We start from the raw sequence: 56,059 nt of genomic DNA on the forward strand, positions 1-56,059 counted from the left end.
AAACTTTTGAATACAATATTTTTCACTATTCTCATTATTCTCTGAAAGTATCCTTTTTTTTGCCCCCAGCTGGACTGGGACTTGAATTGGGTCCGTCAGTCTGTCCTTTGGTTCGTTGCATTATCTCAGAAGTTCATTTTCCTTAAATTTGGTACATGATGGTATGTATAAGTCCAATAATTTTTCCTTTCTGTTCAGATAAAAAATGGTTGACTGGTGGCCATGTTTAACCTTCGCCTTAAACAAATTTTTTTTGACTAGATTTTGCATGCCAATCCTGCATTTTTTTGTGGCTAAAATGACAAAAGTTATACCTACCTACCTGTTTTCCAATGTATACTAAAATAACACGATTTTATTTGGCTTAACTATATCGCAATTTCAAATCATAGTGTATTGTGGGATAGTTATGACCAAATCATATACAACTCTGCCAAACATAAAGCGTTGATATGCATAGATGCTTATGAATTAAATTTTCAAAAACTTTCATAATTACTTGCAATAATCTGGAGGGCTGGTAGAAACAGCGGTGACAAGAGCAGCCATTCGACAGAGCCTGCTTGAGATTCTAATTCCACTGGCTTTTCTTAGTAACGTTTTGCTTAGTTCATCCTTAAAATCAGGTGATCAAATATAAAATGATTATCAGTTGTAACATGACCGTATAATTTTTTCATTTGTATGGATTGGTAAATAACAATGTTACCATGGAAACTGGATTGTCAAAGTGATAAGAATGGTCTGTTATGTTTGTTGAAGTTCATCATAAACTTAACGTTTTTCACTCTAATAGTAAAAATAAAATGCCTTATTTGCCTTATTAGTAGCCTGCACACTTACATGTGAATTCAATTTGCAAATATGCAGTGAATGTTTACTAAACATTGCAATGTATTTCCAGTGATTGCTTCGAGAATGATTTGCTGATGGACAGTAAATAAAAAAAGTTTGTTTGTTTTTAATAACTCAAACGACCTTGTAAAACCCATGAAAACTGTGCCTTCATCAATGACGTTGTTAAAATAATCAACCCTTATCTTATTAAAGTCTGTAATTCGTTGTAACCATTGCACAAAGTGAATATAATTTACATCATCTGTTCATATTTGTTTAGAATATAAAATTACAGTCACTGAAATAAACTACAACAATAACTGATAAGCTTTTGTTTTATCAGTAAATTTAGAGACTTTTTTTTTTTATTTTTTTCAGATGAGTTTTCAATTTATTTCGCAGTTGTATTTATTAGGTCTTCCTAGTGGAATATTACGTATTGCTATACCAATGCATACTAAGACAGCTCAGTTCATCCGCATTTTGACAAAACGTGTCATGTTAGACTTTTTGACGCCTCGAGAAGAGCTTAAAAGATGTGGTTTTTATTGGTTTCCACACTGTCGCTCTATTTTGTCGTACAATAGAAAACTATTAACCTATCAAGACTCTGAAGTTGTATAGCGCCATCAACGGTGGCTATCCTGGACACTGCGCTTCCTGCAGCATGTGTTTTCATGCGGTTCATTGAGTTTAGAGATGTGTCCCATGCATCACGTTTTTTTATTATCTTGTGTGTTAATACAATGTACATTTCTGGAATTAATACAGTATATAGAAATATCGTATATTCCTCTACTTTCAACCATGTATGTAAGTTCTGTCTTGTAGTGGTATGGGGTTCTGTGCTGGTCTTAATTTCCTGACTCCAAATATCACATCTGGTTACAAGATTTTTTGTCAGTAATTTGGAAGTTCTGCTCGTACTCTCAATTCGTTATATGTATTGAATGCTGGGATATTTCCATTATAGGACCACGTGTACAATTCATAATTGGAACTGAAAACCGTGTGGTGCCTGATAACGGATGTTTTTCGTACACAATGACAATGCTACAAGGAGAGTGATGGGTTGTAGCTTCGTATTGTGTTCATTTTCCCAAACAATACTGTTTTGTCTCGACATTTTAGCACATAGGTAGAACATTCTATTCTTCCTATAAGTGTGTCAGCTTGTATATTCAAATACACAAAACGCAATGTTTGCAAGGCCAGTGCAAGGTATATGTTGAACATGATTTGCTTATCGATTCACTCCACTTTTCTATTAACAGTGCATATTGATGCTAACACGTTTTGCATTTATTTATCCATATTCTTATTTTCAACAGCATTTTTCTTTTTCAATTCTGTACAAGTTCCACTACATAAATCGTAATTTTCTTTGGTATTGTCTAGTGAACAAAGCTAATATATATTTTTGTCGTGTAAAATATACAAATTGTCTGAATCGTCTTACTTTTGTTATTATAATTATATAGTTATAAGAATTTATGACGTCCAAGCCCAAGTATAACATGTATCTTTCACGTACGCCGGTCCCAGGGGTACTTGAATTGCCTTGGTTCCAATGTTAATTGGGTACCTGTGCAATGTTGTTTTTTTTTCTTTATTTAATTACATCAAAATTTCAACTGTCGTTTAGTGTTTGTATATGTATCCATCCCAGGTCACCCAATACTGAAAAAAGCATGTTCAATGATAGTCTGATCTCATCAGTGTTAACAATACTCCCCCCATATAACTCAATTCCATGACAGGCCATATACCACTCGGTTAATTAATCGTATTTACCGGCCACATTTACGAGGAACATGGGGGCTAATTGTTCCGGAGTGTGAACAATATGGTTTGCTGAGACATAGATAATATAACCGCTGCTCTATAAAGTGGATCTGGCGTCATTGTTCTGTCGTTTAATTGATGTACTCCATGCATGACAGGATGGTACGCAGGGAGCAGCTCTTTGTATTAAAATAGCCTTGCACTCCATGGAATGCCTATCACCGTACCGTACTTTTGTCTTCGAATTGAGAGGATATCTCCCTCAACGATGATTATTGTCTAACTGCATGTATACAAATTTGGCTGACGAAAATGACTTAGTATTAAGCGAGTTATTTGCATGATTGTGGTCACCACATGCAATTATCTATGGCGTCGCATTCGTCGTCAGATTCTGTGGAAGTTTGAATAAGGTACACTTGGCAAAAGAAGCAAAGCTAACACTCCACATTGTTTTATTTTCTCGTGTAATATATTGCTGCATTAGAAGCATGGGCAAAGCGAACATTGTATTTAAAATTATAGATGACATCGACAACAAACACCATTCCGAAAGTACAGATTTCAGTTCTGTTAGTTTCGGAAAAAATCCTCAAAAAAATTACGTATTATGCCAACTCTAAATTTTACAACTTACAATGGGTCACCAGTTTTAAAGAATATTTTGCAAGGTTTGCCATATATTTCGTATGTTCCTCTCTGAGTATCTTTATATCAATTACAATAAATATTTTTATGGCACTTCCTTCTGACAACATGGTGCAACTCAACGTTAAAGTGGGCATATCATACAACAAACCTGAAGATGGGGCTAATATAAGAAAACTGTTATTTTATTATTTCAATCAGAGAAGAATAACGTGATGTAAAATATTGACCCTCTAATTACAAGTCTGCCTAAACTGAGGTTTTTTAAACGAGTTTGGAGATTGCGTATTGGTCCACGGAGCTTTATCGTCATGACTTTCCGTTTTCGCCACTGACAAATCTTTTTGTTTTAATTACAGTATATACTTAGTGTTTACCAAGTAAAATCTCATTTATTAAAGTTGAGCTATGAAATATATTTTAATATATTTCTCAATTCACTGTTCAAAAGAAGTTGTTTTCAGCTTTTTGGTTTTTATTTCAAAGAAAGAATTTCACAGTGTCGAAAATCTTCTTCATCATTTCATGCTCTTTAGAATATATTCAACATACCAATGGTATTTATTCAAACGTGTGAATCCGAGTTACAAATTCCACAAATACACATGTTTTTATTAGCGCGCAGCAAACAGGCACGTGTTGTTGGTCGCATACTACAATCGCCAAGTACACAATGTGAAATTCAGATCCATTACAAAATGATAATAGAAGGCATGATTGTGATATCACGCATACGTAGACACCAAGTAAAAGCCTAGCCGAAAACGAATAATAAGATGATCGGCTGTCATGGCGACGAAAATTGATTTCATTTGATATTTAATAACTATGACAACCATTCTACCATTATATTATGATATATTTATTATTCTGCCAAAAGTTAGTGGAGAAGTAATGTTATTTTGCAATTTTCTTTTTTTATAGAAATCGTCATGACTCACATTTAAAGGTGAGCATAGCCTAACCTACAACACGTTTTATTTGTAAAAAAGACGATAAAAAATCATTGTGAAATATATTACATAGGTTCAACAGTTTTTAAGTGTCTGGTGACCCCAATTTGTGTTATAATCATAATTGTATTAGACATCGACATCCTTAAAAATATATTATGCAAATTTATGTACGTGTCATTAACTAGTAGGGGATATAATATGTTATTTAAAAGTTCTTCTTCAAGGGTAGACGCCACTGACACATTTTCACACCTAACTATTCCTATATTTTTAGTAACTAGCTTGCGGCTATTTGAAAGTCAAAACTGCGATATGTATACATGTTTCTCAAAATTGTGTCATAGTACATGCTATGATTGACACAATAGTAAACACATAGCAGTAATAATATAGCTAATTTTGGGAACATAATTTCATTATCAGACAACTTGTTTGTAGATTCACTGCGTGAATAATAATTAACTCCTGCCGGTCGGCGAGGGCGTTGTTCACTTCTCGAGTACAACCAAGATACTAAATCTCGGGCCACTTCAAAATCAGAACAACATCAATTAAGATAATGAGGCACCGTAATAAAATAACATTTGCAGGTCTCATCGTTTGTAAATAATCTATAAATTAAAAACGCTAGATATTCTGAAATTTGAATTTGTTGACCAGGCTTATCAATGGGACACGTGCTTTGATATAAATGCACATGAACTGTTGCCATGGCAGAGAGCATATTAGCACTAATTCAACAGTCAAGGGATGGTCTAGAACATACTGTTGCAGCAAGTAACTCAATTATTAAATATTTACTAGTTTGTAAACATATTTATGGAATGGAATACTAATCTATAGTTGTATATTAGCCACGGAACACTCATTTGTGATAGAGGAACTATGGCACAGTATATTATTCCTGGCCAAAAACATACTATATTATTATACACATTTACATGGAAATGGCGGTCTGAATTGTTTGCGTTTGTCAAAGAATAAAATGCCTAATAGTCGGCCCCATTAATTATATATATGTATAATATTACACATATAATTACCAGTACATATTTGTATTCAAATTGTAGTGTGTGGTCATTATCGCCCTGCTCCGGGTGTAAGTGTGTAACCGCTTGCTTTGTGTGAATATGCAAATTCAGATTGAAACGTCACCCATCTTTCAACAGCGCAGTGTACCAATGGAAGTGAAGCATTTCTTCCATTGTAAAACTATGTCGTGGTCATCGACCAGAACGGCGAGTGGCATGTTTGTCGGGCTGTTATTGACTTAATAAGAAAAACAATCGAAAAATGGGGACACGAAAACAGTTCTCGAAGTAATTTTTATCTCGGATGTGAGTAATACCCCCAAAACTGTTCAGTTCGTTAAGTTAATTTGTGATAAATCCAAAGTAATTACAGGTAACGGCTATGTTGATGAATAACGTGCTTTATCCTTGTCACATCTTTCCGTTCTTGGCAAAACGTCATCATGGTGCAACTTACGATGATTCACGCACGATTCCGGAAGTATATTTTCTATGATTATAGGGATATTAATATTTCATATTATGCAACATGCTATTAGTCATTACATCTGGTTGTGGAGGTCCCACTTGGATGTGATTATCGATCTTCAAGTTCAATAAGATCCCGAGATTAACGTTGGGTACCCCCCCCCCCATGTGAATTCTCATTACCGCGGTAGTTTTGCATGTAGATAACTTAGTTACAAAAACATCTCCATCTCCAGTGATGGGATTTCCGGGGAATAGAACGTTACGCTATATTAGGGGGTTTACTAACCAACTAAAAATAATAATAACGACACTGTAAGGGACAGGTGAAAATGTACAGTAGTGTCGAATTTCCATAGCACTAGACAATGGGTCTTGGGAATAGCATCCGTGTTGCTATAGCAACAGCTCGTACCTATGCCCATTATCACTTGTTTTTCTTATCTCAGATGAATGGAGGTGGTTACTGGTAAGTCAGTTGGTGACCCCAATGACCTACTAGAGACGATTTAATCTTCAAAAGTGATTAATCGTTTCCGGACACACTAAAGGGTGTTGACGTACCCATAAAAGTGTATTTTACCGTCGCTGCCAGGTAAACTTTAAACCGTATGAATACAGCATGCCGTGTGATCACTGGGGTGAAAACGTGTACACAAGGTGGTAGACAAAGAAGAAAATTATCGTTTCACGTATTTTGTACCATGAGATATAAGGGTCGACCATTTGAATCATGGGGCGCGGCTAGAAAAGTGTGACCAGGGCATTTTTATTTTCGTAGTGTCTTGTCTGTACTTTTCCTATTTCCATTTTACCTAAATATGCCAATATTTTGTCCCTGCAGCACCCTTCATGCATTTTTGTTCTCTTGGTGTCTAGTTTGTATTTTTTTTTTCAACAAATCTTTCAGCCACCCCCATAATTTCAAATGGTCGATCCCTAATATGCCAATGGTTGTATTGACGCACGCTGTCACTCTATCTTTGGTGGGTTAGCGAAATATGTCACCATGTACCAACTCATACACGTCAAATTTACGTAAAAGCTATTTACGCAATGATGAGAATGCATAGAATGGGCGTTGTGAGGGGTAAGACAAATACAAATAGACCACTATACGAGCAACATCAACTTTGTATGCAATAGTACAAGCGATATCGGAGCATGGCAAGAATGAGTTGGTTGTTGTGCCCCAAAAAACAACAACCACATTTCAATACGTACTTGAAGGATATACTAGTATTTACTATGTAATGAATGGGTGGAATTTCATTTCCGATTACAAACAATGGCCCATTTATACGAAGTTCTACTTGGTGTACGCTTTTACATAGAGATAATGTGCCATCCCAAGAAAACAACTCGATGTTTATTTCTTATCACTCGCTGCAGAATACACCCTCAACAACTAGTATACCAACTATGGACTCCATACGATCGACGTAGAAACGTGTGTGCAGCTGAAATCAATGTTGTTGTAAGATGTTGCTTGTAATTTGTTTTCAGGAATTCGTGGCGAGTTAAAAGCTAAACATTGAATATATGTTACCAACGTTTTAATTGTTGACGAGTTTACCACTCAAGCGAAAAGAGTAAAAAATTATTGCAAGTGAAAATGCAGTGATTATGTAATCGACGTTGAAATACGGTCAATGAAATCGAAAACAAGACGTCTTGTTTGGTCCACGGCGAAATTTGTTATCGATACGAATTCAATGCTTCATCTGTGGCTCTCGTTGCTAGGAAACTGGAGGTTGATTATTTACAGAGACGCAGTAAGCCTGTGGCAGTTCCCATAGCAACAAACAAGATTGAAGTATGGCTGTCCGCAGCTTTCGTCATCTGCTGCACATACTTTGTGTATATTAATGTGATTCTGTTGTCACGGAGAACATAGCATGATCTACTGACATTAATAATTCATGCTCCTAAAATTAACTTTCTTTGTTTCTGTGCCAAATGATTGGATATTATTTCCGAGAGAAAGAGAACCGCGGAATCATAGCGGGATCGCGTCACAAAGCCTGGCAGGGAGTGATTTTATTGATTACAACAGCCCCGAAGAGAACCAATAAGTGTGTTTGTTTTGAAGAAAGTCGGTTTTGGCGCCAAAATTGGGGTACCTTATTTACATAACGGTAAAATGTAACGACAAATGTGATTGGTTGCTAGTACGCTATCATCGGCCGTTACATGAATAGTCAACCTCCCTAAGGATTTCCAGTAAAACATCAATTTTATTTTGTATTTCTGTATTTAATTTAATTCCTGCATTTACTATAGTGTCATTGAAGAATGTTTTCATTTTATTCCGGATATATAATATATATTTTCTGTCTCAAATATCCAAATTAGTTTGCAAGTTGCGCGTTGTAAGGGAGTAGGACAGTAACCGGATGTATAATGGCGATTCAGATGGCGTAGTTCATGTGGTTCAGGATGGGCCACCATTGTTTCCAAATTAGATAAGCGTAGGACTTTATAGCTGTGGATATCTGTGCTGTATTTGTCGGGAATAACGAAAGGTTAGTTAAAATACTGTCATTTAAATAAATGTGATAGGTTATCCTATGTGTGGCTACAATGAACGCCGAGTAACTCACTGCTTCGAAGCAGTGTCGTATTGTTTATGTTGGATTACACTAGATTGGCAGGCCATGCTTGCCACATGTCGCAATTTTAGAAGTGGGTTCCCCTATCGGGCCATACTCAGCTGTGAGTCAGATTCAAAATATGTGTTGTTGATATAAATAGCCAGGTACGACTTGAAGTCCTTTGCAAACAATTGCACTTGTCCGTCGCTCCTCGCTTTTGCGGAACTGGTACTGCTAAATTTTAAGTGAATCGAAACGCAGCGTGTATGTATTACTAATACCAGCATACGCAGATATGACGTGATGGTGGGCCTCTCTATTTCCTGTTTGCACAAATGTACACGTTTTTAAAGCTGGTACTAGTTGAGGTGGCCAACTGGACTGTCACGACACAATAGTGTTGGTAAACAAGTGTTTACTAGTTGCGCAGCAAAACGTTTGTCGTTCTCAGGATTTTGTCTGCCATTTTGAGCTTAGTTCCGTTTGTCATGAACCCGTGATCGACCGTTCCGTTTTTCGTACTGGTGCAGGCCCTTTCATCTGAATGTATTATTGTCGTATCGTTATGCTTTAACGAAAATCAAAAATGATCTATCGAGAGTAACATTGAGCTGCTTGTTTGAAACTCTGTGTCTAAACCTCGAAAGCAATTGCTCACTGATTCTTGTATGTTCATTGACTCCAGTTGCACGTGTTTTATTCAGAATTTGTGGACTGTGTGACGCTAATAACTTGTGACCAGAGCGAACAATCGTATATACGTTTGCCAGACGAGCCGACTGCCACATTTATTCCAAGTACGGGAGTACGAAGAACCGAACTTTTATAGAACTACCGACTTCACTTCCAGTTTGTTGCATTCGGTGAGTATCGTGTGTGAAATCTGGGGACAGTGTTAATAACACTTGCCTAAACTTCGCGTACTTTTTTTTTATTGTTCTCTTATTCTTCCATTTATCATGGCTCCCGTGTTTTCTGTTACATCTGCATGCCCAAATTTGGTCATTATCACTCTGTGGAAGTCTGTTAGCCTGTACAACTACAAGTAATTTTAAAGAAGGTTATCTTTGAGAGTGTTTCAGTGGTGGACTTTTACTTGCTGTGGTAAACTTCAAAGTGTACCATAGACCATGGAGCTAAAAAAAAAAGCTCCATGCATAGACCTAAAGTTGATTCTTTGTTTTTCTGGACAGAATATGTCCTTCATTTGAATCTCTATCTGTGAATAATTTTAGTAAATATAACGTGCATTTCAACATCAAGAGTGTATGAGAGTCTATTTAGTGTTCTTGGAAATAGACAAATGTTAACTTTGCAAAGTGGAACCATATTATTATAACATGTATGTAGTCTAGGAAGTTGGTGTATTTTTAGCAAGCACCAAGGGTCATTGGCCGGATGGGAGGTGTGTTTGTCATATATTACTTGGTAATATAACCTGGTTTGTCGTGTTACATGGTAATAAAGACCATATACTGGTGAATTATTTTTGTTTCTCAATCATTACCGTTAATGGTAGTACAGTTAATATTTAGTGTCGGTACAGTGACTTTTTCTTTACTGCACCTGCTTTATAATCAGTATATTTTATTGTGCGTATTTGGCCTTCTGATAAATTGGTTTATAAATGATTTGTTCATTTCTGTTTCCCCTCTTTCTACGAAACTGAAAGCAATGCAGGATGGCAAGCATCCACAGCTTGGTTCGGACCAAGTGGTGTTTAAGTTTTCTGGGTCAAACTATTCTCAAAAATTGTTTTCAATAAACTAGTTTCCATGGCAACATGTATTGTACATTATCACTAACACACTTGTTTCCTCAGTGCCACATGGCACTCTAGTGTAAATACTGTTGAACAAATTTCACCACAAAACAGTCAAAGCTAAATTTTAACTTGATTGCAGTTGAGGTACACACCATTGTCAAGGTCAAGGCTTGATGCAAATCACTATTTTCCACAAAAGACTGATAATCCTCTATCATGGTGTGCATGTGTGTGTGTGTGTATATCAGTTGGATTGTAGAACATTTATCTTCAAGTTCTATATCAAACCCCTTTCTGTAATGATCATTATCACCAAGTGTTGCCAAGATGCATGGTGAGGTGTACAAACATTTAATGGAACTTCAACAAGATAATATGGTACATTGTCGTGTATGATCAACTACACTGGAGTTTATTTTGTTAAACCTTGATTGTGTGTAGAAGTAATCACTGTTCAGAGGCGTATTAATGACTCATTTTAATTTTTTTGGAAAGTACATTTCTTTCCATTGCCCTCATCAGGGTAGGTGTAATTTTAAGTTTTTTGGGAGGTGTTAACACTGTTTTAAGGCAGATGGCAAACTTTCTGTTAGTGACCGACGATTGATGGTTAATCCTTAAAAAAAACTTCTTTCTTGTAGTGTGGTAAACTAAACTGTTAAATTTCTTTTTTGCTGGAATCTATCTGTGTGAAAAAGCCCCCCAGTCCATATAAAGACACACAAAGTCCGAATGCAACCCTCTCTTCCTATTTACCCAGCCTTTCTTTTGAGTGAATGAACATCAATGGGCTATTCTCTGCAACGGAAGTGAGCCAGGAGATTCAATGACTGTACTGTAGTAGATTGTTCAGTAAAGCTACTTTTCAATGCCCACTATAAATACCGGGTAAGCTTGGTCAAGACTGATTTTCTAGGTGCTGCGAGTGCATCGATTGACCCGTAGTAAGATAAAAACCTGTTTTTTTATCTTCAGGAACACATGTGTGTATTTAAATGTAGACAAGTAATAGGACGTAAAACGATAACATAAAAATACCTGCTCACAGACTAGTTTCTTTTATGAGTGCATCGATCTTGGTAAAGGTTCTCTTTTTTATTGTTCAGAATGGATTGCATCAGATGGTTGTTTCTTATAAATCAGTTATTCTTCTGTACTTACTAGTTATAATTATAAAAAAAAGAAAGTTTTGTGCAATACTGTGCTAAAAACCGCCAAAAATACCCATGTTTTCAAAGCTTGGTCAGGTCGTTAAGCTGTATGCCTTCTGTCTTGCCTGTGTCTGTTGTCATGACAACTGTAATCAGTGAATTGTAAGAGCCAATCATTAGCCAGAAAGGGGGTGGAGTATGCTAGCATGACTCTTGTATGGCGACTCATTGCTAGTCAAAGGATGTTTCACATTTTTTTGGTGCATTGAATGCGAGAAAGACATGTTCTCATTGTTGATTTTTTTTTTATGAATCTTCTTATTGCCAGTAGTATGATATTAGTAAAATATTTTGAAAACATTTCAACAATCGACAATTCTATTCTCTTTACAAAAGACATGCAGAAATAAAACTATTTGAGATAATTAAACTGTCACTGTGACACAAAGCTAGTCTACTGCATGATGGGAACTGGTCCCCTTTCCAGTAGTCATTGTATCATATTCAGCTCACCTGTAAATAAATTACAGTTCTTGCACCTAGACCTAAAAACTTAATTAACTGAAACTAGGTCAGGTGTGTTGCTTGCAATAAAAAAATCAAACATCTAATTTACAGTATTAGGAGTGATTAGTAACTTTCAACTTGTGATAATTTTTGCCTTTATTTGATTATCATTCAAAAAAAAAATAGCTTGCAAAGTGATTGAAATGTGTGCCTGAAAAAAAAAGCTGGCCTATTTGTTTAGGACATGCAAAATGAGAAAAAAAAATGGCCATCAATCAGCCGTCTTTCAGACTGCTGTCTATAATTTTTATCTTTTCACCTTTTAAGATGATGATTGTTGATTCATTATAACCTTATGTTTCATATGGATGCCTTTTTAAAAAAAAATCAAACTTGAATTTGTTTTGTGTTTGTGCAAGAAATATTATTTTTGCAGTTACTGATAAATATTGGCACATTTTCATAGTACATCATTATTTGCATACCTGTATAATGATCTACATATGAAGAGAAATCTTGTGGTGATAGCGAGGTGGAGAGGCACTCGAGGCCCTCCTTGCCGTTCTCCAGAAATACTCTAAACCTGCCAAACTATTTTCAATAGCTTTGAATAGTTGTATGGATTATTTATCAATACAAATTTCATGGTGTTTTATAGCGTGGATATCCCATTTGGTTTTTTTTTTTTTTAGTACATATATGTATATGAATAATTTATTTGTGTCATAGTTTTGAATAAAAAATCTAAACATCAGAGCATGGTTTAACATTTTGTATTCGTTCTCTCAGCGATGCATATCGACCGAGATATAAACCGGGATGATCGTGTCTTTTTCTTATTAGACCAGTCATGTGTAAATGTATACTGAAAATTGCTCTTTTGATTTTGTCAATAAGCCACTAGTGACTGCTGCCACACTGCTCAGCACTCCAACTTGGATATTACTTTCATTAAAATCAATAAACAGGGTAATTGTGGTATTACAGTATTACACGGCAACTCTTGACAATTACATATCCATTGGAGAAAAAAAAAGTATCCCCAGGAAATAAGTGATTCTCATTTGTTCTGCTCAGAGGAGTATGTTTGTTGGTTGTGTGTGTACGTATGTGCTCTGAGACAAACAAGGTTATAGTGGTTTTTTGTCACAGCTGCGTCAGGCTGCATCAGTGGCTATTGAAATGTTTGGTTGTCATGGGAATGGATACACAAAAGTGTCAGCTTGTTGAGTCGACTTTGTATTGACTGACAGTTGAATGGGATCCATTAAAAATATTACAGAGATCAGAACAAGAGTCAATGTAATCGCTATTGTCTTACTGAAGAGACTGATTGTTTATCTTGTTAATTTTGTTTCAGCTGTGAAACTATAGTTAGACTGAAGGTAAATAAGCCTTGGGGAGGAGGAGATGGTATATTTGATGTAAATTAATAAAAGCATGACAGTATGTTTATATTTAGTAAAATGCAAACACTGGTGAAAAATGTTTCACATATTTCTAAATATCACATTCCATATCTTGTACTTGAAGCTTATTTTCATGGCTAAACAGAAACCTATACATCAGTAATTAAATATTGTAATAGTGTTAGTTATGGAACTGATATGGCACGGCCAACACATTCCCTGATAGTGTATCATATTTTTTGTTTGCAGACATTCGTACAAAACATCTTTCCAACTGATCTCTCTTTTATGCAATAAAGTCAACTTTACATTGGAACACAAAGGGTTAAAAAAAATGTTCAATGAATTAAAAATTAATAGCTTTCTTTAATAACATAGTGGACTGAAAAAGATTGATATTTTCGTTAACTCCTCAAACTAAGCATGTTTTTTTTTTACTATTACCGGTATATCCGTTTGCTATTTGTTGTAATCCTTATTTTTTTACTTTGTTTCAACACATTGTTCCGCAAAAAAAGAGAAAGTGATATCAGAACAGTAAAAATTTTTTACTAGTTAAAATAGTACTTTGGAAGTATCTTTTGCTTGGTGACAAATTTTAGTAAATTGTTGTTATTGTGAGTCACTTATGATCAGCTGAAAATTGGTAAATTTTCACATTTTCAGTGATGGTTGTGTGCAAGTATTCTTTTTGAATTTTGTAGGTTTACCATAATATTCCAGTTTGTTACTTTTGTTTGTAATTTGCATGTCTTCTTTTATTAGGTGTACAGGTTGCTGGTAGTTGTTGAAAGAGGGGGATATTTGAGGGGGGGGGGGTTTCAATGGATCTCTAAAAATATACCAAGCTATTGACAAGTTGTTAGTATTGCTGGTCCGTACGTAACCTTGGCATGTCAGTCATTCGTACTCGCGGTAGGGTCAGCCTTAAATTATACATTGAATGAATTAACGTGATGTGCACGATGCGTAAGAGGATGATAAATTCTTGACTGTTTGATGGAATATGTAGCTTGTGTGTGTGTACTGTGTGTGTGTGTGTACTGTGTCTCAATTTTTACACAGCGTTGGTGATATTTTCAAATCAGTCTATTACACATTTATGAATGTCCTTGTAAACGTTAAATCAAGCATTCAAAGCCAACTTTTGATGAGTGAACAGTAGGAACAACTTAAATGCATTTTATGTTGTCAGTGCACACAGCTGTTGTATAGAGTAGGCAGTACATCTGCTGGAGTCTTCTTTTGTATCGACAGTATTCACTGGTCTTCTCAATGGACTAGTAGGGGCTATTATTTGAAAGATCTGAACCAGTGATGAGTAAAAAAAAAATCCACTGAAAGTGTATTTACTTTTCACGGAAACAAAAACGGATGGTTTCTCAATTCGTGTAAGAAAATGGCTGAGCAACCAGGTAAAATGGGAGCCAGATATTGTTTATGTTTGTGATGATAGCTATGAAATGGATATAGATCGCCCTAGTATGCAAGTGTACTGAGTGAAGAGAATGAAAGTTGATTGGCTAGAGTTTCCCACTGAATGTGTGTTCATTTTAGACGTAGATGAATCTGTCAAGTGAAATTTACTACTGATTGATTCTAATGAAAGTGATAAATTTATTATTTCTCTTGGGATTACGAGTGAATTGATGCTTATTTTATGTCAAGGGACTGTGTGTGGAGGCATAAAAGTCTGTAGCGTTAACACACACAAAAAAAGAAGAAAAATGATGGTTCACTGCTCTGTGAGAATGTTGTACATAGCAGTGGTGTCTGTCTGCGTTTTGGAAGCACACTACTGATAGCTGATTAGAATTCAATCACACCGAGAGAGAGGCTTACTATTAGAGGTGAAAAAATAACGATTGTCTCATCATCCCGATAATGCGTCATTCCAACTTATTGTGAATTCACGTTGTGATTCGACGGCTAAGACTGATCAATAAACTCCTCGTCTATTTACTCCTTCTTTGCTGTTTCTTAGTAGACTAATTTTGACGAGATTATTTCTGCCGGGAAGGTATGGAATTGTGGGCTGATAATAATGATATTAATAGAATACAGGACAAAGAGTGTCAGGGCGGATCATGCACAGCACAGTGGGAGCATGTGTGTTTGGCAGTTGCTATGCGTAACCAAGCCCAACACCCAATTAGAAAGCTGCATGCTGGTAATTTGTGTACATATGTGTCCCTGGGCAATTAAGCGTATGGTAATAGCATTTGGTGTCAGTTTGATGTTTATTTGTTCACTGACTGTGGATAAAAAAGGTTGTTTTCTCCAGTCAAGGAGTAGTCAGATACACATTCAGGTGATACTGATCCACCAGTGATGTTTATGTACATTTCCCGCCATTCTGAATTCAAACGTATTTCACTTTAAATGATGACACAATTTTTGAGAAAAGTAAATCAGGTATGTAATGTAATTACAAGTTTGTCGTATTTTTCAATTGTAATGGATTGATAGTGCCTTTTGTAGTTATGTTATTGAGTTATTTTAGAGGATTTTCAGGTACTTTGTTTGGCAGGAAGTAACGCATTCTACTGTAATTTGTATCTGGCATGAAATTACTTCTTATCTTGCCATCTATCAATGCTTTTAGTAGCGAACTTTAAAACTATCATGTTTTTTTTTTTTTTTTTCTTTCTCTTCTGATCACTGTCAGGCACCTAGATATTTTGTGAGTCTGTGTTGGGATACGCAATCAGCAAAACAACCTTTCTTATTGCAATCTAAAAAAGTGAATTTAATTTTTAAATTTCAAGTGACATTCAATTAAATTTGGTCAAACCCATGGGGAAATTTTCATGTTTTCTTGATTGCTCGCAGAGCAGTGTGACGAAGTATTCTCACTGTCATATGTCACTATTTTTATCATCTCAACATTTACTGATCGTTTCATACATTTTGCTTATAAATTATTCACTTGAGTGAGAAATTAAAAATGCAGCATTGCCATCAGCTCGAAAAAAAAAAATTTTTTTAAAAAACAAAAACAGACAATTGCAGAATATATAGAGATATGTGAAGTGTTCTTTTGTGGAGCTTGTCTTAGCTACGGAACTAAAAATCTGATGGTCAAAGTCCAAGGGCCGTGCGTTATTTTCTACACAATGTTAATTTTGAGTTTCTCCATAACTTAATCGGCACACTGTATCCGTGCTCCTGGCAGGGCCTCCTTATTTGTCACATAAGCTTATCTCTCCGATTGGTAGGCATTCCTAATACTAGTTAAGAAGTTAAAGTAGGTAGTCAATGTCATTAATTGTAATTACAATTTTATCATTGGGGAATCGCCCTGACGGTTTTTGCAATAGTAATTCAACATGATTTATAGCAAAAAAATAAAGTTTTTCCACTTTTCTTCAGCATGTAATTAATTTCAATTTTTTTCTACCAATCATGATTACAAAAATTCAAAATGTGCTTGTTGTCGTAACTTGCAACGCCTAACTAGCAAACAGTAAAACCTGGTTTCTCCGAAAAATAAAAACTGATGTTTTCCGTTGCCATGGTGACCGTCTGCTAGCATTCTTCTGTTGCAGAGTTTAAAACAGTTTGTGTAATTATGTAAAAAAGTTGAACATTGGTCTGTATGGTCAACATTAGCTGGGAGTTGCACAGCTGCTCTGTCACACAGACCATTGGAAGTGTGACACCCCCCCCTATTTTTTTATGTTTAATATTTAACCTTCAGTGAAGCTAAAGCTATTTGCATAGTTATAGGTTAGTTGGTTCAGTTGTTGTTTTATATTTGCCAACATGTACCATTACATCCACTTTTAAATATCAATCTTGTAAGTATTAATTTGATTGTTCCCATTGTTCTATATTAGGGCTGCCTGTATGCATAACACTGTAGAAAACTAGTTGGAGTAGTTACCTTGAAAACAGGTCTTCAGGATGAAAATATTTCGGGATACAAATGCCACGTGCCAAGAGTCAATATGGCAGGGGGCGTTGTGTATGTTGATGACGCTGGCCTCTGAACGTATCAAGTTAGATACTAAAGCGGTGAATATCAACTCACCTGAACTTAATAACAATAGTCAATATACAGACTGTTTGTTCCTTTGTGTAGTGGAATCATTTAAAAAAGATGTCTTTGTTGTAGTTCTGGTTATCAGTTCAGATCACAACTGTGGATTTGAATCTATTGTGTACAAAAAGGGATATTAACGTTTTTTGAAGAATGATTATTTCTGAATTCTAATAAAGTGTTGTAATAAAGGTTAATTAAATTTCTGATAACTGTGTTTAGTTGGAGGAGAATGTGTTTGTCAAGTCAATGATAGTTTCATTGAGAATTACATTTCCTCAGCTTCCTGTTTGCAATTGGAATCATAATAATAACTACAGAGCTTAATGGCCCTGTAATTACCTAGTAAAAAAAATATGTCAGGAGCCACATGCATGTCAACAAATTTGACATAAATTTTCTACTTTCTAAAATATTTAATGAATTTTCCCATTTATTTTGACGCATTCTTTTAACCCTTGTGTAAATTTCATTATTTGTGATTAGAAATGGGTAGCAGAGCACTCTGGCAATGTATCGTGGGGGAAAAGAAAACTGTTTAACATGTAAAATGGCTGCCTGGTTTTTAAAAAACTGAGTGGAATCTAAAAATGTTTAGAATTTGTCGAAGTAGAAAGAAATGAGTGAAAAAATAATGTATGGATTTACCGACACACTTTGGATCCAAATGGTAATATAATAATGTTAGTTTGGATAATGTAATGAGCTGAAATAATCCAACACGGTGAATCGCAATCTTCAGTCACTATGGAGATCCTCAGACACAAGAAAAGGTTTAACAAATTCAATAATTGACATGATTCTAATGAAAAAAAAATTAGGTAGATGATTTTATTTTTTGCTTAAAAGGTTTTTTATGTTAGAATTAAATAAAAACAATCATCTCGGATGTGGTTGTAGATGTCAACGCAAAATGTCAGTCTGTCCCCCAAATGTGACACATTTTACGTGAAATGACTCTCCCATGATAACTTATTTTAAATAATTTTAGGTAGGATTTTTTTTCGAAATTCTGCAAATCTGTTCTTAAAAGATAGTGTGTAGTTTATGTTAAATTGTAGATCCATCATTAGACAACTTTTTCTTTGTTCTTTGGATCATAGAAGCCTGCCTAATACATTGTCCAGCTTGGTGCTTTCAGTTTGTTCACTCTAGCAGACTTAGTGACCTTGTGGTCATAGCATTGAAATGGTGCTGATTTTAGGCTGGTCCTTTGTTCTAGTATGTGCAACCAGAAACCAAAGTACGCATGTTTGTTTGATTTGTATACTTGCAAGTATGCGTGACTGCACTTAAGTCGGTCTTCCCCATCCAATTGTGGCTACCTGGATTGAGTTCCAAATGTCTAGAAATACAATCGTTTGTTGAGAGCTTTTTCTTCTTCATTTTCTTGTCACGCCACAATCTCGTCTGTTAAAAAAAAAAAAAAAAACCTCCATTTTCTCTTCTTTTTTGTCTACTGGTCGGTAGCCATTTTGGCTGGCTTTGTAGTCTGTGCTTTATCTTTTGTTATCATGATCCACCATTGCTGTGACATGAGCAGGGCAATATGGTGATTTGTAGCTATGGTAACAGCTTCAACCATTGATGCTACATCACTTGATGCCATGGCAACCAGAAGCTGTTGGCCAGTAGGCTTGTGAGTAGGCTGGCATCTGCGGTTTGATGCAGTTGGAAACATTAGTATAATGAGACGACTTGTTCAACACTCGCAATCTTGTTACGAAAGTCCAATTGGTTTTCAAAGGAAAAAAGACATTGTCAAGCCTGTTTCAGTTGAAAGTCTGGAGCTAAATTTTTCTTAGAGTCTTGGTTGTCATAGAGACACACACTTATGTATGTGGAAACTCAGTATGGTACGTATCGATTGATGTTATTGAATTTGTGTTTTCCTTATAAAGAACATGTATCATGCTACAATTGCAGATAATCAGGCTCTCTCAGTCGTTGATATTTTGCACGCTCGTAACATTTTGAAAGTTGTTTTGTCTGAAAGCAGATTCGACAGTCTGCGACATTTACAGTATATTTTTTTTGAACATGGCAAGTTGGCCACAGTATTTCCTTCATTCCTAGTTGCTTGGTCGTGACGTGATATCTTTTTACTGTCTCTGACTTTTGCCCTGTTATTTATGGTACTGCACTTCTCTAAATTATAGGGGTTGCATGTAATTTGCATTTCACTGTATTTACCCCGTAGACATTCATTCTGACATGTGTACTTTTAAGGCTTTACATTTTTTACTTGTCAGTCCACATTCTGTCAGTATTTTTTGTGAGTATTTTTGTAAAAATAAAATTCACTGGTCTTTAATTTTTTAACCGCAGTAAAATTCTCCATCATAGTAGTTTGGCATGTTTGAACATGCCATTCTTTTTGTTCACACAAAATAAAAGGAAAATATTCACAGATGTTTACATTCAAAAAATTGCTCTCTTATCTATTTTTAATATAATTTCAAACATTTGCCCTGGGTACTGTTTTTACCTTTGTTCTCATTTGGATTTTGGATGCATGCCAACCAATAGAATTTGAGTACAAGGTAGGATAGATTTCAAAATAGCTCTTATCCATCACTATCGCATCTCTTTTGTTTAAGATACAGTATGTTGCTCGACCATGGTGTGGATTTATTTGTATTACATGGTTAGGCAATTGTATTTTGCTGTCTGCTATTTAGTTGTTTGTCCAATTTGAATTTTTATTTACACATTTTTTGAAAGATGACCCTTGTGTAAAAAAATATAAAATACTTGTTTATGTTGCTTATGTACAGCTTATGTGGTGGGTGGTTCCATTCATTGTTTTTTTTTACTGGTACCAGTGTTACACCAATGTGGCACAGAATGAATTTTCTCACTTGTTTAATTTCATATTCTATCATAGGTGGTGAGAGGTAACCATGCCTCCGAATCGAAAACCTGGAAGCGTGTCTGCGTTACGTCGAGTTAGTCAAGGATTGAGTCACAGCTTCCCGAGTGCTACGTTGTCGCGTGCATTAGGACAAGTGGATAGGAAAATGGATTTGAGCAGTAGTTGCTTTGCTGCCATCAGGATGGAAAAGGGTGCAATTGACGATGAGGAACTGACGAGTTTGAGTTGGTTACACAGTTCAGACCTGTTAAAAAATATGAATGGAACTGATTTGGAAAACGATCCACTCTCAAAGGAGAATGATGTGAACGGTCTCTCAGACAGGTCAGGGAATTTAAACTTGGCACACCCACCAAACGCACCATACGATGCCAAGCAACAGCTCAACAGCAAACCACCATTCTCTTTTAGTTGCCTTATTTTCATGGCGGTTGAGGACTCTCCCAATAAACGTCTTCCAGTCAAGGACATTTACCAGTGGATTTTAGATCATTTCCCGTACTTCCAGAACGCCCCGACAGGGTGGAAAAACTCAGTACGACACAACTTATCTCTCAATAAATGCTTCAAGAAAGTGGAAAAAGAAAAAGGCCAGGTAAGGTCATAAAGTGATTGCCCCTCAGTGTATTGTGTGTGGCACTCAATAGCTTTGGCTTCTCTTTTATGTTGTCCGAACATTACTGAAAACAGTTATAACAATAGCCATGCCTGTGTAGAATGGGCGGAAGGTGTGTTTTACCTGAAGCTCTCACACAATGGAAAAGGTACAGTAACATCTTGTGAAGTTGTTGTTATGACCATGTACATTGTATGGAGTGATTTTGTCTGTACATTTGCTATCATTGAGTATGTTTAGTATGTTTAGGAGGTTGACAATGGCCCCTAAATATGCCGATTGATGACAAGAGATTATAACTTGATTATAGTGCTCGTTTCTGTATAAGCCTTGCCCCATGAATTGCAATAATAGCCCATCAGAGGTGTAAATGAACCCTGTTACTACCAAAGCGCTACTTGAATCAACAATTTAAAACTCTCAAGAATTTAACAACCATAAAAACCATGACGGAAAATCTCTGGAAATATACAAGCTACACTTTATAAAGAGCCTTCTTTCATGCTTCATTTTTCTGTCCGATATATCATCATTGTTACGAGGAAAGGCTTATCTTGGGATTTAAAAAAAAATGTTGTCAGCGGGGCAACAATGACTTGTCAACTTGAGGACTGTAGTGGAGAAGTCACATGCTACACATCATACGGATTTATCTTTTTTTAATGGGGTTTTGGCCACATAAATTATTTGCCAACCACAAAAGGGTGACTACACGTCAGCCGACCCTTGATATGTACGGCTGGAATACAATGGATTATTGGCTCCACTTGTATGATTGATGCGTGTTAACATGCTGTAATGGTAGAATTTAATGTACCGCCATCTTCCTACCACCAACCACAGCATGGTTTGTGTTAGGTTTCTCCATAAACAGATTGTATGAAATGTGAATATAATTTTTGTATGCATTAACGCAGTTTGCCACCTTTTATTTTTTTTAGCCATGCGATTTTATGTCGCCTCATTCAGTGTACCCCATGAATAGATGACACGCATCATTTCATTTTGGCAATTGTTGGTTTGGCTTTTACCACCAGACAAAAGAAGACTTGAAAGTTTTAATTTTATCGATGTGTGCATTAAAGATTGTATACAATTGGATGAGTTTGGCTCGCTATTTTTTGACAATAATTTGATATAAGCATTCATTGTAGTGGAAGGATTACACGATGTACGAGTTATTATAGTAGCGTGAAGCCAAACAATGTTGTTGTTAAAGAAAGTATAGATTACTTGCAAATCACCTTCTGCTTGTTCCTCTTTCTTCATTTGATTTTGATCCTGTCAAATTGCTTGTCTGTTTCCTGATCACATCGTGTACATAAACTATGCAGGTGTTACTTGGAGTAGACGTTTTTTCTCTTTCTTCTATAAATGCTACTCAAGGAAGTAACAGAATACAATTGATCGCAATGTTTAATTGCTACATTCAAGCGAGCGTCATTACAAGTAATGTGTATTGATTTTTTTTTCTATTCGTATTTAAAAAAAAAAAAAAATAAATGCCAGAAATGGTGTTTCCTTCCAGGCCAATCAAAAAGAGTAAAGTGTAGAAGTTTTACAGAAAATTAAATTTCCTGTTGGGCAGGATGAATTAGTTAGTGACTCTGTTTGTTACTTTGACTCATTGAATATGTGCCACCAATATACCTGTTCAGCTGTGCCGTGGTGGCTATTTCACTCTATTCCCCTAAATCAATTGCCTACACTAGTCAGTTTTCTACAGCGTCACTAAGGTGCATTGAATGTTAATTTTCCGTAGTGTCATTAACACTGTTCACGACATGCATGAGGAAGAGAGAAAAATCTGTTTCCATTTCCATCTATGTGATTGCTTCAGCTGAATTGGTCTGCGAATGTTCTTGGCGTTACACGGTTATTTAAATGTAAAGGAAGTCCAGAATGTTACAGTATTCACAAATATACAGGGTGGACCCCAGGGCCATTTTTTTCAGTCAACCGATAAGACAGCACACTCAATCTAAATTTACAATTCCACTGGCTATCGTTCTTTACATGTTGACATGTATGGTGGGGTCTATCCCTAAATTCCATCACATTTATTTTCATCCATCTTGGTTATAAGTTGTACATTAATTTTCTCCCTCTATTTGCTACTGAATTTATGCCGTGTTTTCATTCCCTATCCCTTGAATAGGAACTATTCAACTAGAAAATAATCTCCTTAACAAATCTGAGAAATTATTCCAACAATCAGCAAGGTCTTTTTTCTCTATTGCTTACTTATTTTTATTTATTTTTCACAATTTCAATTTTATTTCTCCCATGGTAAATAAGCGGTTTGTTGAAAAATTTAAAGTTTTTCCTGTTTATTAATGGCAGTTGGAGGTTGCCATGGCAACATGGCTCTGAGATATACCATTTAAACTTAAATAAAGTGTTAACAGTGATACTTCATATTTTTTTTTATTGCTTCCAGGTGTTAACTACATCACGCTTCATAGGCTTGCGTCATTTGCATAATTTTAATATGAATAACTGCGCCTGTCACTCTTCATTTTAAATATCACTTGTCTACCTTTCCAGAGTAATACATCTTTCTGGCCCATCATGGTCGCATGTGCAATAGTTGCAGGTCCATGTTTTATCCTTCATCCGAGGCCATCCCTACAATTATTTCTTGATAAAGCTGATTTGTTGCTAATGTTTCTAATAACAGATGTATCCATTAAACAAACTCATTTACGTGCAATTTGCTGAAGGATGCGTCTTTCACATCTCTGTGCTCCATCCAGTGCCCGGCACCTAAACATCAATGAAATCAATAGGCATGTCTCTCTCGGTCTCTTTATTGCTCGCTCTCTATCTCTGCATCATATTTGCCATACACAGTTTGATGGATTTATTTGCCCACTGTCGCTACTACATTTTGTATTAACTCTGTTGTGCACAGATGTAACTTTTGCTGTTGAAAATAAAATATTGAATACAGTGAGAAGAAAATAAAGCCTTCTGTCAAACAATCTTTTGTGAATTGAAAAGCAATATGTGCGTACTAAAATGATGTATATATATATACTTATTTACTAGACTGTACTAAGAGCCATATTGTGCGAATTTCTCTCCTAAAACATGGGGGGGGGACTTCAAAGCACCCATCAATAGGGTTGTATTTCCTTATCTATTTATTAAAGGGAATTGTGGCTACCAGTAGGAGTTACCAGCAGACAGAATTAGCCTTGTAAAGCACAGTTGCCTAGCAACAGTGATGCTGTGAAGACCCCCATCGGTGGTACATTGTGTGGTTAGATGACAAAGTGCATGAAATGCAGCTAAAGAGAGATGATAGAAATTGAAAGTGAACCACCGTTCACTGAAAAGTAATTCCAGTTCTCTCCTGATTGATAGCTTAACGGTATTAAAAAAAATAAATAAAAGTACATGAAATTAATGTTGCGACCAGGCAATAAAAACCTAAAGCGTGTCAATAAAAATTATACAAGGGATCTGTTGTCCCTTGTGTGTTTAACCACAGGAAATGTTAATATGTTTTGCGTCTGTAACAACTGAGCCATACAGAAAAGTAACTAGATTGTTTTTTGTATTTAATCACTAGATGCGCTGGCGTTTATTGTCATGAATCCCTCATTCTGCTGTGTAGAGATCACATCAAATAGTGTTTGGAGATTTGGATAGCTTTCATGAAATTGCTTTTGAATGTCAACTGGAAGGCAGTTTGCTCATCATGGATCGAGTTCAAAAACAAGAAGAAAATACCAATGCTAATCATTCGATTCTTTTCGCAATTTATCAGACTCATTTTGTGTGTTTTCCCCCCATCTAGCTCAAAGCGAGAGTTTCTCCAATCTTATTTATTTCTGTCCCTGTGAATAACCCAGCTTTTATTATTCCTCAGAGTATAGATCCATAGAGTTTGCAGCTTAGAGCGTAGCGCCTGTGAGCAAGCAACGGTTGTTTGGTTTTGGGCTCCTCCATCATTGGTCGAGGTACTCTAAAATTTATTGTTCAGTTATGGGAATGTGATTTTCAATAGAGGCCCATACCACGGGTATCTACCATCACTGCAGACTACATTCATGCATTTCTGGCATTCCTGTACTCTCTGCACTTCATAGTACATGGCTAAAGACAAAGCATCAACCTTTCAACAATATACTGGTGACAAAATAAATGCTTATAATTCCTATTAGGTGTTCCCAGCAGTCTCTTGTGTATGTTGTGCCCCACATACACTCCTCTATGCTGTGTAAATTATTGGGAACTAGTGTCTTAGTATTTTACAATTATTTCTCCTATTGTTTGTTTCTGCTAGAGCGCGGTAGAGTAGTCAGTTACAAACCAACAAGCTATAAATGGAGGGTAACTCTGTGGTGGTGGTGGTGGTGGTGGTGGTGGTGGTGGTGGTGGTGGTGGTGGTGGGCTATTTTTTACAATGTAGAACACAACTCTAAATAGCACCATTTTAACTTGAAATGAAGTTTGAAACATTTTTTGGAGATGCTTTTTGGAAATGTTGTCAAAATGGATTGTTTACATTAGCACACAATAATGTTTGAAAATTTCAGTTGGGATATTATTCGTCCACGCTGAAGAATAAAGCCCCCAAATGGATCTGTACACTTCAGAATAGAATGTTTAGTATTATTGGGGAGGATTTTTATTTTTGTGAGGTACCTCTGCCATAATTGCTGCATTTAGTATTCATAGTAATTTGTCATACTCTCCCCAGCAATCTCCCTTTCCCCAAACAATTTCTTCTTCTTCTTTTTTTTGAAAAGAGCTAATATTACTTTAGTCAGTGAATGAGTTCCCAATTTTTGCACTCTGCCATCTGCCACATTCGTGTTTATATCCCAGGGTTACTAGTTGCCATAGCAACCAGTAAACTGATAAGCTGGCTCACTATTTACTGATAAGTCCCAGATGCTTCTGATTTTCAAAGAAAAGAGGAAATAATATTATTTATTTTATGCATAGCACACTTGATGTTTTAAGTTGAATATTTATTAATAAAACTGAGGGGAAAAGAAAGAAAGGAAAAATTAACTTGTTGTCTATTGTTTCACCCCATTACCAGCTGTGGCATGTGTAACGTGACTATACATGGTTGGTTGAATAAAAGAATTGTCTTTTTATATAAATAATAGCATAATTTTTCATGAAGCTTTTGATGGATGGGAAATTCAATAATTTGTTATTTCTGTTGGCCATGATTATTACTTTTTGTACAATTATTAAATAAAAAAAAATAATCCTATCTGTCCTGCAATTTATCGTTTCAATGAGACGCGAGTGAAACTGAATTTGTTATCCAGGAAGTGTATGTTATAAAAACTACAGTTAATTTTTTGCGCTTAAATTTTCAGGTTAAAATTTCAGAATTCTCTCTATTCACTGCTATGAGCTTGTAGCGCCAATCATCACATCTTGAAAGGCTGAAGAGATCATTAGTAATTTTATTCCCAAAAGCCACATTTGGGTCACATCCTATGAATTCAACCTTCAAGTATGAAATGAAATAAAATTAAATGATTTTGCTTAATTAAGCATACTTCAATCTGATTAGAGATACCAAGGATATGTTTATTATTCGTATATTTATAAGTGACATCTGCCTAAACACAATGCCACTAGGGGCAACAACTTCATCTAATTATTTTAAGGAATATTAATTAAGGTTCTAATTATTTATCTTTAAATTTATCTTTTTCCTGCCTTGGGGACCACGTTGAAAAACTATCTGATTTGGATCTGTCAGATATGCAAAATAAAACTGGCATTGTCTAATTAATTTTTGTTTTCATGATAGGTTTAGTAGTGGGGATGGCTTGTTGTAATTAATTCGGCTGTCCTTATTTGAGGTGACAACACGCTTGCCTGGTTTCATTAATAACTACTGGTATAGGTGATCATTGCAGTTGCATTGGAGAATGCTTGTAGCTGATCAATGGAAAGAAAAAATAAAATTACTAAACATAATTAGAAAACGTGACTTATTTGTTGAAATGAATGCTTCCTCGGAGTGTTCATTAACTATATTTGGCAAATTGAGTTTTCAAGTCCTAACAGAACTTACTATAGTCTAAAAAAACTTTATAATGATTGTGTTTTGTAGACTTGGGAATCTGGCAAAATTGTGTATGTGAAAGAGTTCTCTCCAATCCAGCTGCCTCTGTGGGCGTATTGTTGATTAGCTCGGAGCATGTTAAAAAAAAAGAGGGGGGATTTATGCAAACATTGCAGTCACGTTTTTGTAATAGTTCCACCACAAGTACAGTTTAGGCAATATACCAACAGGCAAACCTGATGATATTAAACTGAAGTTGTGTACATTTGTGTTCCGAATCACAGTATTTGGTTCAAAAACACACAGGCTATGCAGATGAATAGGACTGAACTGAACATATTGTAAAAAGTGTAGCATGTCTGAATATTGCTGATTAGTGACGAATATTTAGAGTGACAGCTGTTTTTTTGTGTTATTTTTGAGAATAAACATTGCCTGCGGGGATCATTATTGGGGAAGAAAGATGATTTGCACACATATTTCCTCCTGTGCCTGTCTGAGGCAAGAGAGCAGTGTAATAGATTTGTAGTGAGTGAATATTCACTCGCATGGCTATGGATTACCAATGTATTGCTTTGAGTAACGTTGTGTATGTTACCGGTAGGCTGATGATTAGAATATATTAATAACTAAAATATAAAAAAAAAAAAAAATTATTTTAGTAATTTACCTAAGCTTGGTGCTCCTCTCTGCTGTGATGAAAGGTTGATGTGGTAAAAAAAGCCGGAAGAGAATGTTTTGGAATGTTGAGAATAATTGCAAGAACATGTAGTACCCGTACTGGTTGCTAGACAACCAGGAAGATATTGTAGTTTTTTTTTTTCTTCAAAAAAAAAAGCTTGCAGAAAATGATAATTGTCGTCCTTGAATCTAGTCAACTTTGCAAAACTATAGGGGTGCTTTTCTTGGTAACATTTTTACATTATTATTTTTCGTAAACTTGCTTCTACAACTGAATCATCCTCGTCTCCATTACTGTATTAACTCTGTTTACAACCAATGTGGCCATCCATTGAGCTTGCCTGTTTTCTCACTACACATGCCCATATATGGTGACTCTGTTGATGCAAATGTGTTACCATGGTAACTGCATGTGATGGGGAGCGAGTGGTGTGATACTAGTCGGCCATTTACAAACACACTCAGCAAGCTTGTGTAATTCCCAGTCACTTGGCTGTGATGGGCCAGGCTGTGCAGTGACATAGGTGCTGCTATGGCAACCGGATGCCTGTACATTCCAGGTTGGCATAAATTGTTCCCCTGGGACTTCTAGAAGAAAGATTAGATTAGTGGCCAAGAAAATTCATCCAATGCAATTCACGGTGACTGCCTGCATCTGCATATTTGTCTTTTGCTGAATAATTCATTGTTTTAATCGTAACAATCTGAAACTGAAATTTTGACGCTGAACCATCACTGAAGGCCATTCGCACTGTGAAATGGAACAAGCAGAGGAGTTTGAAATTTGGTTTCCATGGTAACAGATAAACTGCCTGAGAGCAGGGAATAGTTTGTCATAATAATAATAAAAAAAGAGCAGGTGTGTTTTATAGCAACGAAGGTCCCATCTTATTGATGAGCCTCCCAATACTCATTGTGTGTTTAAATTAAAGATTCAAATGTAGCAGTCCCATGGTAAAACTTTGTCATATAGCGTGTTCTGTACATGTACATGCATGATAATGATTGATGTAATGTCCAGCCCTAATATTAGATGAGTACAAATTCTGGCTTATCATTTTCTATAATAATGTTGGTAAAGACAAAATTCAGTATTTCATTCTATTATTGTCTTTTATTCCTTGACGAATACTGTCGAAATACACGGCCATATGGCAGTGACAGAGTAGTAGTGCTTTCTAATACATTGCCCACCTCTCATTTCCATTGGTGCTTTTAACTTGTGATGATGACTGCATGCAAATCTGGTCTTGGCAATAAAACTGAAAGTGGCTTTGAAAAATGTCTGAATGAAAATGTTTTTAATTCTCTTTTTGTAGAAATAAATCTGTCCTCTGTGGTAAGGCATTAAATTCTTTATTATATATAGTCTTTTACTTTGAGATTATTTTCCCGTGTAATTTAGCATGAGTTTACAAAAAATTCTCTATCCTAAAGGAAAAGCGCTTCGTAATATTGATGTCAGCAATTCGATCAAATAGATTTGTTTACTCATGGAGTATGGAAATAGACACAATCATGGCGTCTGCGTACCGGTATGTCTGCAAATTTCTGTCTGAAAGAATCCTACTCAATTTGCAGCAGAAGTCTTGTAGGGGAGGAAAGAAGACAATTTTACAAGAGACTGATGAGAGTTAAAAGTATTTAATGAAAATGAAACCAATAGGCAGTTATGAAGTTTAATTTCAGTGTCTTTGAAGTTAGACAGCTTGTATATATGTGATATAATCATATATTTATAATACTAATATACTTGTAATCAGTATTTTGCTGTCGCTCACATCTGTCTTGAGCTTCATATGTCATCCTGGATGCAATGCCACATGGATATCTTAATATGTCTCTATCACAGATATCTGGACATGGTAACGCTGCTATGCCTGTAATATACAGATATCTGGATATGGTAACGCTGCTATGCCTGTAACACAGATATCTGGATATGGTAATGCTGCTATGCCTGTAATATACAGATATCTGGATATGGTAACGCTGCTATGCCTGTAATACAGATATCTGGATATGGTAACGCTGCTATGCCTGTAACACAGATATCTGGATATGGTAATGCTGCTATGCCTGTAACACAGATATCTGGCTATGGTAACGCTGCTATGCCTGTAATATACAGATATCTGGATATGGTAACGCTGCTATGCCTGTAACACAGATATCTGGACATGGTAACGCTTCTATGCCTGTAATATACAGATATCTGGATATGGTAAAGCTGCTATGCCTGTAACACAGATATCTGGATATGGTAATGCTGCTATGCCTGTAACACAGATATCTGGATATGGTAACGCTGCTATGTCTGTAACACAGATATCTGGCTATGGTAACGCTGCTATGCCTGTAACACAGATATCTGGACATGGTAACGCTGCTATGCCTGTAATATACAGATATCTGGATATGGTAATGCTGCTATGCCTGTAACACAGATATCTGGATATGGTAACGCTGCTATGCCTGTAACACAGATATCTGGATATGGTAATGCTGCTATGCCTGTAACACTGATATCTGGCTATGGTAACGCTGCTATGCCTGTAACACAGATATCTGGATATGGTAACGCTGCTATGCCTGTAATATACAGATATCTGGATATGGTAACGCTGCTATGCCTGTAACACTGATATCTGGATATGGTAACGCTGCTATGCCTGTAATATACAGATATCTGGATATGGTAATGCTGCTATGCCTGTAACACAGATATCTGGACATGGTAACGCTGCTATGCCTGTAATATACAGATATCTGGATATGGTAAAGCTGCTATGCCTGTAACACAGATATCTGGATATGGTAACGCTGCTATGCCTGTAACACAGATATCTGGATATGGTAACGCTGCTATGCCTGTAATATACAGATATCTGGATATGGTAACGCTGCTATGCCTGTAACACAGATATCTGGACATGGTAACGCTGCTATGCCTGTAATATACAGATATCTGGATATGGTAAAGCTGCTATGCCTGTAACACAGATATCTGGACATGGTAACGCTGCTATGCCTGTAACACAGATATCTGGATATGGTAACGCTGCTATGCCTGTAACACAGATATCTGGATATGGTAACGCTGCTATGCCTGTAACACAGATATCTGGATATGGTAATGCTGCTATGCCTGTAACACAGATATCGGGATATGGTAACGCTGCTATGCCTGTAACACAGATATCTGGATATGGTAACGCTGCTATGCCTGTAATACAGATATCTGGATATGGTAACGCTGCTATGCCTGTAACACAGATATCTGGATATGGTAACGCTGCTATGCCTGTAACACAGATATCTGGATATGGTAACGCTGCTATGCCTGTAATACAGATATCTGGATATGGTAATGCTGCTATGCCTGTAACATAGATATCTGGATATGGTAATGCTGCTATGCCTGTAACACAGATATCTGGATATGGTAAAGCTGCTATGCCTGTAACACAGATATCTGGATATGGTAACGCTGCTATGCCTGTAACACAGATATCTGGATATGGTAATGCTGCTATGCCTGTAACACAGATATCTGGATATGGTAACGCTGCTATGCCTGTAACACAGATATCTGGATATGGTAACGCTGCTATGCCTGTAACACAGATATCTGGATATGGTAACGCTGCTATGCCTGTAACACTGCTGTTTTAAATTATTGTAGCTATAAAGCTTTTTTTGTCATGTCCAAAATTCACATCAGCCTCACCAGGTGTGTAAAGTATTTCACCTATGAAAAAAAAAAAAAAGTAATTTATATAAGGCTCCAATGCAGACGATTTTTTATTCACGATTTTTAAATATGATTTAATTATCAGCTCAGGTCAGTGGGTATGATTGATATATAAAGAAAGTAAACCAGACATTATGTCAAGATAACAAAAAATGCAATTAGCAATCAGACATAATTAGCTTGTAGATTGGCACAAAAGGGGTTTAGTCGTAAAGAATGGATCATTATACAGGTAGAGCCCCACAACTACAGCTGAGCATTGCATTTAGCAATTGATTTCATTTTCCAACTGTCTATTAACCGAATAAACCTTAGCTTTGCTTACTTACTGAGAACAGTGATGCATTAACGTAACACCGTTAGCCATTTCCTGCGGGCTTTCGTTACCCGGTAATTACTGTCATATTTTTTATCAGCGATAAGCTCAATTGTTTTTTGTTTTTTTCCGTTTTTTAGTTTTTCATGGCAACTGTAATTGTACTTGATGTGTGAGCACATTTGCCTGAGTTATTACCCAGTCACAATTTGTTCCTTTTTACACAGATTCTGCTTTGTTTTATTTGCCTTGAGCAATAAACTCGATTCTGTAAATCACCAAATTCCTTATTGCTGATGTTCCAAAATCTCATCAACACTTTAAAAAGCGAGGGAAAAAAATCCTTGAGACTAAGTGTTCTATTTTTTATTTTTCCCAACTGGTTTCTCCATCATTATGTTTTGATATTTGCATTACAGTTTAAAGACTAGAGGGGGTGTTTATGATTCCTGTGTCATCATCTGCGCTGAAAACTGTTTCTTTCCCTAAACGCCTTCATCTAACCATTACCCGCGGCCGGCACGTTTCTATGTAATGAAGTTCTGTTCTATGCAACACAAGTAGCAGCCATTATTGAAACAAAAGCATGTATTTTTATATATGTATATATATAAGTTTACAGTTCCAGTGATGACTGGATCAACTGTTTTTGGAAAGTTCTCTTTTTAAAAATCCATTTTATAGAGATTTAATGAATAAATGAAGTTTGCACTACATACCCAAGAGCTAACACTTGAAATGCATCCATATCAACTACTGTATGTAGTCCAACAAATTACCTGCCCACTCACCTACTGTGAGTATATGTATCTTTAAGCCCCAGCGGTAATTTGACGACAACGACAAATATAAGGGATTGCTGTTATGTGGCGCCATTTTTGCCATGTAGCAGAGTCGTTACTGCATGCATACAAAATTGTCTACCTGGCGGGAAGGAGCTGTATAGATGATCTCGTAATGGAGACATCACCAACTGACTATGTATTAGAAGTCATTGCATATCTTTAGGGTATAGATATGCCATCATTTGAAGAAGCTGTTATCAATGTGTTAATATTTTGAAAGTCTGGGTTCTTATTGGAATATGCACCTAATTAATAAAGGTATCTGTAATCATCTCATCTTGCATTTTATGATACATTTGAACCACTTGAAAATAATTTAATATCCAACCGTTAAATTCGGACCCCTCATTCCTCAGGGATTGAACTGACTTTGTGCTGAAAACAGTGCTATTTTTTACTGGTCAAGATCTGTGTCTTGTCGATTGTCCTGCAGTAGTTTAGGGCTATTCGAGGTGGTTTTCTCTTGTTGTTTTACTAAGTCGCTTCATGTGGGCAGCAAAGCAGGCTTGATGATATCTAGCCTAATCTACTTAGGTGAGCAATGCTGAATAATGTCAATGAATGATGAGTGGCAAAATTGACATAGAGTCATTCAGATTATAGCGATACATTTGGGTTAATTACACTCCTCAGATACATGCAAGTTTTTTTTTTTTTTGTTTTTTTTTATAAATGGTAGTGGGGTTACAGTCATGAATCTCTCATTTTATCAGATTAAAGGAATTAAAACTTACAGCTGTGATAAAAAAAATCAATGCTGGTGTTCACTTATAAGTGTTTTTTGATTACTATTTAAAAGATTTTGGCAGTCCAGAGTGGCCAAGGACTGCCTGCCAGTAAGTCTGCCAGCTTAGATGATGTTCAGAGTTCAGATGAGGTCACTTGATTCCAGTACAGCTATACTTAAAATTGCACAATAGGGCTATTGTTACTAAGTTAATGAAAAAACAACAAAAACTGGCACTACGATGTTGAGTATTGCCGAATCCTAATTTTTTACTTGATTTGACTTTTATTCTCTGCATTTAAATTTCAAATTTATATTATCCTGTGTATGGAATGAGAAAGTGAAATGATTCACTATTTAAAGAAAAAATTATAATTTTGGTATGTTTCATCTGTTTGAATAGTAACCAGGAATGACCCGGTGTTTCACCTTTTTCTAATGAATACCAATATCAGACTATCCTACATGATTTATTGCTTTTTAAAAATAAATTACTAAGTCGTTATTTAATACACGAATTCCTGGAAAAACATTGCTTTATCATTATTGTGCAAAGTTGAGTCTAACAACTGTCAACTTTATACAACATTGATAACTTGTTTAATTGAGAGGTAAAATAAACTCAAAATGAACTGCTGGATGTGTTCGTTCTTGTTTGGAATGATTTATATTTATGTGGTCGCCAAAGTCCGGACTGCTACAAGTACCTCTTATCACAGCTGTTTGAACACGCAGTGTCTGATATCACATGATTTGCAAAGTGAAAAACAAAGATACAACAATTGTGATCATGTAATTAACTTGCATATTTATTCGTTGTTCTTTCACAGACAATTGGTAAAGGGTCCCTGTGGTGTATTGATCCAGAGTATCGGCCGAATCTCCTACAAGCGTTAAAGAAGACCCCCTATCATCCATACCACCACATTTTTACAACTCCACCCCAGTCTCCGCATAGCACACCACTTTCAACCATATCAAGGTAAGCCGCTTTATCTCACAAATTTATCACTCAGATAACAGGCAGCCAATGAGAGGCATGTTAGTAACCATGGAAATTGAAGCAGCCATATTGAAAAAATTTATTCATTGACCTCTGTGAACACAAGTATTCCTGACCTGGTATTTTTTTGTTTTTAAAAAATGTAACATTAACATACTATACAGTTGCATTGCTGTCTGTTATTACAATATATCAATTGTTATTCACAAATTCACATGAATTTCCTCTTAAAAAATGTTTTTGTGTATGATGTCTGTAGTTATTTTCAGGGGACACAGAAATTAAAACTGTTATGGCTAGTAAAACAAAAAATAAATTCTTCTGCACAAATCTAACAAAACTAAAATTGAATATGACTATGTATGACTATAATGGTGTTGAAGTATCATTTTCTTCAGTAATATGTGAAAGATTAATTTCTTTGAACGTGGTGATTTCCGTTTGAGTAAATACGATAACGCTGTTCTTACCGTATTTCAAAGACTCTGGGGATGTAACTTTAGGTCTTTTATATCGCATTCCCTAATGAGTGAATCGCATCGCATCGCCTCCATTCATTGGTACCTACCCAAAACATACATTGAGTTTGCGTCATTCACGTTTCCACAAGAGTCGCACATCAATCAAACCGATTCTGATCAGCAATACTGGCAATGTTAACTAAGCGAGGAAATGTTGAATCATGAAGCACTGTTATTTTAGTCTTTCAATACACACCTGTGTTGATCAAATAAACTTGTGGACCAAACTCTTTTATTTTTGTTCATTATTAACGTTTTATGCAGTAATTTATGATTGATTAAACTGGTGTTTCACTGCTAATTTGCGATAAAAGCAATATACATGTATTTTGTTGTTTGATGTATACTCTGAACAGAAATTACGTAGTTTCACTTGATGTGTGCGTACTCGTCTTCTTCATTTCCTTATTTCCTTGTAATTGACTTTCAGATAATCATTATATGTGCCAAGGTAACAACTTGCGCTCTACCCCGAAATAAGCCGCTATTAGCTTCATAGCTTGGCTTCATTCTGGTGTTTTTGCAAGTTCAGTTAGTCTTTCACCGTAAAATAGTGAGGGCAGTTGAGTTCAATTCAACAGTCCATTATAGTAACGTTTGAGTATTGTTTGTCTGATGAATTTTAATTTTTTGGCTTTTTTAAGTTTTCTCTTCATCCCTTTTATCTGGATTGAAATTAATATTGCACTTGGGGAGTTTCTTGTTTTCAGACTGTATATTGTGACATTGATAAAGGCCTAAATTGCGCATCATACAGGAGTAAAAGTCAATTTGGAGCAGTTGAGCATGAATGCTACTGATTAAGCAGTCAGCTTGGTAATAAGTGAATTCTTTGCCATTCATTACCCAAGAGTTTTACACAAAAAGATGAGTTCATCTCAGAGGACTTTTAGACTGATAGACTTACTGACTAGGAGTAAATCATTAGTATTCAATGCCATCGTAGTAGTAAAAACTGTAGCTAAATTCAAACTTGTATAAGCAGCTTTTACACCGACCACTGCTGTGTTTAAACGCATGCAATCATACACTATACCGGTTTGACAGGTCAGCCTATACTGGGACTTGTTCACATTATAAAGTATTTATTAATTCAACTACTAAAATAGATTTTTAACGCTGCTTTTGTCAGTCGGTTTTGGAGAGCATAATATGAACGTTTCAACTAATTATCCAGTCTGATTGGTGCATGAGAAATTATTTTATTGTAATCGCGAGGAGGCATGAAATATGACAGGATGATTGGAGGAAATTACTCCATGAACAGAATAGACATAACTACTTGTCTATTAATCACTCGTTCCTTTCCTAGTGTGTCACTTTATTGTGCAGGGCTGATACTCCCAGCGGCGGCATGGCTGGGTCTTTTAACAGCTGCAGGGAGAAACAAGCGGGAAGGGAAACAAATGCCAACGTAAGGCCATGTTCGGGGTTTATACAGCCGCACTTCCCGCTTGTAAAAATTGATTAGCCGTGTCTGTTTGATTGAAAACTTGAATTGACATCGCTTTGCTTTGTTCAATTTAAAGATGCCAGTCCATGCATACTGAATAATGCTAGTCAGGTACGGTATATTGACTGGATTTGACAGCCAAAGATCAAACTGAGAACAACCAAAAAAAAAAAAAAATTGATAGAAAAAAAAATGCATCTTTGTGCTTTTTGTTAAATGAAAAACAAATTCAACGCCTCGTTAAAATTTTTTATGTGTTTTGGAAGGAAGGTGGTGCAATCATTGCCAAGAATGTTAAATGCATCTTAAAAGGTAAATAAATAATGTTTTGCAGGTAGTAGACATAATGACATACGATAATTACTGACTAGGCTAGATAGCTTTACACAGACTGTCATCATGATCATTAATTTATGAATTCTTTATCCGCTTATTTTTATCTCCTTCTAGTCCATCCTGTCTCCTGTGTGTAAACAATAATTTTCCTCATTGACCCCACCCAATCATGAATGGTGTTATTGTAGAATGCTATTATTATAAATTATCATGACATAAAAAATAATAATAATAATAAAATTAATGATATTTTTTGTTTTTGAAAGCTGGTTAAAAATTGCCACTAAAAAGAAAAATTTGCAAGTATAATGTGTTGTAAGAAGGCATCGGCATTTGCACTTCAGAATGCAAATGAAGTGAAATTTGAATTAAAAAGCGAAAAGCCAAAACACATACACAGGTAAAATCCATTACACTTTGGTAATTTGAGACGTTATTAGGATGACTGATGCCCGGAATGTGTACAGAGAGACTGGGATTATATGTATATCTGTGTCTACTTCTCTATGACTACAGCTAAGGTACTTAGTTTACTTATTAAATTTGACTTCAAAATGAAAGGCAGATGAAAGTCTCGGCGCTATAGCTTTGTGTTTGAACTGAGATCAGGTTACAGCTGTAGGAGTATTTGGTGGTGGGGGGGGGGGACTGCCCACCTTGTTAAATCCTGTTTTGGTATGATCATAGAGAAACGGGGGACTAGTTTTCCTGTTTACCTGTTTACAATTACTTTGGACATTCCTCAAATGTATTAACATTCCATGTAGTATATGAATATCTCATTAAATAAAATATCAGATTTTGTTGTTGAGTGACTACAAGCCATCATTCATCTCAAACACACCCCAGTGTAGATCTGTGTAAACAGGGATAGAATTCAGCGTGAACTTTTGATGGACAAACTTGTTCATAACAAAGTCAATTTGTCCGGCTGGTGAAGTTACGAACAGGTGCAACAGCAAATCCCTTGTTAGGACTGTGTAAAATTATATCATGCATCAAGAGGCTGAGTGTTCGTAGTTATGACAGTTGGCATTAGGAACTGAAACGGGCAAACGGAATGCTAGATCGCTAATGAAATGATCCGGAATCGCATGTTCTTAACACCTGTCAGTGACATTTAGGGTTAACATATTCAATTTCCCCCTCCCTTTACTAATTGATTTTCCCCTGGATGGCTTAACTCTTTTTGTCCTTGTCTTTAAAGTGAAACGATCAACATGCGTAACATGCATTGTGCAACTATATAAACCACAGGATATTTTTTGAGTATTGTTTTGAATTTAATTTTTTTTTCTAAATTAGAGTGCACAATTTTATGACAATTGTAATAGTTAAAAACTAACCTATAAAACTAAAATGGCGATAGTGAGGAGGACTAGACAATACTCGTGTCGCGTAATTTGAATATTATATTGTTACTATGGTGCTGTGATGCTGAACCAATTTTCTCCTTCTGGAACTGTAATTTTAATTATTAATCTCTTTTATGTCTAAAAATGACTAAAACATGTATTTATTATAAGCAAGTTAAATGGACAATGATAATCTAAAGAAGTGGCAATTAGATAGAGATGGGATCGATACCCTGGATCATTGTGTTTTTTTTGACTCGCAATGATTAAATTCAAATCAAAATTATAAAAGCTGACTGTATATTTTGACAATCCAACGATCAATGTTCTACCTGGTACCATCTGTCAGGGATTTGTTTACTTTAGGTTGCCATAGTGATGATGATGATTGACGTGTCAGTTTGAAAACCATTATGGAATGTCCCCAGATGCCTCCATAATTATGATGGTCATCGTTGTTGTCAAGGATGTTATCAGTTTTTATATTGACCATTTAAATTTGAGTGGGAGCGGAAACGTTTCTGGAAATTGCGTTGGAATTTCTCGCATTCATTGTTGTAGCCTTTGAAGCTTTAAAGACTTGAAAAACCAGTGCATACAAGTGTTGTTAATTCAGTCGATCATTACACTACACTTGATTGGTAAACAAACTCAGCACCCCCTCCCCCACTTCTTCAGTTTCTTTTGAAAAATACTTGTCTATGAAGTATGCACATATAGAATAAAGAGTATTAGTATCTCCGGAAATAGTCCTTGGCCATTGTGTATTCATCATAGATGCGGCAAATCGTGATGTTTTCACCTTTTATTATTTATGCATTATGCAGGCCATCAAAATGTGAGTACATGATATTGAATCGTTTTAAAGGACCTCAAAAGCAGGATAAAATGAATATAAACAGATTTCTACAACATTGGCTGCTTTAGAAATTCAGGAGTTTTAGAAAAAAACAAATAGCTGCGATCACCATAACCTTGCACTTGGATGAAATGTATAACCTTGTTTTTTGAATTATACTAATGTTGTTGACAAACACCACAGTTTGTTTTTAATTTGACTGTATTTCTTCTTGGATATCTACACTTTCCATGGTATCAATTTCTCGCCCTGCTTACAAAAAAAAATCATTGGTTTTCATTTCAAGTTCATTGAGCATATTGAGAAGTGGTTAACCACTTGTTTACTCAGAATACTGTTCCACTTCTTAAACATGGACAATAGCAACTACTTTCCTTGCTGTTATTACCCTTTATAGTGGCATATCCGCTTGTCCTTGCCATCGGCCTGAACTTTTTCCACACAATGGTGTTTGCTAGTTGTACATCTAATGCCTTGTCGATTTCTATTACCCGGTGTTCTCCCCAGAATACAGACAGCATGGTGGTACCGCCACTGTGCTTTGTTTTACCGCCACACTGGTCTACCACAGTTATATCCTGACTGCAACAGCGACATTTCCACTGTACCATTGCTGTCTTTTTAAAAACAAATAGATAAGTTGCCGAAACTTGTGTGTATTGAGACAATAACAGTTTTGATTTTGTTCATTGTAGAATTGAATGAGAACAATTTCTGTTGGGAATAATTATGCAAAATTTTTTTTACTGCCACAGTGGTTTTAAATATTTCTGGAGAGAACATATGTGTGTTATTTATTTATATTTATTTATATATATATATATAAAATTAATGCATCACTTTTATTTTATTTTCAGTATTTCAAATACTCAAGGCTTGTTTTCATCGTCTGCAGGTAAGTTTGAACCTTCCTGAAAAACTCTCTTGAATTCAAAATCTATTGTTTTAATTTTGTGAGACACGTGAATATTAGCATGAGGTAGGGAGGAGGGATTTGGCAGGAACAGCATGTTTAATAACAGACACATTTTAAAAAAAAAAAGTGCTTTGGAGACAAAATGACAAATTGTTTTTCTTTCCTGCCTTTGAATCGTTAGTAAATACTGACTGTCACAGCTGGTGGTGACACTTTTGCTCCGAATGACAAATACCTTTTTTTCAATATTTTGGGGTTTAGTCTTTATTCCAGGTTTATTATTGCTTAGAAATATGCAGATGGGAGAGATCTTTATCTCACATTGTTCAGGGTGTGGCATGCCTTCTTTTTTTCTTTTTTTGCCAGGAGAGCACTTGTGAGTGAGAGTGGTTGCCATGACAACTAATCACACTGAGCACATCCATCTTGGTGGATTTCTCCCACAGGAGCTGCTAGAGCAGAATAGGTTTATTTTGAGTAGTTGGAAATGTTAAAGATCCCCTAAACCACGTCTGTGTCAACCTATTGCCTCCACTAGATCGTTTATATTCATGCTTTTTGGTGTGAGGTCGTGTGGAGAATGCAAATTCGGTTAGAAAGCTCTGAGCCGAGATAGATTCGTGAAGCAGGCCTGTGTGCTCGACTGACACTGAATTTCTTCAAGGACAAGAGAATGGTTGTAAAACAAACACCAAGTTTGATACTAACAACTACTACTGGTAGTAATTCAGCCATTAAATTTGTTATTACTTCCAATGTCTGTGTCGGCATACCACATGTAGTGATTTGGAAAACAATCTGAGTAGGTTTCCCACTTCATACTGTCTTTTGTCATTGCTGCAGCCATCCATTCATGGATACAGTAGTCTGTAGTCACCAATGTTGTACTTATTCCAATTTTTATCATAAATAATAATAAAGCAAAACGTGTGTGTCTGCAACTAAATCAAAATTTAAATGTAAACACTGTACCTGCCAAGTTTAAGATACCCACCTAAAGAAAGATCAACATTTGATAATACTTTTGTGTTGTACAATTATATTGCATGATAAATTGTCTAGGGTGATCCTGAAAATGTATAGATTAGATGATTTGTTGTTGTAAGTTTCTTCAGTGCTGCAGAAAACACAATCAGGTAGAGTGTCTGGGCACTGATATCTGTCTTTAACTCAAGGACACCAGTGCAGGGATAATCAATTGACCTAAATCAGTGAACCATTGTAAGATGATTTTAAATAATGCGTACCTTTATCAATTCGTGTTGTACAGACCGCTTAATACAGCTCCCGGGCATCGTTCATGTTCTGTAATAAACCTAGTAAACAACATGGAAATTTATTGATCGTATCGAGTTGAGCGGTAATTTTAGTTGTATATGCAATACCTAGTGAGTGAACTTATTTTAAACACTGCACCCGTGTTTGTTTCTTTTCTTGTTTGCACGTTCCGTTCAAATTAATAGATTTCATCTTTATTGAAACGAGGCCTCTCTCTCATCTCAGGCCAAAGATCGGATGTTGAGATCTTGCGGCAGCCTCACTGATAAAATTGAATCTGCAGCAATTAGTGGAATTAGACCGGTCTCATTTCCAACTGAGTGTCTGTATCTATGTAATGGAAGAATGCAAGGTCCACGCTCACAATAAGTTTGAGTATGTAGGCAAATTGTAGACATGCTGAATGAAGGATATATAGTACTAAATCACTTCCTGCGATTCAAAATCCCTCAACTAAAGGTTTGATTGACTATTTGACACAAAAGGTGATAACATACCGTATCAGCACTTAGCACAGACAGAGCAGTGTTAACGCTACAGCCTGAATTTGTCTGTACCATATTTGTTCTATTAGTAGTGTACTTTTACATAGAAGTGTGTATATGAACAAAATACATCATATTTTAATAATTCAGTATATAGTAAATTCAATTTTAGTTTTAAGTGCACTTCTCAGTGTTAGTTTATTGTAAAATTGCGGGGTAAATTGAGGTTTTTTTTGTAAATCATTTATTGCGTTCATGTATATGCCACATTGTGGGGTATAACATTTTGTGATATCCCCGAAAGGGTGTATATCACCTTGTGCTTGGTACAATCACCCATATTCAAGCATGTATTAGACAGTTGTATATTTTGCAAGTTTTTAGTGTAGTGGGGCAGAGTAGTATTTACATGTCCCTTGCAGGGTGTGGCATACAGATTTCATTGATTTCCCATAACAGCGTGAGTGGAAAGCCTGTATTTGATAAATTAATCATAAAAACCAACACCGTTATTGGAAGCAGTTATTGCTATTATCGAACACTTTGTCATTGTGCTTTAATTCCGCCAATACACACGAATAGCAATTGCACTACGAGCTCTTCTATGGATGGTTGCCATGGCGATAGCCACAAATAATCTGCGCGGCCATCTTTTCAATTGTACACGTAGTGGGCCTCTGGTTTAGATGATGAACCAAACAATGATGTGTAAATCTGCAGAGACTTCTATAGCTTGGTTAATTTCACCTTCAAAACTTTCACTCTCAAAATTTTTAAATGGTGGTGACATAAGAGGAAAATGGTGATTGCTTTTACTTTCATTCCTAGACTGTTATATGGAGACTCTTACATGTGACCACAAATACAATGATGTATTAGAAATATTACAAAACATTCATATTACTGTTACTGTACAGACTAATTTTTCATGTTACTTTCAGCAAAAATTATTGGTCAATCAGAATCTAATGTTGGGTGGGGTGGCGTTTAGCTAACTCATTTTGATGCTGTCTCCCCATCTACCAGTGAGCTACCCTGAACAGAATACCAGTAGAAATTATGATTCTCCACTTTGTCTAATTATATTGAACAGTTATTTTTAGGCATTTAAGCTGTGGAGAGTTGAATGAATGAATTGTTTGCATTTTTGGCTGGCTTTTACAATTACTAGCACACCCCCCTATCTTTTCTCAAACTTCTGATGATTTGTAAGCTTGAAGATGAATCATACCTCAAATTTATTAAACACTGCCACATGTACTGAACATATTTATCATAGAAATAAAAAAAAAATTAATTGAAAATGAACAATTAAATATTACATAAACTGTAAAAAAAGAAATGTCTGCTGATTTTTGGCAAATGCGTAGTCGGATAAAACAGAACTGGTGATGCAGTTGAAATGCACAGTTGGATGAATGCTAACGTAGAAAACCGATCTGGTGATGCAGATGACCTCAATAAGATGATAGCGTCATGTTGCCATGCCAACATGTACGTATACTGTTACATGATCAATGCAGTCAATTAAATGAAGACTGTAGCCGACTGGGCATCTGTTGTATTCGGCCACCGATCCTTCTATCAGGCTGTCAAGCTGTCACTGTTTTACACACGTCAAATGTCCAAATTTGACATTTTTATTTTTTTCAAAATGAAATGCTGCTGCTTGCAGTACGGATTGTTGTAGATTGCAGTATTGGCAGATTGCCATGTTTTTTGTTGGGTCAGTTCACAAGCTTTTCTCCGCCACTAAATATTTCATATTATGTGACAATTTTTTTTCTGAAATCAATTTTGTGATTGCTGAATTGGTTCTGTTCACGGCAATCTTAGCTGGTTCAGTTGTACGATTGTCAATGCATGGTATTAATCATTCGATGTTAATAAAATTAAAGTGTCTGATTAGTATACACTCATGCTGGGATTTATTAAAGGTTTGAAAACAACTTGGCAGGAACAGGACTCTTCTAAACCGATTTTTCCAAACCATGAAACAATAATGAATTATTAATATAATAAAGAAAATGATTTTTGGACTGCCTATATCATGTCATACTAGATAGAAGTAATGTAATTTCTATGTTCATGGGCTTATGTGTATGACAAGCCGAAGTGATCTGTGTGCCCTGTGGTATTAAATATTGGTTTCAATAGGATGGTTGAAAGTCTATCTTCTGACAGAAATGTATCTGATGTGTATGGTATCTTGTAGCAATATTTTGTTGTTGTTGTTGTTGTTGTTGCTGCTGTCACTGCAAAGTGAATAGACCTTTACTACGGTTGACACTTTACTTTCTTAGTTGATCGTGAATCGCCTTCTAAATATTGCATTTGTGTCAAATTCTGCAATTTATTTCAAAATTTTTATCATATAAATGTGTGTAAATCTTTTGTGGTGTACGGTTTCATACAATATTTGATTTGTGAAATAATAGACTTTTTCTCTTTAGACAAGGAAAATAACAGATTCAATTGAGATTACATGTTTGTTGAGATCACTCGGGCAACACTATGCATCTTGACTCTCGTTTTATTTTGCTACCTTGTTTAAATATTGTGTTTGTCTCCTTTTAGCTGCTCACACACTGAACTTGAAAGCGAGCAAACTTTATGCTCCTTCAGTTGTGCTCTAATAATGTTTTAGTGAAGAGAGCAGTATTAGTCAGTTTGAAGTTCCTTTGTACGCTCTAATCCCCTATAATAGACAAAGCTTCAGCGGATAATGATTTCTGCATTCTAATACTTAGAATTGACCTGTCAAAACCAGCGGATTTTCTTTCAGCCTTGATGGAAGATCATATGTTTATTAGACTTAATTTACTGTAATGATCTCATTTGGTCGATATCCAGTATTGCAATGTACATCTCGCCCCCTCCACAAACTGCCACCCCCCATTCACTTGTACAGCTTCATAACAATCACGCAAGAACATAGTTCATGGCAAATTATTGTAGGAATACACGATTCATCTTCATTTGATTTGACTGATTTTAATGATTTTTTCTTCTTCTCTTTTTCTTTTCCTGATGATGTAGCTCATTTGCCAATATTTCAACATATTCTACAACAGAACAACCAGAGATTGCACCAGGGGAACCATCGATCAATAGATGGTATGTATTAAATTCTACACTCACAATGCTTTAAACTGCCAATTTGTGCATTTTCATATCTGCCAATCAATTTCCTTTTAATTGACCTGTAAACCTGCGACATTCAGTTTATTCTCTTTTTTGCACAGCTGGCAAATTGCGTGATGTAATGTATATATATTTATCTATAAGTCCCCCTGCCTCCCAAAGTGAGTTCATCTTGTCGTGTCACTTGTGAAGATGCTTCCTTCGCTCTCTGAAAGGGGTCTGCAGTGCACACGACCACGATATAAATACACTGTATTGACATGTGTATTAACTCCTTTTGACATTCATTCTTTTTTCTTTAACCTTATTGAATGTGGTACTACCCATTTTCCCAGTAATAGTCGCAAATTAGAGATTTATATGACTAAATGTCGGAAATCGCAGACGACTAATAGACATCAAATAAGTTTCTTTATGTGTTCTGTGTAAGTATTGTCTGACTTATAGGCGGATCGTTAAGTGACTATGCTACCGTCAACATAAGTTTGGATGTTGTCCTGTTACACAGCTATAGGAAATCAATCCAGTTCAACACATTAACAGTTGTATACATGTACACTCTGCTCTAATGTGTTTGCCCCTTCCATCTCATTTACCTAGGTTTTATGACATCAGCCTTGCATGTATGCATTTTGTAATATCAGTAGTTGGTCATATGTACAGTGTTTTATGAGGCACTAATCCTTATAGAGACCAAGACTGCTGTATTGTGTTCACTGATCCAATGCTTTGATTACATTTGTGCCAGAGTACAATACTATCTGATCTAGCAGAGGTTTTGTGTCCCAGTTTAAGGTCGTCTGATGACAACTCTGTTGGTTTCAGTTGGTACAAGTACTGTTTTGAGATTTTGGCCCATACATAGCACACACATAAGATACAGATGTATGTTCAGTGTTAGAAACAGAGTTGCTTGTGATTTAAACTGCTCTTCAGTCAAGGTGATTTGAGTGCATTTTGAGGGTTTTACACCTTAAAACTTCAGCCTTGCAAGCTACCACCTGTGATCAAAAAATGCCATTCTAACATAAGCTGGAAATAAAACATGCATAATTTCTGAATTTTTTCTGAAAAACAAATTCATCAAAATCTCTAGAATATGGAGTAAATTATGTTCATTTGTTCTAAAAATTGACATAAATCGTAGAAAAATACACAAAAAATGTTTAGTATGTTGATCAGCATGTGATGGAATAATTCCACTGTGTTTATGCATCTCTGGTGTAAAAATAACACATTTGCATTAGGTCCATAGTATGAAGGAGAAGTAGGAGGAGGTCCTTGGCACATCTGTGCTAATGTGTTGTTTTTTTATGACAGGAATTAACAGTGTAGTATAAATAGATTGTTATAATCCATCATAGATGATAACCAGTGACCAGTTCTCAGGGATGAGTGTATCGTGTTGTTACTCTAATTATAAAGACGGTTTGAACTCTGGATTCTGTCATTAAATCCACAATAGAGGGGTATCATTTGAATACTGCCCTCTGCCCCCTCCCCTACACGTAGATAATGTCAGGCTCCATGTCATTCTAGAAAATGCACTTCCCTGCTTTATCAACTAGATCAATCATAGTTGACGACATATTTCACCAAGTGGGGTTGGTGGCGATATACTGTAAATTTTTTAAAATCGGTCAAAATTTTCGGAATTTGGTAAATTGGGATACAAGTACAAAATGATGTGAAAGTTACTGTGACTTGCTGTCTGCATGTTCTCAATTAACCATATAAAGCTATATAACTTTGCAGTATTTCCCAGAAATTATTTGTAGTATTTCCCGGAAAATATTGTACAAAATTGAAGCAGTTTATTATTGATTATCATTATATTACAAGAGCAAAGGACAAACAAACTGATTTTCTATCTGGAACACACGATAGTTAACGCAGGGTCCGGGGCTCATAATAGTTTACACAGGTTCTGGGGCACACTATAGTTTACACAGGTTCTGGGGCACACTATAGTTTACACAGGGTCACTCAATTGTCACCTTCTTCAAAACCTGAAACCTGATAATGATTATGAAATGTATAATAATCACGATGTAACTGTCCTTGATGGATATTGCATATTGTTTTTTAAAGTAAAACGAAAACAGATTTAAAACGCTGCATTATCGCGGTGTAGGGAAGTTTCTTCTTACTCGGATTACCTATTATAGTTAGTGTTTTTAGCCTCAGGCCCGATATTACTCTGTTTTGCAATTATCGATAAATGCTCCAGTCAAGCAGCGTATCCAATCAGATATAATTAATTACTAAAACTGTGCTGCTTATTTCTCATCAGTATGAATAATTTCTTGCCTGTAAATAGTTTTCTGTTTGGATTTCAGAACGTTTAGTTGAGTGTTGTCACTCTATTCCTAAACAAATTTGCTTTAAAACACTTATGCCCACACTCCATACTCTGAAATATTTATAACTATCGCTGTAAACTGAAAAAGAATTATGGTGAAATCCGAAATGAATTTCAGCTGTAAAAATTTCTCCCCCCCCCTCCCATTACCTCCATCTTAGTGGCAATGCAATAGTCATAAATCACTTGGTACTGTGTGATTACTTATACTATCCAAACACACAGAGGAGGTCAGGTATAGAGAGGGAATTAAAAAATATTTTTTTAAAGCTCCTTTGAAAGGTTCAGCAATTTGGGGGAAAGCGACCAGAGGAACACATGGTGGGTCCAAGTTAGTTGTTCTATTTGCACTTTTGTTTGCTTTGTTTTTGACAAACAAAAAAATCTGAATTTTATGGTGAATTTACCTGCTTTATAATTTGCTCAATTGAGTAAATACCTTAACCAAGGGTTTTACCTTTTGTTAATTTACAAACAAGCAGGTCTGCTCCATAGAAAGCCATTACCTAAAAATTCTAGTCTGAATATCATTGAAATAAATTGCGTATAATTACCATTCTCAGCAGTTTACCCCAGCTGAGTTCATACCCAATTCCTATCGTAATTGAAATTTCAAATGCCTCATAAAGTCTTGATGTTCACAAAAAATTGGGCTTTTTCATTAGAGATGGCTTTTCCTGATCGTCTTCCGACTTGAATGAGATGCACGCTTGAAGATTACCATATTAGTTTACTTACTTAAGCAAGAATTAAATTTCTGTACAAGAAGAGATGCATCATTATTGCATGGACATCTGAATCTAAAATCTTTGGCTTACCCATTAGTCTGGTTGTCATGGTAACTAATGTAAATCGCTGTTCCCAGAAGTCCATCCTTCAGCTCGCTGGAAATTGCATTTAGCCATTCGAACGATGCACAACAAACAACGCATGCATACAGAATTAGGTTTTGTTGAAAAAAAAAATGGAGAAATTTGTTTTTCATTTGTCGCACATTTTGGACAAAGTTTAACAGGGTTCTGCTTTAGCCTGTGGACTTGGTCTATTTTGTCACAATTCGTTTCTCCCTATTTCCGGTGCAATTTTATGTTCCATTCTTGTGTGAAATAACAAATTTTGGTTTTGAACTGAGTAGTCTGCTTTTTACCCTTAATGTTAATGATATAAGAATGAATAAGTAAACAGAACCAGAAGAGAAAGCAATTATTTTGACTGGCTTCTATTTATTACAAAATATTTAAAAAAGAAAGAAAAATATTGATTAGTCTGGGTGACATGAATCAAAAAAAGCATTGATTCCTTACAAAGATGAGATAATTACTCACCCCACAATTTGTTGTTAGGGTTGTGAAGCCGTAATGCGGCTAGTTTGATTAAATAAATGCACAAATGATGAGGGGAATAATATTGCTCATTTCATGACCATTTTACTTGTTCGCTAATTAAAAATTGAAATCCCAAGTGATACGGTTGCTAAGAGTAACGTGTTACATGCTACTCTGTTACCTGCCTTGAATCCTTCTCAACACCTTTCTAAAATATCCACATCAAATTATAGCCCCCTACCCCCAAATGTATCTAAGATTTTCTATGGATTTTCACTAGTAAATTCTTGCGCAGCCTTCCCTCCCCCAGAACAAAGTATAATAGTCCCCCTCCAAACTTCATACACTCAATTTCCTGTAATTAATTGCAAATTATCAATCAATTGCACGATCATCACGAAAATAATTTTAAATTAAAACAAACCGACTGTGCCCTCTCCCTCTCTAGAAATATACGTTTACATTGTATATTTATTGAAGACTAGTGGTGGTGGGATTGGTTGGGTGCCATGGTTGTTGTGTGTTTGCTGCACCGTCATCTGTTCTTCCACTCATTGTGTAGTGGCAAAACTGCCGCCCTCGGCATTTATAAAGAACCAAATTGCAAATGCTTATTAGAAATTTGAGCTGGGTTGATACTGGTGACAAAATTGCCTGAAGCTGTCAACATTTTATATATCCCAGTTACATTATTAATAATGCAGATTAAAGAGATATGAAATTAGATTTGATTTATTCAGTTGTCAATTTGCGAGATATAATGATTTTTTCTTTGTTCCTCGCTAGTCACCCACGGCATGGGGTCTGCTTCATGTTATCCTCTTGACTAATGAATCAATCAAGATGATGTAATTTTTTTTAGCAAAAAAAAGAATGTCATGAATTTGTAATCATTATTTAGAAATAACTGTTTTAGAGAAAACCTGTATCATTAATTTAATATTTTAATTGTCTTGAAAATGATAGTCATCATATCACAAATTTCATTTTTATTCCCATTTTAAAATGAGACGCACGGAGATGTAATTGGAAATTGATGTCATTTTTGTTCCAATCAACGAGCTTGTTTTTGTAAAGATGAAACCAATTAAGTTACTATTATGCAGCTTTTAAGTAGTCCTTATTTTCGTCCTTGTTACATAGATACAGAAGCTGACGCAGCAGCAACCATGATGACCCTGACGACTCCCCCTGATCAACGTGCGGCTGAACGTAAGTAGCAAAATCAGTATATATTGTCAGAAAATCAAAAATTAAAAAGGAAAGACTAAATTGCTTATGCCAGAAATTCTGTGTATTAGGAAATCACGAAAGAATAAATGTAGAAGAAAGTGTCTCTTTAAGAAATGTGATTACTCTTGAATTGCTTCTGTGATCACCCACAAATGTTGCACTCTCATTATGGTTACATACATAATGTCCATTGCGCGACAGGGGAGAGGGGGAGTGATTATCGCTATATGGTGTATAATTTTAAAGAACTTTTTATTTTAAAAATCTAAAATAACTTATTTTTTCTCTCCTTAAAGATGCACGCTTGAAGCAAGAAACAACGAGTTTGTCATCTGCTTCCCAGCTATCCAAGGACTTCCAAAAATGGACAATGACGACTACTAATAATACATCAGTATTCAGACAACAACTCAGGCCGTGGTCTATTAACAATAATGTACAAGACAAAAGAAAACCAAGGTGAGAAAAACTGATGTTATTCTGTCAAACATCTTATTTTATTTGAAATTTTCTTTGAAGAGTGACAATTTATTATATACATGAATTGTTTAACCAAAACATATGTTAAAATGCCTCAGGATGACGCACGCGCAAGTAGTGCAACTTGTCGTCGGCGTGGCTATGCTAGGCTGCCCTCTATAGATCAAAAAGGGAATAATGCCACACCCGTGAAGAGACCTACTATTTGAAATAGTGCTGAGCGTCAGTTGACGACCAATTTATGACTACCGGTAACTTACAACTGTGGCAAAATCATGTGCTTAAAGAAATAATACAAAATAGAGTTGAACGGAAAAGTTAAATTGTGAATTACGGGACACATTGATAAAGTTACGTTTAATACAAATTTGAATCTTATTTCTTCTTTAACCGAATTGTTAACGACATTCTCTAAGCATGTATTATGAAAGAGTCTGGTAATGATACATACATCTAATATGAACATAATAGACTACGAAGTTTCACGAAGGAAGTAACAAAAAAAAAGTCTCTTGTATTTAATGCCAGGAAGATAATGTGTGTATTATCTACACTATTGTGGGCTCTTGGTGATCAATGACAGATGTGAAATTAACTTTACTACGACATATTGTGTGCCAACAAAGGCAGGGTACATAAAGAAAGCAAAGCGTTTGACTTCAAGTCAAGAAATAAGTCATTACTGTTGCTATGACAACAGTGAATTCAGTTTACTCTTGCAGTGATTTATTTTGCTGCGGGTTTGATGTTAACTCTAAACAAAACAGACAAAAATTGGCAAATTTCCTGATTAAAGTGAACAGCAGAATAACACTAGTGTATGTGTGATGAGGTTGTTGTACAAAGCCAAGATAAACACAACACTGTCCGCGATAGTACAAATTTCATTTGGATTGACTTGTTTTACTCAGAAACAGTATTGGCCGCTAATGTTTACTTTGTACATTAGCGATAATGTCTATAATAATTAGCATAATGATTATGTAATTATAGTATAAATGGGTACAAGTTTACAGCATTAAGCTGATTATTTGAATAATGATTAATGTTAATACTTCCAAGCCTGTGTTGCCTTTCCTGAGCAAAACACATCCATCATATGTTTGCTTACATGGGTCGTATGCCTTGATCTTACAGAATGACATCAACACCTTTGATGAAGGCGCGAAGCAAGCAGTCCACTCCACCTTGCAATGAGGACCATACATACAGTATGACTAGCTCTATCAGCGTCCCGACTGAGAATGGCAGTTTTTCCTCCGAGGAAGATCCTCTTGAGAGCGACGGCAGTGATTTCACAGATGAGACGGATTCCGAGATGGAGCATGACGGCAAGATACTAAGACATTTTGACAGTGGCTACATTAATGATGACGGTTTTGATGAAGAATTGAAGCCAATCAAGTTGGTCTGTGATAGTAGCTTGCCGATCAAGAAACGCGTTCCGCGGGCTAACTTTGCCGAGGAAGAGATGAGAATAGTGGAAGGTGCTGATGCCTTGTTGAATTTAGCAGGCATTAAGACCACTTCCATACCAATCAGATCAATCAGCCCAATACACAACAACAGTCATTCTGCCATTTCTACTGCCACCACGTCTTAATATCGAAGGTTATACGTGATACCGAGGGCAGAGTGCAATTTGTGTATTACAATCGATATGTTCTGAAGGGCTGAAGAGTGTACAATCAGTGAGTTGGGATGTTCCTTAAAGATGACTGGACATAAACCGGACTTGCTCAAACGAGCTTCAATTCTGTATTCTTTTTTTTGTTTGTTTTTTCTTCAGTTGAGCCCATTTATGGATAATGCTGCCATGTTGTCTGATTCTTGGGGTTTATTCAGGGATCTTGTAAGTTAAAATCATGAAAATGTCCTTCAAATGAAAATGAGTAGGGAGGGACGCGAATAGTTTTACAAGGGTGTGGTGCTAGTAGCTTGATGGTTTTCTGGTCAACATAGTGACCACATGCCGTAGGATTACAGAGCGGGTAAAAAAAAACAAAAAACAAATCAAGTCTTAGTTTGAATATTTTTTCTATAAACAACTGCCATTTATCTCCTTACCCCACAGTATTACTGCATTCACACTTACATACACATGTCTCGTAGAAATACTATGGTAAAAAAAAAACACGCATTGTTTATATATATGATGCAAGTAGACTCCATGCAGTTTCCATAACAACCTAACAACCTTAATACAATTTAGCCTCAGACGAGCGGCACATTTTCAGTCGACTTAATTCGGCTTTAGTCTGCCTAGGAATATTCAATCCCTTTAATAGAGGGACAACAAAACTGATGAAGACAATGGTTCTATTTTAGTACAGCTATAACTGTTGTATGTAATTATAAAAAAAAAAAAAGATGCAATATTCACCATGTGACAAAAACGGATACATGCCTTCCCGTGGCTGTGTCTAGTAAGAGGTGAAATGAGAAAAGGCGATTAGTATAGCGAGAATTTGACAACTGCTCACAAAGTGAAGTCAGGTTGGACGAGGATTTTTTCAATAAAAAAATAAACAAATTGATTCTAATCATGGAACTGATTACAGGACATTTAGAAAATTAGATGTAGGTTGAAATTATAAATGTAAAACGACCATTTCATGAATGATGAAATCATGACCCTGATGCAAGAGATTAATGTTTTTGAAAAAAACACCAATGGTATTAATAATTATTGCAATTTATTTTATTTAATATGTAGAAGAAATTTAATTTATAGTAAAACAATATGTATAAAATAAATTTAGGTGAATGTTTTTTTACTCACAAGAAGTTTAGAGAATTTAGTTATTTGACAGTCAAAAACAAAATATTTTTGTTCTAAGGTGTTATTTCTTACCACATAGAAAAACAACTTTATATTTCTGTTAGTTGCCAATTTCCAATGAACGAATTTGTGCGACCCGCTTAAGTTGCCCTCTGATCTGTTTGATTTGTCAGTATTGGATGGTAATTTTGTACATTCTTTAAAATGTTGGCATGCTATGCTATTTAAGTCTCTGAAAGTCAGTCATTTTTCTAATAATATGAATTAATTAAGCATCATTTCTTACCCAGATTTTATTTTCAAAAATTGTGATGAACATCTGTAGCCAATATGAATTACATTAATTTAATCCAAAAGTAACAAAAATATCCCACCAAATTTGGGCGGGAAGACTTAAATCGTTGAAAGGGTTAATTAATTAATTAACATATCACTCCAAATTCAGCTAATTGTTTTATTTGAAAGAAATTACAGAATACTTGAGGATGCATGGGGCTCAGGAAATTAATGTATCAATATAATAGGAGTACAAAAAAAATGACTTTTGGAAAGCAACCCATTGTTTCTGTGACTTTGTGGCAACATTTTCTAATTTCTTTGACTGAATACTGACTAAGCATTTCACATGAACATTTTTGTTATTTTGTAAATTTGCACCAAACACACATTTTAGTCTGTGGCTATTTCTTTGAAAAAGACATAGTCGTGTTTGAATTATAACTGTGACAGGCATGGTTTTGGGGGTGGAGAACTCACATGTGTAGGAATTTCTGATTCGATATTTTGAATTTTTTAGCAACAACATTGAATAAAATCAAAATTGCCTGTACATACTATTGTGGCAGGAAATGCTATAGAAAGCACATTTGTGGGTAAATATATCAATTACCCCAAATATCATCAGAGTAAAATGTTTGCATCAAAGGAAATCTGATGACAATGCAAATATATTACAATTCTGAGAACCTCTCGTTGGATAATGCACGTATGTGCATAAGCTCACATATGCAATGCACCCACCCCCAATTATGCCGAGAAATCAATAATAAATCATACACATCTGCCAGTAGCTCACATTTGTAAGTTCTTAGCTATGTACATATTTTGTGTTTCTGATAGTACTGGACATAGAAATCAGTGTACAGTTTTATACATGTAGGTGCCAAATGGGAGAAAAGTCTCCCATGCCATAGAGACAGAATGGAATTCTAATCCATGCCACGAAATAGACACTGGGAGAAGGTTTCAATCTTGCTACAAATTTTTTTTTTTATTACAAGAAGTTTACAGTGCCAATAATATCTGTAACGATTCTATCACTTTCACAAAGAATTACATTTTTTTTGTAAGATCGGGAAATGCAAGACAAGCAAAAATGAGATTGTTCATGTTTTCCGAAACTTTAAATAGTCTAGCATTTAAACCAATAATATACAATATTATACACAAGGTGATGTGTAATCGTGACAAATCTGCCACTTTTCAAAGTTGTATTTTTTTTCCTGCAATTTTTTTTCTATTTTTTGTTTTTCTGTAAAGAGCACAGCGAGATTTACCTTTACAATCGGGCAAGTCGATGCGTTACAATTGAGTTAGAACGATGCAATACATAGCTATCAAACTATCGACACTGCCAATTTTCACCGAAATACAAATTTTGATGGAGTATATCTGTAATAGAGAGAAACAAATTCTCTAAGAGTATAACAAAAAAGTTTTACAAATATTTTCTTTTCAATCAGAGACATTTTATTATAACAGTTTGTTGCCAACTTAAGAAGTATGCATCGAAAGTAGATATTATTTTGCTTTTTATTTTTCACTGAAATCATGCTGTGCTCTGTAAAAATAGTGAATATTTCAATCAAAGTTGTGTCAAAACTTGGTTGAAAATACCTCTTTGTATCAATAGTACTATAATACATATGGTAAAACCTGATCATTGTAACAGTTCCATCACCACTTAACTCTTTCCATCGCTATTGTCAAATTTTGTAACAATTCACAAAGCTATGTAGAGTTCTGTCAGCTTGGTTGACAATTAGTATCAGAATTTGAGGAAATAACTAAAAATGTTAACAGATTCACACCCACATTTTCATTTGGAAAAAGTCGTGGCGTGCCCTCAAGATTCTGATTGATACTTTCTTTTATCTTGTACTGCCATTGAGAGAAAGATGAATATCAGGTACTTGTTTTCTGAAATAGACATCAGATGAAAATGGCCGTCAAACAGTGTTCCAAAAAACAAAATCTCAACGGCTATTTACATCTAAGTTTTATTGCTTGTGAAATGGCACTGTTGCAAAGCCAAGACAAAAGTGGGACATCTTTAACTTGGGTTTACTGCGTTTGGTCGATTACAACACGAACCATTGTGTAATTCATCCATTTATGTATCTACATCTACCGAAAATTGATCACAATATAATATAGCGATCATTGAAATCACACCTACTAGTAGTATTTGTAGATTCCCTCCGCAGGTTACTGCGAGGAGTAATTATTTTTGGCGTCTTTGGGATAGTGGTGATTATGCGCAATGGTTTACTGTCGCAATTGGATGAAAATCAAATAAACTTTTCATATATCGTGACCAAGATGTATATATTATGTTTGACCAAATAGCGACTAAACCCAATATTTGGCATTATTATAATTTGTATCTAACTGAAAAAAAAGCACATTAACTGCCAGCAATATCATAGAGAGGAATGTGCTATTTTCTAAAACAGTGCAACATGTATTTTGTTTTTCTTGTCTTTTGTCAAAATGAACATCACATGTATATAATAAAGAGGAAAACAGTTTGGTAAATTGTGCTTTTTATTTTTTTCTGCATACATTGGTGGATTACTTGGACAAGTTTGATGTTTGCTTGCATTTACAGGCCAGAGATCTGATGCATGCTTGCATTTACAGGCCAGAGATCTGATGCATGCTTGCATTTACAGGCCAGAGATCTGATGCATGCTTGCATTTACAGGCCAGAGATCTGATGCATGCTTGCATTTACAGGCCAGAGATCTGATGCATGCTTGCATTTACAGGCCAGAGATCTGATGCATGCTTGCATTTACAGGCCAGAGATCTGATGCATGCTTGCATTTACAGGCCAGAGATCTGATGCATGCTTGCATTTACAGGCCAGAGATCTGATGCATGCTTGCATTTACAGGCCAGAGATCTGATGCATGCTTGCATTTACAGGCCAGAGATCTGATGCATGCAATCTCTAGCTACAAGAACATCAATGGCCTGTTTGGGGTTGAGGTTCCAGTAAACGTCCGTAGCCCGTTCACTAGACCCTCAAGCCTGGTCGTTAACTACTGTTTGCGCCCCAGTTGCCGTATTTCAACAAAGTAATACTGTGAATTTGGCGAGTTCCAGGTGGTTTTTCTGCAGCCCCATCGTCATAACAGCATACGTGTCTATGTAACTTCCATATAGGTCAATGACCTGTAGAAAACG

General features: G+C 35.7%; 1 protein-coding gene across 3 annotated transcripts; it reads left to right on the plus strand.

The window, feature by feature from the left end:
* The first annotated feature begins 7,772 nt into the window (after window positions 1-7,772).
* On the plus strand, window positions 7,773-55,405 carry LOC100328991 (fork-head box N2/3 transcription factor). 3 transcript variants are annotated; one of them, XM_085494823.1, is made up of 9 exons: window positions 7,773-8,250; window positions 9,005-9,182; window positions 20,081-20,663; window positions 33,887-34,038; window positions 39,441-39,478; window positions 44,302-44,379; window positions 49,237-49,305; window positions 49,623-49,785; window positions 50,944-55,405. In XM_085494823.1, the coding sequence occupies exons 3-9, from the start codon at window positions 20,097-20,099 to the stop codon at window positions 51,407-51,409; spliced, it is 1,533 nt and encodes a 510-aa protein (XP_085350949.1). In that variant the 5' UTR covers window positions 7,773-8,250; window positions 9,005-9,182; window positions 20,081-20,096; the 3' UTR covers window positions 51,410-55,405. The 3 variants fall into 3 exon arrangements, with proteins under 3 accessions (XP_085350949.1, XP_006822152.1, XP_085350955.1); XM_006822089.3 differs by having other exon boundaries at window positions 9,024-9,182; XM_085494829.1 differs by lacking the exons at window positions 7,773-8,250; window positions 9,005-9,182 and adding an exon at window positions 19,782-19,840.
* Window positions 55,406-56,059: the final 654 nt, after the last annotated feature.

This window comes from Saccoglossus kowalevskii, chromosome 2, assembly GCF_978046115.1.
Source record: "Saccoglossus kowalevskii chromosome 2, keSacKowa6.1, whole genome shotgun sequence".
NCBI lineage: Eukaryota > Metazoa > Hemichordata > Enteropneusta > Harrimaniidae > Saccoglossus > Saccoglossus kowalevskii.

What these genes read in the sequence shown, in the direction of transcription:
- LOC100328991 (XM_085494823.1), top strand. Translation starts at nt 20,097, where the DNA reads ATGCCTCCGAATCGAAAACCTGGAAGCGTGTCTGCGTTACGTCGAGTT. An exon ending in CCACTTTCAACCATATCAAG is followed by an intron (nt 34,039 to 39,440) that starts GTAAGCCGCTTT and finishes TTTTATTTTCAG; the next exon opens with TATTTCAAATACTCAAGGCT. An exon ending in TGATCAACGTGCGGCTGAAC is followed by an intron (nt 49,306 to 49,622) that starts GTAAGTAGCAAA and finishes CTCTCCTTAAAG; the next exon opens with ATGCACGCTTGAAGCAAGAA.